The 56,186-nt window shown below is 30.7% G+C and overlaps 12 protein-coding genes across 14 annotated transcripts in view; 6 read left to right on the forward strand and 6 right to left on the reverse strand.

Moving 5' to 3' along the window:
* Window positions 1–357: 357 nt before the first annotated feature.
* Window positions 358–2,746, reverse strand: LOC134834738 (double-stranded RNA-specific editase 1-like). The gene is made up of 3 exons (XM_063849494.1): window positions 2,594–2,746; window positions 1,291–2,534; window positions 358–473 (listed from the first exon to the last, which is right to left on the reverse strand). Exons 1-3 carry the CDS (start codon window positions 2,688–2,690, stop codon window positions 372–374), a joined length of 1,443 nt encoding a protein of 480 aa, XP_063705564.1. The 5' UTR covers window positions 2,691–2,746; the 3' UTR covers window positions 358–371.
* A 1,656-nt stretch (window positions 2,747–4,402) lies between these two features.
* LOC134835493 (zinc finger protein 189-like) lies at window positions 4,403–6,139 on the reverse strand. Its single transcript, XM_063850371.1, has 2 exons — window positions 5,008–6,139; window positions 4,403–4,581 (listed from the first exon to the last, which is right to left on the reverse strand). Exons 1-2 carry the CDS (start codon window positions 6,137–6,139, stop codon window positions 4,403–4,405), a joined length of 1,311 nt encoding a protein of 436 aa, XP_063706441.1.
* A 139-nt stretch (window positions 6,140–6,278) lies between these two features.
* LOC134835950 (ubiquitin-fold modifier 1) lies at window positions 6,279–7,939 on the forward strand. The gene is made up of 3 exons (XM_063850999.1): window positions 6,279–6,457; window positions 6,534–6,593; window positions 7,667–7,939. Exons 1-3 carry the CDS (start codon window positions 6,453–6,455, stop codon window positions 7,863–7,865), a joined length of 264 nt encoding a protein of 87 aa, XP_063707069.1. The 5' UTR covers window positions 6,279–6,452; the 3' UTR covers window positions 7,866–7,939.
* On the reverse strand, window positions 7,935–10,907 carry LOC134835949 (zinc finger protein 260-like). The gene is made up of 2 exons (XM_063850997.1): window positions 9,302–10,907; window positions 7,935–8,122 (listed from the first exon to the last, which is right to left on the reverse strand). The coding sequence occupies exons 1-2, from the start codon at window positions 10,800–10,802 to the stop codon at window positions 7,935–7,937; spliced, it is 1,689 nt and encodes a 562-aa protein (XP_063707067.1). The 5' UTR covers window positions 10,803–10,907.
* A 104-nt stretch (window positions 10,908–11,011) lies between these two features.
* Window positions 11,012–13,964, reverse strand: LOC134835948 (large subunit GTPase 1 homolog). Its single transcript, XM_063850996.1, has 3 exons — window positions 13,800–13,964; window positions 12,447–13,743; window positions 11,012–11,556 (listed from the first exon to the last, which is right to left on the reverse strand). The coding sequence occupies exons 1-3, from the start codon at window positions 13,893–13,895 to the stop codon at window positions 11,096–11,098; spliced, it is 1,854 nt and encodes a 617-aa protein (XP_063707066.1). The 5' UTR covers window positions 13,896–13,964; the 3' UTR covers window positions 11,012–11,095.
* A 54-nt stretch (window positions 13,965–14,018) lies between these two features.
* Window positions 14,019–16,002, forward strand: LOC134834031 (uncharacterized). Its single transcript, XM_063848544.1, has 2 exons — window positions 14,019–14,085; window positions 14,138–16,002. Exons 1-2 carry the CDS (start codon window positions 14,041–14,043, stop codon window positions 15,959–15,961), a joined length of 1,869 nt encoding a protein of 622 aa, XP_063704614.1. The 5' UTR covers window positions 14,019–14,040; the 3' UTR covers window positions 15,962–16,002.
* A 908-nt stretch (window positions 16,003–16,910) lies between these two features.
* LOC134833694 (venom dipeptidyl peptidase 4) lies at window positions 16,911–32,764 on the forward strand. Of its 2 annotated transcripts, none has more exons than XM_063848108.1 (4): window positions 16,911–17,493; window positions 28,133–28,387; window positions 29,145–30,796; window positions 32,058–32,764. In XM_063848108.1, exons 1-4 carry the CDS (start codon window positions 17,320–17,322, stop codon window positions 32,521–32,523), a joined length of 2,547 nt encoding a protein of 848 aa, XP_063704178.1. In that variant the 5' UTR covers window positions 16,911–17,319; the 3' UTR covers window positions 32,524–32,764. The 2 variants fall into 2 exon arrangements, with proteins under 2 accessions (XP_063704178.1, XP_063704179.1); XM_063848109.1 differs by lacking the exon at window positions 16,911–17,493 and adding an exon at window positions 21,729–22,092.
* A 249-nt stretch (window positions 32,765–33,013) lies between these two features.
* Window positions 33,014–35,309, forward strand: LOC134833696 (protein singles bar). Its single transcript, XM_063848112.1, has 3 exons — window positions 33,014–33,466; window positions 34,974–35,114; window positions 35,174–35,309. The coding sequence occupies exons 1-3, from the start codon at window positions 33,119–33,121 to the stop codon at window positions 35,249–35,251; spliced, it is 567 nt and encodes a 188-aa protein (XP_063704182.1). The 5' UTR covers window positions 33,014–33,118; the 3' UTR covers window positions 35,252–35,309.
* Window positions 35,195–36,872, reverse strand: LOC134833695 (zinc finger protein 2-like). The gene is made up of 2 exons (XM_063848110.1): window positions 36,702–36,872; window positions 35,195–36,642 (listed from the first exon to the last, which is right to left on the reverse strand). Exons 1-2 carry the CDS (start codon window positions 36,825–36,827, stop codon window positions 35,383–35,385), a joined length of 1,386 nt encoding a protein of 461 aa, XP_063704180.1. The 5' UTR covers window positions 36,828–36,872; the 3' UTR covers window positions 35,195–35,382.
* Window positions 36,873–40,524: 3,652 nt separating this feature from the next.
* Window positions 40,525–42,763, forward strand: LOC134833372 (zinc finger protein 568-like). Its single transcript, XM_063847677.1, has one exon. It carries the CDS (start codon window positions 40,584–40,586, stop codon window positions 42,621–42,623), a length of 2,040 nt encoding a protein of 679 aa, XP_063703747.1. The 5' UTR covers window positions 40,525–40,583; the 3' UTR covers window positions 42,624–42,763.
* A 430-nt stretch (window positions 42,764–43,193) lies between these two features.
* Window positions 43,194–44,752, reverse strand: LOC134833373 (uncharacterized). Of its 2 annotated transcripts, XM_063847679.1 has the most exons (3): window positions 44,463–44,752; window positions 44,130–44,400; window positions 43,194–43,210 (listed from the first exon to the last, which is right to left on the reverse strand). In XM_063847679.1, exons 1-2 carry the CDS (start codon window positions 44,664–44,666, stop codon window positions 44,155–44,157), a joined length of 450 nt encoding a protein of 149 aa, XP_063703749.1. In that variant the 5' UTR covers window positions 44,667–44,752; the 3' UTR covers window positions 43,194–43,210; window positions 44,130–44,154. The 2 variants fall into 2 exon arrangements, with proteins under 2 accessions (XP_063703749.1, XP_063703748.1); XM_063847678.1 differs by lacking the exon at window positions 43,194–43,210 and having other exon boundaries at window positions 43,892–44,400.
* Window positions 44,753–51,512: 6,760 nt separating this feature from the next.
* LOC134835494 (SKI family transcriptional corepressor 1 homolog-B) overlaps window positions 51,513–56,186 on the forward strand; it is a 4,733-nt gene continuing 59 nt past the window's right edge. Inside the window, exons 1-2 of the mRNA XM_063850372.1 lie at window positions 51,513–51,599; window positions 52,581–53,999. Coding sequence (XP_063706442.1) covers window positions 51,513–51,599; window positions 52,581–53,999 — 1,506 coding nt within the window. The remainder of the gene's footprint in view (window positions 51,600–52,580; window positions 54,000–56,186) is intronic.

Raw genomic sequence — 56,186 nt, forward strand, 5'->3', positions numbered from 1 at the left:
TTACAAAATTTACGAAACAAAAAAATCTTAAACATAAATTAAATGGTTATAGAGTGATGTAAACATGAACAAAAAAAATAAATAACTAATTTTGTAATAGTTAAACTTTAAAATTAGACAAAAAAAAATAAACAGAACGAATATCATAGATAGAAATTTAAATTATATAAATTTAAAGAAAAAAAATGATATATAATAATTATAATGTTAATATTAAAATTAATAATAATATGTATTTTCTGAAAAAAAAATTGTAAAAAATAAATATTTAGCAATAAAAATTTGAGAAAAAAAAATAAATTTGTGACAAATTTAAATAAATATTTTTTTATAATTTTTGACTTACCTGAAATGAAATCATGTCGAACAGATTATGAGATGTAGTTCTTGTTAATGTTGAAAAGGTAACTTTTATCTACCCAGTTGCCGATGTTGCTGTTGTAAATTGCTTCAACGAAACGTGTTTTAGCGTGCTAAAATTTTAAAGGAATTTTATTTAATTTTTATTTAAATTAAAATTTATTAATTAATTTTCAAATAATTTTTTAATTAAAAAAAATTAATTAATTTTTAAATGAAAATAATTAAATAATTTTTATTAAAATTTAAAATGAAAATTATTAAAAAAATTAAATTTATTTATTTTTTTTTATTTCGAAAAATTAAAATTTTAAATGATTAAATTAATATTTTTAATTTTAAAATTAAATCAATTTTCATTTAAATTTTAATTTCAAAAAATTTTAAATATTTTTTTTATTTTTTTTATTAATTTTTAATCAATTTAATTTAATTTTATTTTCAAAATTAATTAATTTTCAAAAAATAAATTTATTTAATTTTTAAATTCAAATAATTTTTTTAATTTTAAATAATTTAATTAATTTATTTTTATTTTTTAATTAAAAAATTAATTAATTTTTAATTTTCATTTAATTTTAAATGAAAACAATTAAAATAAAATTTATTTTTTTTTATTAATAAAATTTTAATTAATTAATTTTTAAAATTTTTCAAAATTAATTTTGATTAATTTAATTAAATTATTTTTTTATTTTTTGAATTTAATTTTAATTAATTTATTATTATTTTATTTATTAATTTTAATTTAAAAATTAATTAATTTTTATTTAAAAAATAAATAAATTTTATTATTTTTTTTTATTTTTTTAAAAATTAATTTTAATTTATTTAATTTTTTTATTTAAATTTATTTTTAAATTTATTAAATTATTTTTTATTTTAATAAAAATTAAGAATTAATAAAAAAAGTAAATAAAAATTACTCACATAATATCCTTCAGATCCCAGTTTGGCGCGAACCCAATCCGTTTCCAGCTTTTTCTTATAAACCAAGGCACCAACTCTCAAATAATCATCAAAAAATGCCCTTTTCGACAATCGAGACGGCAAATTCGGCATATTTTGGCACAACACTTGCCCAACTCTGGCATCTACTGCTTCCACAAAAGTCGTTGGACAAAACCAATTACAACTATAAAATATTTTTCCCGTTGTTTTCTGAACTTTTTCCTGAACTACCTTCTCCACGGCAATCAATTTTGGTTTGTTGACGCGAAATCCGGCGGGAAGTTGATGCATGCGATTCTCAATTCGTCCCCACAAGGCGCGTTCCAAATGATCCTCATCGAATTTGTTGCCCAAAATTATCGTGCTCAAGTAAACGGGTTCAATGAAGTTCGTCAAAAGGGCGCCTTGCACTCCCAAAACGTTCCATCGCATGATTTTCGCCGAACAAGACATCGAAAACGCGCCATTCACGGTTTGGCGGTTCATGTTCATGTCTTTTCGCACAGTCAAGGCGTGATCTCCTTTGGTCCGTAACCATCCTTCGGGAATGCCAGCTGGAGATCCGTATTCAGTGTCGACATGGGAAAATACGCGACCGTCACCGCATGGCGCAGTACTGACGTACAAATGGAAAGTTATCCCATTTTTCAGTTTTAAAAGTCCCGTTTTGCGATTTTTCACAAAAATTGAGTCCCCATCGCCAACAGCGAATTTTTCTACTTGATGAAAAAGGTAACGAACGAAACCACGACGCGCAATTACCTCCGCATGACAATCGATGAGAGTTTTTCCGTTGTGCCCGTACAAAGGATCATAAGAAAATTTTGATCCGGTTCCCAATGACACGACTTCAATATAGCGCCCAACGATTTTTACGATTCCCGCAACGACACGATAATCCAAAAAATCCGGACTGTTCGCGAAAAGATAACGATGACTCTCGAAAATCATATTTTGAGCAGTTTCCGCTACCGTGGCGTCAAAATATCCAAAAACGGGCTTGGATTTCTTCTTAGAAGCACATTTCTTTGCACAGCCAAACAAAAAATTCGTCAAAAATTTGGCAATTTCACTTTTGTTCTTGCCGATAAACTTTTCGCCGGCAATTGTCAAGACAGTTGTGTTTGTTTCCTTGTAAAAATTCTCCTCATATTTTCCCATGAAAATGTGGTTGAACAATTTCAAGTCAGATTTTGGCTTAAATTTGTTTACAAATTTTGCGCCTAAATAATTTTTTATGAAATTAATTTCACAATTAATAGATTTCTTTTGAAATTTTTACCTAAAAATCGTTCCTTTAACTTTTTAAAACAACTTTTGGCTTTGAGTGCATTTGCTGCACTTTTATTGATTTTAAAATCATCACTATTGGGCTTCATTTCACAATTTTTTTTCACAAAAAATATGAATGATAATTAAAAATATTGATCTTTACACGACGGCCGCTGAGCTAAAACTGCAGATTTTTTTCGATGATCCTCCAGAACACACACAAACACATACAGAGACAAACAAACGGAGAAATGCTGATTTGATAAAAAGATTAGAAATGAGTTTTTGTAAGAATTTACAATTTTGTCAAAAAAAAGTTTTATGTAAAAATTTTTTTTTTTTTTTTTGCATTTTGCAATAAAAATCAGGTAAATCCGAATTATGAAGACGAATTAGGCCGCTCCAAATTTTTTTTCGAACTTTTTGTCCCAAAAACTTTTTTTTCAAAATGGGGGGGGGGGCATCAAAAAAAAAAAAATTGAAATACTTTTACTAAAAGACAAAATGGGGGGAGATCATTAATGAATATTTTAGTTGTTTATGTGGTATCTACATTGAGATATGATAATTTCAAATTGATCTCAGAGTATTTCAAATTAAAAATTTTATGACAAAAATTTCGTAAAAATAACTGTCAAAAAATTTTGAAAAAAAATTTTTTTGAAAAAAATTTTAAAGAAGAAAATTCATGTTAAAATACGATTTTTAATACAAAAATTCTTAAAAATTGAAAATTTTTTAAAAATTTTGTGAAATTTCTTAAAAAATATATAAAAAAGACCAAAAAACGGTAAATTTTGATGATATTTTCAACTTTTTTTTTTGAAATGGGGCATGGGACAAAACGTTCAAAAAAAAATTGGAGCGGCCTTAAGGTCAAAATTAAAAAAAGTTAATTTTTAAAAGTTAATATTTTGAACAATTGTACTTTTAAGTATCATTGTTAACTCGTTCATTGTTAACTTTAAAATAACCCTGGATGGCGCATAAAGTAATAAAATTTTAATTTCGGTTCCCTTATTTGCTTTTACAAATATTCGGAAGAGGATGTTACATTTGTTCAACAAATGTTGTGACGAAATTTTACCAGAAATGCATAAGGCATGTATTAAAAATGTATTTCCAAACGAGAACGAGTCTTCGTTTATGAATCTTTCTTTTCAGATGATATTGGCGGTACTTCCATTGGTGGTCCTTAAATCTGTTCGGTTAGTTTCGGTATGTCGGCTAATAAGATATTATTGTTTTGACTCAAACAGACTTAACTGTCTTAAGATATATGTTAATTTCTGGTTTTTGGAATTAACGTGAGGTTCGGGTTACAAAGCCCTGAGATTTAAACGATTTCCTCATGATGTCGAATGATGTGTTTGTCGAATTTATCAGGTTCGTATGCTTGAATTATATTTCACAGCAATAGCAAGCAAATTGCAGATTGTGTTTTCATCCTGTTCGATATATGTTAAAGGTTGAAAGGTTAATTTTTTTTTCAGTGTATCTTTATTTTTTTCTAATAACGGAGGATCGTTAATACTTACTAAATACTTACCTACTAAATAATTTTCAAATTTCGTTGAAATTTTTTTTTAATTTGACAATTCTTTCAAATTTTCACTGATAAAAAATAAATAAAATTTTATAAACAAAAAATTAGTCAAAAGCAATTAAACAAATGATAAATCTAAAAATTCTTACAAAAACTCATTGTCAAGTGCTAAAAGTAAACAAACAGAAAGTGTATAAAATCTGAAGATCGAATTTCAAACAGACACATATCCTTTAAACAAAGAATTCTTTTCAATAATTCAAATTTATTTTTTTAGGGTTTGTTTAATACTTGATCTGGTTTCAGCACTTTATGATTTATCAATCTCCTTTCCTCTGACGTCAGAGTCAATTTTATGCCCATTTGATTTTCGTGCTGTTTCATATGGGCCCGATGATTACTTCGATCACTGAACTTTCGCTGACAAAATTCGCATTCGTAGGGTTGTTCGCCTGAGGAAAAATAAAAAAAAATATATTAAATAATTTTAAAATTTTACAAAAAATTAAAGTAAAATTTAATTTAAAAAAAAATAAATAAATAAAATAATTTTTAAAATATGATAAAAAAATTATCAAAATTTTTAAAAAAATTAAAGAATTCTTTAAAAACTGTCAGTAAAATTTTCTAATTTTATACAAAAATCAAAGAATTTTTTAAAAATTTAATCAAAATTTTAAATAAAATTTCCTAAAATCGATCAAGTTTTGTTATAAAAAATTAGAAAATGTAAAAAATTTCTTTAAATTTTTCAAAAAATTTTAAAAATTAAAAAAAAAAATTAAAAAATATAAAAAAATTTTTTAAAAAATTAAATTGGAGTAAAAATTAACAAATTTTGTCAGAATCTTAAAAAAAATCAAAAAAAAATCTCTCACCCGTATGAAGCCTCATATGAACCAACAACGAATTCGAATATTTGAAACTTTTCTGACAAACTTCGCACGTGTGCAAAACGATTTTCGCTGGATTCTCATGCTCGAGTTTGTGTTCGCGAAATTTGGCGGGATTTATAAACGATTTGCCGCATTCACACTTGAACGGTCGCTGATCCTCCGGCAAATGAATCCGCACATGTAGTTCAAAATGTCCCTTTTTGAAGAAAACTTTCGAACATTCGTTGCACACAAATTGCTTCCGTTGCGCCGGATCGGAATGCATGTGAGCGATGTGAGTTCGGAGACTTCCCTTGCTGGAATAGACTTTTTTGCAGTGCGGACAGGTTTCTTCTTGCGTCGGGCCGATGCGATGTTTGTCGTAGAGATGTTTCTTGAGATGCGCTTGACGGGCGAAGGGCGTTGCGCAATGCGGACACAAAAAAGGAGCGAGCCAAGGGAAATGTTTCGCGATAAGATGATCTTGGAGAACGAGATAGTGACAAAAATACTTTCCGCATTCGTTGCAACCGTAAGGTTTGTTGGAATTGACTTCGTGTTTGACGAGATGCGCTTTCAACTGGCATTGACGAACTTCTTTGGAGCAAATGTGACACAAAACGAAGCGACGCCGATACCTTTTGGTCGAATCTTTGTTCCGTTCGCGTTTTTTCTTCGTTTCTTCGACTTTTGGCGCACACCAAGAGGGGATTTCATAATTTTCTGACTCAGCTTCTGACTCATTTTTCTGTTCAACTTCATCAAAAACCACTTCAGGCTCAGTTTTTATCTCGATTTCGGGTTCTTGCTTCACTTCTACGATCTCCGGCTCCAATTTTGGTTCGATTTTTTGTCTTTTCTTCCGTGGTTTCTCCTCTTTTTTGACCTCAACCGTTGATTTTTTGACTTTTGGTCCATAATTTTCTATCACAACTTCGGATTTTGTGTAGAAAAGGTTCACCTCGACTGGATCTTCGCACTTTTTGCACTTCATACGAGGGGATTCCTCCAAAATCTGTCCCAACTGGAGTCCTTCGATGCTTTGTAGCTTCTCTTTTGGCATCGGCGCTATTTGGAAACATACTTGACGCGCTCTTTTGATCGTCACGATGATATTTAACTCCTGCCGACACATTTTTAATTCAAAATTTCCGATTTTTATCGCGGAAAATTGCAGGTAAATAACTTTTTATCACTTTCAGTCGTCTCAAATTGCATTTTTTGAGGAGTATTGAAGGGTGAAGCGAATAAAAATTTGTTCAGGGACGTCGAAAGTGTCACGTCAACACGAAATCTGCTGAAATTTTATCAACAAGGATCTCGTTTTCTGCGAATTTCTGCATTTTTCCATCCAAAACAGGGCAAAATAGGAAGATTTTTGGCTTGAAAGGACATTTTTCATTGAATTCCATCAAAAAATCATCTTTAAACAATAAAAATCGGAGATTATGGCGTGAGTAACTTTCACTTCGTGTCGTTTTTACCTGAAAAAAAATAAATTTTATGACTAATAATTTTTTTTTCGACAGCGCCCCAAAAGTTACCTTCAAAATTACACTCACATCGGACCCAAAGCTGCCCTTTAAAGTGTAAGTACTCGTCTGATCGTCGATTTTTCCGCTATGGAACTCCAATTGCACACCATCCACAATGCTTCGAGCCTCGCACAACAGCTGGATATTCTTTTATCAACAATTTCTCGGGATTTACGTGACTTCGGGGACATTGAAGGCTTATTTTTCAACATTTCCGTCTTGAAGAAACACTTTTCCAATGGAAAATTCAACGAAGCTCGAGAAAAACTGAAGAAAAAATACTCAGAACTGAAAAAAATGGAAAAATTTGAATTACTTGAGACACTATTGACGCAAAATCCGTTGACTTACGTGACTTTTCGGATCTTAGAAAGTCCCCACGGGGAACGACATCTCCCGAAAATCATCGAATACCATCAAAAATTCAGCAATTTTGAGGAATTTCAGAAAACTATCGAGAAATTTACCGCAAATTTGCGTCTCAGGGACATCCAAAGTAGCTGGATTCGAGAAAACAACCCAAAAAAGCTCGAATTTCTCCTTGAAGCTTCAATTCTTGAGCAAAAATGGACTTCAGCTGCAACTCCTGAGGCTCGTGTCAACTTCATCGATCGAATTTTGGATTTTAAAGCCCCGAAACCGACGTTGGAAGTCATTTTTCATCTCATCCAGCACGAAAAACGGGAAATTTCGGTGCAATTTCTCGCCGTGCTCGCTCATAAATTGACCGAATTCACTTCCGAGGGACTTTTTCGTGAATTATTGAACACTTCGTGCACGGAAATGATCCAAAATCACAAGATTTTTCGAAAATCTGTTATAAATTTCGTGCGAAATTACTTTTTATCGTTGGAAAATGTCGCAATTGATGATTTCGACGCAGTTTGGATCGTCCGCGAAGAGGTTTGTGATAAATTTCCGGCGTTTCGAGGCATTTCCGTTGACGAAGTTGTTCGATTTTGTGACGTGACGTTCGTTAAAACGACGCGCGATGTCGATTTTTGCCGGGAAATCTTTGAAAATTGTCTCGCGAAAGCAAATCCCGCCCTTTGTGAATATGTAAAATATTTTTTAATAAATTTATGATTTTTAAAACGGATTTTTTTTTTTGCTTTTTTTCTTTGTAGATTAAGTGTCCCTGAAAGTACACCGTTTACGGCAGTGCTGAAATTCGCAGCGGAAGAATTTAAAGTGGCAGCGGCGACAAGTGCAATCATCACGGATGACGGAACGGGAATAAATCCGCAACAAACGGCTGGCAACGTTTTTCTGAAGCACGGCTCCGAATTGCGACTGATTCCACGTGATCGCGTTGGAAGTTGTTAAATTTTCGCATTTTTTTTTTGGCTTATTTTTAATAAAATTCTTTATTTTTCTGAGAAAAAGGATTTTTTTCTATTCTATGACGACTTGTGAGATGAGTTCTTCGGGTTGGTAGACGCCGTGATTCACTAAACGACGCTCCTCGGCAGTTAAGGTGAGTTTGATGCCCAATTCAGATTCGTGTCCCTTCATGTGGACTCGATGGTGACTTCGATCAGCGAAGCGCCGGTTGCAGAATTTGCACTCGTAGGGTTGTTCGCCTATGGAAGAAGAGAAAAAATGTTAAAATTTTTTGGTTTTTAGAAAAAAATTGTAAAATTTCGACCGAAAGTTATAAAAAAATTTAAAATTTGACAGAAAATGAACCAAATTTTTCATAATTTGACAGAAAATGAATAAAATTTTTCATAATTTGACAGAAAATGAACCAAATTCTCAAAATTTGACAGAAAATGAATAAAATTTTTCATAATTTGACAGAAAATGAACAGAATTTTTCATAATTTGACAGAAAATGAACAAATTTTCTCATAATTTGACAGAAAATGAATAAAATTTTTCATAATTTGACAGAAAATGAACCGAATTTCTCAAAATTTGACAGAAAATGAACCAAATTTTCAAAATTTGACAGAAAATGAACCAAATTTTAAATAATTTGACAGAAAATGAACCAAATTCTCAAAATTTGACAGAAAATGAACCAAATTTAAAAATTTGACAGAAAATGAACCAAATTTTCAAAATTTGACAGAAAATGAACCAAATTTTCATAATTTGACAGAAAATGAACCAAAATTTCAAATAATTTGACAGAAAATGAACCGAATTTTAAATAATTTGACAGAAAATGAACCAAATTTTAAAAATTTGACAGAAAATGAACCAAATTTTCAAATTTGACAGAAAATGAACCAAATTTCTCAAAATTTGACAGAAAATTAACAGAATTTTTCAAAATTTGACAGAAAATGAAAAATTTTTAATAATTTGACAGATGAACCAAATGAATTTGCAGAAAATTTCAAATAATTTGACAGAAAATGAACAAAATTTTAATAATTTGACAGAAAATGAACCAAATTTTCAAAATTGGAAAGAAAATGAATAAAATTTTCATAATTTGATCGAAAATGAATAAAAATTTTCATAATTTGAAATCAATAAATGAAAAAAAATTCTTATAATTTCTAAAAATTTGATAAAAAATTAAAAAAAAATTCTGAATTTAATTAAACATTGTAAAATTTTTTAAAACATTTTTTAAATTTTTTTAACTGAAAATGAACGTATTTTCTCTAAAATGTATAAAAATATAAGAAAATGAAAAAATTTTTCATTAAAATCTCAAAATTTAAAAGAAAAATTACAAATAAGACAAATAAAAATTCAAAATTCATGAGAATTTCTTTAAAAAATCCTTAAAAATCGTAACTCACCTGTATGAACTCTCATGTGAACCTTCAGCGAATTCGCATATTTGTATCCTTTTCCGCAAATCTCACACTTTCTCAGCACCAAATCGGGATTTTCATGCTCCAACATGTGCTGTTTGTACTTGTAACTATTCACGAACCTCTTTCCACACTTTTCGCACTTGTACGGCTTCTCATCCTCCGGCAAATGAACCATCATGTGCGCCTTCAGATGCCTCTTGTCATAAAAAATCTTGCTGCACAACTTGCAACTGTACTTTTGTTTCGTCAGCGGATCGACGTGCGCATTAAAATTGTGCTCCTTCAAATTTCGCTCGTTCGCCACGACAATCCCGCATACCATGCACGTCACTTTCTCGACATCGCCCATTTTGTGCTTTGCCATGATGTGCGTGTCATAAAAGTGTTTTTGCGCAAATACTGTGGGGCATTTTGGGCATTTATATTTCGCGAGTTCCGGAAAATGTCGCACGATCAAATGTTTTCTCACGTTATCGCGTGAACTGAATTTTTTGCCGCAAGCGTCGCATTCGTAGGGAAGCTTTGAACCGACTTCGTGTTTGAGCATGTGGTCTTTCAGGCTTTGTTTGTAGACATATTTCGAGCAAATGTGACACAAAACCTTCACGCGAGGGTATTTTTTGGATTTTAGACTCGGATCTGAAGCTTCAACGATAACTGGAATCACATCAATTTCAGGAACTTCTCGATTTTTCCAAATTTGTCGATAAGATTCGCGCTGATCGCAGCTCAGGGAATGAGCTCGCGCCACATTTAGCGTCTCCGAGGGCAATCCGCAAGCGTTACACGAATAAATCATCCCGTTTTTCTGTATCAAATGCGTGGCGCAGTGAATTAAAAACGTATTTCGACTCAAAGTGGCGCCAAGTCGCTTCCTTCGATAATCACAAAAGTCACAAATGCCCCGCGAATCAAGTTTTCGCACAAGTTCATTGTCGGGAATGCCGAATTTTTGGTCGTTTATCGCTCTTTTCGTCATTTTTGGTGTTGGAGAGACCATTTCCGTGACTCGAACAACAATTTCTTCCGGACTTTCTTCCTCATTTTCGACCAAAATTTCTTCTACGGCTTCCGCGTCTTCAGTTTTCATCACGAAATTCTCTTCCGGGTCGATTTCTGGGACATTTTCGAGGTCTTCGATCAAATATTCTTCCTCGTATTCGAATTCCTCGTCGTCCAGAGGCTCCGCTTTGACCATTTCATGCACTTGAAATTCATTTTCGGGTGAATTTGGGGCTTTGACGCTCGCGACACAGTCGTCGGAAGTGTTTCCAGTGTTCACGGACAACGCGTGACACCAAAAAAAGTTGACTTCCATGTCGCTTTGGCACGCTTCGCACTCGACATGGGATTTGAGAACCATTTTTCCGGGCTTCATTGTGGAAATTTTCTCGAGTTTGGCTTTGGCGACGGGTGCGACTTGGAAAACGAGCTCCTCCAAGCTTTTTACCGTCACGATTATGTTGATTTCTTGACGACCCATCGTGAGGGATGCGAATTTTTACAGATTTTAACAATTTTTTGTTGATTTTTTATGGATTTTCGATGAAAAACGAGACATTCGAGCCAAAATTTTTGTTTGTTTTGATTCCGTTGGAAGTTTGACAGGCAATTTGACGTTTCGGCAAAAACATTTTTTCAAAAAAATATGCTCCATTGATGTCCATCCGTGCGTGAAAAAATACGCTCAAGCGAAAAAATTTATTTTTTTGATAAAAATTTTATTTTTTTACAACAAAATTTAATAAAATTTAAATTTTTCCATCAAAAATTTCCTTAATGTTCATCCAAATGCTTGTAGGTCTTCCTCAATTTCTCTCTTTTTTGCTTTTTTCTGTTCTTCCATGGTTTTTCGCCGACACCCGCAAGACTCACCATCGATCCATTCACACTCGTACTGCTGCCCGAAGGCACACAAAGGGCTCCTCCCGCTCGCACATTTGGAAAGTTAAAGCGACCTTTGACGTGCGCATTTTGACTTGTTGTACTGAAAAATTGACTATTTATCGTGTCGACTTGCGATTTGTCCATTTTCATGGCACGCTGTTGGCGCGGCGGCAAAAGTTCAATTTTTATTTCGGCCTTTTGTCGTTCGGGGAAGACGTGGAAAGTTTTTTGCTCAGTGCCTGGAGGGGCATAGCAGTAGCAGAGTTTGCCATTAACGTAGTCTTTTAAGACGATACGGGCACTGCGGGATTGATCGGGTTGTCCGTTGGATGTCATGAAGCCACGAACGTCTGAAAAAAATGAAAAAAAAAATTTTAATTAAATTTTAAAGAATTTGTAGAAACCACGTGACTTTATAAAAATTTAAAGTTAAATAAGGCAAATTTTAATTAATTTTTGACCCAATATGCATTTAAAATTGTTTTTCCCAATGGATATTTTGAAATATTTGCCAATTTCATAATCAAAATAATCATCCCAATGCACATTTTGAAAATATTTGCCCAAAATACATTCTAAAATTGATAATTTTAAAATATTTTTTCACAAATTTCAAGAAGTAATCCAATAAAAATTTATTCCTAATGCAAATTTTGACATTTTTTGACCAATGAACATTCTAAAGTTTTGACCCAATGCACATTTCGAAAATATTTGCCCACAATTCATTCTAAAATTGATAATTTTAAAATATTTTTTCACAAATTTTAAAAAGTAATCCATTGAAAATTTCCTCCTAATGCAAATTTCGACATTTTTGCCTATTTCATATTTAAAATTTTTGTCCCAATGCACATTTCGAAAATATTTACCCAAAGTACATTCTAAAATTGATAATTTTAAAATATTTTTTCACAAATTTCAAAAAGTAATCCATTGAAAATTTCCTCCTAATGCAAATTTTGACATTTTTGACCCAATAAACATTCAAAAATTTTGTCCCAATGCACATTTCGAAAATATTTGCCCACAATTCATTCTAAAATTGATAATTTTTAAATATTTTTTCACAAATTTTAAAAAGTAATCCATTAAAAATTTCCTCCTAATGCAAATTTTGACATTTTGCCCAATGCACATTCTAAAATTTTGACCCAATGCACATTTCAAAAATTTTAAACACGTAAAAACCCCAAAAATTTCGCAAAATCTCAAATTTCCTCATAAAAATCCAACTTACAAGCATGTGCCAATAGCAATTCCTCCGCATGCGGCGGCCTCAAAGGATCTTCTCCCTCAACTGGCTTCGCGATCATCATTCCGTACTTGTCTTCGAGCACATGTCGCGGTATCAATTCGCACAACAAATTCACCGGCGGCACATAATCCCGCATCTGATCAATTGGCAAAATCCCGTTCAAAATCATGTCAGCTTTGGTCGCCACGAAACTCGGAAATACCAATCCGGGGCAATCGCAGAGCAAAAGTGTCTCGTCAACGTAAAGCGTTTGAAAATGTTTTGTCTTTCCGGGCGTCGCGGAAACGGAAACTTTCTTTTCTGTGAGAATCGCGTTAATTGTGCTACTTTTACCGACATTCGGGTATCCAACGAGCCCGATTGTATTGATGCCGGGCGTCACGGGCGACGAAATTTCGATTGTTTTGAAATGATTGATCAACTCGGTGCGAGTTAAAATGTCCCACGGATTTTTTTCAGCGATTTTTATTTCTTCGACGCCTTTTTCCAAGGGCTCGGTGCCATTTTCTTTCGGTTTTTCATCGAATTTCTCCGGATTTTCGTCATTTTCATCACTTTCATCCCCACTCAAGTCCGAATCCTCGTCATCCGCTTGCTCGGAATCGTCTTCGTCACTTTCCTCGACAATTTTTTCCATCTCTTGATCCGCCAAAGTCGCCGAAAAAAAGGCAAATTTCACATTTTGCTCGGTAAAATACGTCGCCCAGCATTTTCTTTGCTCCTCATTCAAGAAATCTGACTTGTTAAGCAGCAACATGCATTGTTTATTGGGATCTACCTCCTTTACGTACTTCTCCAAGTCAACGCAACGGAACAAAAGTGGGTTTCTTGCATCGACAATTTGCACTACGACATCACTCCGTTCAACAACTCTCCATAATTGCCTCCAAAACTCCAAATTTTTCTCATAAGGCGTCAACAGCAAGCCATCATTTTCTTGCAAAAGTGCCAAACTCCGTCGCCATTCCAGAAATTCAGCATTTTCAGCTGCCAACAAGTCCTCTGCCGAGGTATTTTCGTCCCATTTGGGCCTCCGCGGGATCCGAACGACATCTTTTTTGGCTTCATGCTTCTTCGCGAGCTCAACCCGTTCAGCATGCGTCAAAATTCCGACTTTACTCTTCGGATTGATGAAAGTTATGTTCAACTTTTCTGCTTGAAATTCAGTTCCGGCGAGTTCAGCGGTTCGCAAAAACTCCTGAAACGAGGATTCTTCGGTGACGGATTGCAAATTTAACCTTCCCCAGTCGTAACCGTCTTGAATTTCCGTCGTGTGAAGCTAAAAAATGTTCAAAAAAATTAAAAAATTTTATTAAAACTCAATTTTTGACTCACCATCGTGTCATTGTTGACCTTTTTACGATTTCCCTGACTGAAGCGATCCTTAATGAGGCTTCGCCCGAGCTGATTTGCTTGTTTTTTCTTCCCCATTTTCGCAGGGAATTAATTTTCCTTTAAAAAAACTTGAGTTTTGAGACAAAGAAAATAATTCCATGTGCCAAACAGCTGATTGTCAAACAAAAATTGACAGTTCTGAGGTTGAAAAATGTAAATAACAACAAATTCAACCGGAACAATGGCAGACGACGTACGAAAATTGTTGGAAAATTTCCCAACTGAGGTGAGTTTTGACTTTTAAATGCTAAAAAATATTAAATTTTAATTTTTTTCAGATGCTTCTTGAAATTTTTCGGTATTTATCACCGACTGACATCAAGGAGTCCGTCATTTTTGTGTGCAAAAAGTGGCTTTACGCAGCTAGGAGACTAAATTGCATGCAAATTAAGAGTTTAAGTTTCATTACTCGTCCTCCGCCGAAGAATACGCTCCAAAATATCAGAAATTCAGGACTTACCGTGACTTCTATCAGCTTGTACGATCCAATTTTCGAGCTTTTTTCGGTAGATTTGTGGCAAGAACTCGGAAAAACTGTCAAATCTATTCGTTTTAATCGCTGCACGGACCTGGCTGAACCGCATTTGATCACAATTTTGAAATATTTCGCTGCGCTTGAATGTTTAAACTTCAGTTTTCGCTTCCCTGGGCTCAGTTACAACTTTAACAGCATCAATAACGAGCCCCGTGCATTGGAAAATCTCGCAAAAGTGAAGGCCCTGAACCTCACGAGCAATATTTGGATGGATATGTCGAAGGTAGAGCAGCTCGTGGCACGAATGACAGCTTTGGAGCACTTTGGATTGTGGAGTTTGGGCATCACGCCGTTCAATGACATCACGAAAGTCGTCAAAAGGCGGCGAAATTCGCTTCGGAGCTTATCGCTGAGGCATTGCAGGACGAATAACAACAGTTTGTTGCTGCAAAAGTTGACGGATCTCAATTTGGATTTAAAAAAATTCACTTTTAGTATTAGTTGGATTGATAGTGATGATGTGCGAAGGTTTTTGGAGACGCAACATAACCTCAAAATCCTTCAATTGGGCACGACAGTTGCTTTTCCCGACGAATATTTCACGTATTTGCTTGGTTTGCCGCATTTAAAGGAGCTTTGCATCGATATTGCCGAGTATCAACACACTTATCACATTTTGAAACGATTTTTCGAGCTTCCAGCTTTGCAAAATTTGAGCATTGAACGAGATTTTTTGGCGGATGAGAGTGTCACGTGCATCGGTTTTCATAAAATCATGAAAATTCAAAGACTGAAACACCTGAGATTAAATTATTTTAATATCACGTGCGATATTTGCAAGGAAAATTTCTATGCGAGTCTCGAAAAATTGGAATCTCTGTCGTTATCCGACTCAAAAATCACAAATAACGAGATTTCATTGATTTTTGAGCACATTACGAGGCTTCGGAGTCTCGATTTGGTCCGATGTCGCCAAATAACTGACGCCGGAATGCTTGGAAAGGCCGAAGTAACGTCTGAAAAGCGACAAAAGACGTCAAATTTCTCGCTAAAATCACTCCGAGGACTTACTTACCTAAATTTATCCGGCTGTGAGGGACTAACTGACGCCACATTTGCTGAAAATTACGAAATGTTGGACTTAAAAACGCTCAATGTCAGTAATTTACCCAAATTATCACTCATTGGCATCGCGAGAATTGCCAAAAATTTCAAATCTCTTGAAAAATTGCAAGTTTATGGCATCAGAGATCTTGATGCGTTGTTCCTCGAGTACATCGCGATAAAATTACCTCGCCTAACGGAGCTCGATATCTCTAATTTACATCCAACGGTGCTCAAACAAGACGATCTTCGTGCCATTTGTAAATGTAAGAAGCTTAAAACACTGATCGCGCTAAAACATAACCTCAAAAATTGGGAAATTAATTTTTTGTTTGAAAATATTCCGACGTTGATGAGTGTGAATGACGTCACGAGAACAAATAGCATCAAGAGTCTCTCAGCGGAGGAGAAAAATAACGAAGCGAAGGTTGAGGAGAGTTTTTTGAGGGTTTTGGAGCAAGTCAGGGAGAAAAATGTCGAATTTATCAAAGAACCGATCAGTTTGGAGTCGATTTTGATTTAAGTTTTTAAATAAATTATGCATTTTTAAGAATTTTTTGAGAGAAAATTAGAAATATTTCTATGAATTTTAGTTTGAATTAACAAAAAGGTAATTTTCAAATTTTTAACGGTCATTTTTTGAATTGACATTTACAAAATTTGGGATTCAAAACATCAAAAAATAAAAAATATTTAATGAAATTTATTTTTTTAAACATTTTTGAAACAAATTTTAACAATTCTTCACGAAAAAACCCATAAAATAAAAATTTTTGAATTTTTAACGATCATATTTTTAAATTGACATTTGCAAAATTTTGTCTAAAAATAACAAAGAAACATAAAAATTTTAAGAAAATTTAGATTTTCAAACAAGTTTCATTAAAAAAACTCAAAATTTAGAATTTTTAGATCCTTAACGGTCATTTTTCAAATTGACATTTAAAAAATTTTAAAATAAATTTGTGAAAAAAAATTTTAAATTTTTAAAATTTTGAATTTTTTTAAAAAATTTAATATTTTTTTAAAATAAATTTTTAAATTTTTTTAAAAGAATTAATTTAAATTTTGAACAATAATTTTTTCAAATGACATTTTAAAAAAAAATATTATTTAACAAAATTTTAAGAAATTTATATATTTAAGACATTTTTTTAATTAATTTTGATAAAGTTGTTAAGAAAATTTTAAACTTTGTAGTTTTTTTCTTTAAAAATTTACAAAAAATCAAATATGAGCATTTTAGCTTAAAATATTTTCTAAAAAATTAATTAAAATTTCTCAAATTTTTTATTGAACTATTTGTCAACGTTCATTTTTGCCAATTTTATCTAACTATACAAGGTGCCTCATAAATCGCGTATATTGCACTGATAACTACAAATTCATCTCGTTCAAACTACATTTCATCACACAGCTTGCAATTCATTTTCCGTACCAGTCAGTTAGTTTCTCGTGCACGCTTGATCGAGACAGTCGCGTCTCTTTCACTTTTTTATTGTTTATTTTAATAATTCACGATTTTTTTTTATTCAAAATTTAATTAGAACAATTACGGTTTTTATGATTATTACTCGCTTCGAGTCATTAAAGTGCTTCCAGATTGTCTTTGAACAAATTTCCGACAATAAATTCACTCATTAAAAAACGTGTCAACGCAATTTTTATCGAATCCGATTTTTTATTTACTGTTGCATCGAAAGTGAAAGCCCATACAAACACAGAAAAAACGAAAGAAAGAAATTTCAAAAAGAAGAAGATAAAAGATATTTTTTATTTGTTGAGCTTCATCTCTTCTTCATAATTACATCATTAAATATTTTTGTTCGAATATTTTTTTTTTGTGGATACCAACATTGAAACCAACGAGAAAAAGATGAAATGAAATATTTGCTAGATCAAACAAAAAATTATCAAATACTTTCACAAACGGACTACAAACGGGCAGAAGACCCATCGAGTGATGAAGAAGACGCTGGTTCGGAAAGTGATTCTAGTCTAGATTTGTATTATTCTAAAGAAACAATGGCCAACTATGGAAGTTATTTCACGGAGGTAAGTTTAAAACTTTTTAATAAAAAATCGGGAATTCACTCTTATGAAGAAAAAATCAAAAAAACCACAAGAAAAATTCCCCACAGTAGAATAAATTGATAACAAACGTCTTTTTTGCGTCGTTCGTCTCATTAATTTTGCGACTGCGAGATGAAAGCTCGTTCTATTAAATAAATAAACAGAAAAAATTTAAATAAAAATTGTTGTTACTCAATAAAATAAAAGTAACAAAACTTGTTTTTTCGCTGCATATTCATTATTATGAAGATTTTGCAATGAAATTTATTTTAAATGTCATAATAAATGAGCTTCTTCATGTCGTTGATTTTGCAATAGTTGCTGCTTTTAACGAGGTTTTAATGAGAGAATTGACGCCAGTGCTAAAAAAAAATTGACGATTCTATGGAAATATATTAAAAGTTGGTTTGAAAGAAAAAATTCAATGAAAACTGGAAGAAAATAGAAAAGACTGAATATTATTGACAAGGAGAAGAATACTTTCAGAGGCAGTGGCCTAATGATTTCGGGCCTTTTTCAACAATTTATGGGCCTATTTTAAAGAATTTTGTTCTACAGAAAGCTCGGAGCCTAAGGCTTCAGCCTTATCAGCCTAAGAGTAAAGTCGCCACTGTTCAGAGGTTCAGAAAAGAGCTCTATGATAATTTTATACATCAAAAGTAGGACATTGATACCTTTACGAGGTTTGATACTTAAAAAATTAAGGGTACAAATAGGATACTTATTCCTGCTGAACTTCATGATTCTGTCAAGGACCTCGTTGCATGATTTTATACTTTTTGCAACTTCATTTAGATCAGCTTCATTGTTTAAAATCAAGATTGAGTCATAATAGAATCTTTGAGATACGAAGCTTGTCATTCTTAGATTTGAACTTCTGAGCATCTGAACCTCTGAACCTTTGAGCTTCTGTGATTGATTCAAACACTGAGCTGAGAAATTTTTCTGTGTCTCAAGTAAGATCGAAATCTAGCTTTCACAAATACGGTACGCAGCTTTTTGAAATTCACATAGTTCACGTCGATATCGAATCCGTTACGCATCATGTCATTCAACAAATTTACTCCTTTTATAAAATAAACAATGCTGTGCGAATGCTGATCTCATTGGGGGCAACCTCAGTTCGTTTTCGTTTCTCAGTAAATATGGTTGAACGTCTCTCACATACTTCAGGTTTCTTGACAGATAATTCGGCAACATTTGATTCTTCATTTTGTAAACAAAGACCAGAACATCATAATTAATTCTTTGCTTCACATCTAAGATATCAAGAGTCTTCAACATTTCGCCCAAAATTTGAATATCTGTTCAATATCTAAAAAGCAGGCTTGTATGATTTAAATAAAAGATTTGAAAATTAAATCAAAAATCAAATCTTGATCTGATTTTTTTTTGATGCCTCAAATCAAATCAAAAATTTTTTAAAACTGAAATTTTTTCGGTTTGATTTGAAAATTGATTTGAATCAAAATTATTAAATTATTAATTTTTGTCATAAAAAAATACATATCAACTTACCTAAATTACTTGAAAAAATTAAGTTCTGCTTTCAATAAATCTTACCTAAAGCCCGTCAAACTTCATAAAGCGATCAAAAATTTTGAATAAATTACGAAAAACTGCTGATAAATCACTTCACTTGCTGCACTAATCACTTCCATTCACAAAACGTCATGCAATTATTTACAAAACTAAACATTAAATAAAATACCTAAATCACGTTCTGGACCTACCTCAACATTTATCTTTTCGTATAATTTAATTTTCATGTTTTGTTTGTTTATTTTTTTATTCATTTATTTTTTCATACAGCGACATAATTGAATCGCATTAGCATTAAATACGAAATAAAATAAAATTATTATAAAATTATTTAGAGCATGATTGTAAACCGTTAAGCCAAAATCTCGAAAAAAAAATTATTTACATAATGCCATCATATCACTTGTTGACTGCTTTAAAGGTCATTCCGTTCACCCTAACAAAAAAAGAACAATGCAAGAAGATTCTGTATCTCTTGTGAAGTGGCTTTAAATTGAATTAACCATTCCGTCAAGACATAAAGCGACCAAAAATTTTGAATAAATTACGAAAAACTGCTGATAAATCACTTCACTTGCTGCACTAATCACTTCCATTCACAAAACGTCATGCAATTATTTACAAAACTAAACATTAAATGAAATACTTAAATCACGTTCTGGACCTACCTCAACATTTATCTTTTCGTATAATTTAATTTAATTTTCATGTTTTGTTTGTTTATTTTTTTTTTTTATTTATTTTTTCATACAATCACACAGCGACATAATTTAATCGCATTAGCATTAAATACGAAATAAAATAAAATTATTATAAAATTATTTAGAGCATGATTGTAAACCGTTAAGCCAAAATCTCGAAAAAAAAAAAATATTTACATAATGCCATCATATCACTTGTTGACTGCCTTAAAGGTCATTCCGTTCACCCAAAAAAAAAAGAACAATGCAAGAAGATTCTGTATCTCTTGTGAAGTGGCTTTAAATTGAATTAACCATTGTTCAAGACTTCAACAAAAATATCAAGAGAGAGATACAAACCAGAGAGAAACTACGCTCCACACGTCTTCAATTCAAATTTTTATGGCACCAAGATACCTGGCTTTTGATATTCAAATGTATCCATAAGTTTAATGAATACATTTTTTTGTTTGTTATCATTGTACGGAGTAGTATCGCTAAGTAGTTGTGCGCAACACGTTGTTATTACAATGGTGTTTTCCCATAACTACTGACATTCACACACATTTTATACACGACGACGACGGACTTTGTTATGATGATGATAATAATTTATCGTGCACGTGAGAAAGGGAGTTGGCGTTAGGGGTGATGGAATTATTTCACAAATATTAGATTTCCAGCTTTAAAAAATATCAAAAGTTTTCATATTTTTTTTTAGTTTTATGTTTTATAGTTCAGTTTTTATATTTTTCACAATTTAAAAAAAATTTTAACAATTTTTAGAATTTTCTATGGGGTTTAGGCCTCTTAATGTAAAACCTAAGTTTTCAGCTTTTAACAATTTTTTGTCAATTTCAACTATTTTTATTTTTTTTTATATTGAGAGCTGAAATGAGTTTTTAGCTCTAAAAACTAACAAAAAATGTTTAAAGATTTTAACAAATTAAGAGCTCAATTCAAAAATTCATAAAAAATTAGAGAGCTGAGAAACTCAAAATTAAAGTTCTAAGTTCAAAACTTAATATTATATTTTTTTAATATTTAATTAAGTTAAATTTCTAAAAACTTAAGAGTTTCAGCTCTTCAAAATTTATTTTTTCAGCTTTTAGAATAATTAAAAAGCAAAATTTTATATAAATTTTTAATAAGGAACCTTACATATAACTTTTATGTATAAACGTAAGAATCTTAAGTCAGCTTAAGTCGTGTTAAGTCAATAAATTTTTAGATTTTTAAATAAAATTTGTTCAAAAATTTCAAAAAGAGTTGTTAACAGCTCAATATTTTGTTAGTTATTGAACAAATTTTCGTAAAAAATCTATTTATTTATTGACTTAACACGACTTAAGCTGACTTAAGATTCTTACGTTCATATAAAAAATTGCAAATTACATCTTCGCCGCTATGTGATTGCGGTGAAATACAATCTATGCAACATATAGTCGAAAAATGCCCAAATCGTAATTTTTTCGGAAGACTTTAGTTGATTAAAAACTTTAGACTTACAAATATAAATTTTGAAAATCCATAAATTTATTGAGAAAAAAAAATCCCATATCATACGATAAACAAATAAATAAAAAATTGCACGTTTGTCAAATAATTTTTAAAAATTTAATTTTTCTTGTATTTTAAGAGTTTTAATTAATTTATTTCAAAAATTTAGTCCTAAAATCTCTCAGCTCTTGAAAAAAATTAAAATTTTCAAAAATTTTTTTTAATTTTCTGTTTTTAAGTATTTTTAATGAATTTTTAGTACTTCAAAATATCAATTATTTCATTAATATTTTCAATAATTTCCATCTTTAAGCTATAAAAACTTTCGACTTACCTCTATTTGCACTACAAAAACCACTTTACGAACCTTTTCTACGCCACACATGTCTTCCGCAGACTACCTGCCACATTACACAAAAGCAGCGCAAAACCAACACAGAGAGTGTCTGAAACAGACGTAAAAGAGAAAAATGAGCAGAAACTGATCGACATGTGTATACGGCATGCGGCGGTGTTTGTTTTGTGTCGAATTGAAGTTCAGTTCAGTTTTAGACGTTGTTCGGTTCGGCACGGCGCGACTTTACTCTTGAAAACACGCAGCATTATTAAATTTTATTCCGCCTTTGATTATTATTATTAATTTTTACTTAATATCTGGAAACTGGTTTTTCAAATTCACTCTGCTCCGCATTGCTCGAATAAAAAAATTTCTATTAAAAAAAGAAAAGAAAAAAAAATTAAAAACCGTGAAAAAAAATATGAAAATTTAATTGACCAGTCAAGATAATGAATTTATTGTAAGATAATGCCTGTATTTAATCACAACACAACAATTGAAATGGCTCATCAAAGTGAGCAGGTGAGTAAAGTTACGAGTGTGTAACGAAAAAAAAAAAATAAACCAACAACATATCATGCTGTGACCCAAATAAATATGCGGCTGGACCATTTTATTTATGAGAGTTGTTGTAAAACTTTTATCTCTTGGTCCTTTGCAACGAAACATTTTTTTTTTTGGTTCTTAGGCGACCAACGTCGTTATGTAAGAGAACAACAAGACAACATGTTTCTTGCATATCTCTCGTTTTTTAAATAACTTTGACGTTCAGTAACAACGACATTCCCACAACAATATTTTTTTTGTTATTTATGATTTAATGAAGAAAAATACTTGAAAAAACGCCGAGAAAGAGACTCAAAAGACTTTTTTGCAGTTCCGACGTGTGTTTAGATAATCAAATAATTATCGAGTAATTATTTATGAAAAATGCGGACAAGTTATGTAAAAAAGGGTTTTACACGAACTGATGGAGGTGACTAGTTTTTTCTATTTAAAAAATTTAAAAAAATGTGTTTTACGTGAAAAAATGAAAAATTTACTCAAATTGAGGAAAAAAACTTTTTTTTTTCATAAAAACTGAAGTAAAGTGAATTATAGTGAAATAAAATTGAAGAAAAAAATTAAAAAAAAACAGTTTAATTTTTTAAAAGAAATTTTAAATAAAATTGTTTTCTTAAAACGACAAAAAATTTATAAAAAAAAATTAGAAAAAAAAATATTAAAATAAATTATTTAATTAATTAATTAATATTTTATTAATTAATTAAAATTAATATTTAAATAAATAATGAAAAATAAAAAAATAATAAAAAATATTTTTATTTTAAAATAATCAAAAAAAAAATAAATAAATAAATAATAGAAGAAAATAATTAAATAAAAAAAAATAAAATTAATTTAAAATTTTAAAAAAATATTATAAATTAAAATTAAAATTAAATTATTTTTAATTTTTAAAAAAAAATAAAAAAATAAAAATTTTATAAAAATTGTTATTTTTCTTTTAATTTGAAGATGAAAAAAATCAATAAAATTATTTTATTGAAATTTGATATGAAATTATTTACATAACTATGTATGCAAAAAAAATCGAAATTTGATGCAGTGATTTTTTTTTAATTTTTTTGTTCTAAATTGATCATTTTTTGCCTCCAACTAATGAAAAAAAAATAAAAATATTTAGAAAAAAAAATTAAGTTAAAAATAAAAAAAAAAATAAATTAAAAATAAAAAAAATTAAATTAAAAATAAAAAAAATATGGAAATTATTATTAAATTATACGCAATGATAAAAATTGGTAGTTCGAAAGAAAATTTAAATTTTTCTTTTAAATCAAAGGGAACAAAAAAAAATTGACCACTGAACCAACTTTTCACTTTAAGAACACAAAAAGTAATAAATTACAAAAAAATGTGTTTTAAACTATGAAAAAAAAATTAAATATGCAATAAAAATTAATTACTACTTTAAATATAAAATTAAATTCACAAGAAATTTCCATAGCAAAGCATCGTAAAACGTTAAAAACGAGTTTAAATGTCACTTTTGAAACATTTCAAGAGACATCAATTCAAAATTGGAGCAAAAATTAATAGAAAAATCTTCACTTGAGGCTAAAAATTGTCTTTTGAAACAAGTTTCTGCTTATCAATTTGCTCTAATTGATTAAAAATTATTTTTGACATCAAATAAAAAAAAAAATATGTAAATTTCTCAACACTTCCAATGCACTTTTTCCATAAAAAAAATCGACGTCACGTCACGTTCGCATAACGAAAACATCAATAAATGACAAATTAACACCAGCAGCAGCATCAACTTTCATACCAATCAATCGTTTAAAGTTTTTTTTCTCCTAAAACGAAAACTCTTCGACAATTAGCTAAAAATAAATACCTTTTCCATGTACGGACTTTGAGTGATGAAAAGATGATGAATTCCGCGCGCGCAAAGAGAGTTGCAGACACGCTTCAGTTATTTCAAAACCGATACAAAGTAACGCTCGTGAACGAACATGATTTAGAATGAAATTGAGAGTAATTACGACGAATTTACTTGCAAACGATCCGCCGTATTCATTACACATTCCACGACTTTCTCTTTTATTTTTTTTTCGCTGCTTCAAGATATTTAATATGCAAGAACGTACGCAAATTACGAACTGAGGCACCATGTTACAACACAATTGTGACCAACTCCATTGTTTTAAAGGTGCATTATGTAAGTTCGAATTTTTGAGTAATCCATCGAATTTGTGATTTTCAAGTTTATTAGTTGGTGATAAAAAAAATCACACAAAAAATGATAATTGTCGCTTTGATTGTTATCGTCAATGGATTTTTAGTTTATCATTTTTTTCGATTAAATCATATATTGTAAAGGTCAGTTTTTGCGATCTAAATTTTTTTCTCTCATTGGTATTAATTACTTTTTCCGTGGGTTTTAACAGCAAATTATGACGTTTTGTAAAAACCCAATTGCGAAAATAATTGATTCAAGACAGAGATGAGACGATGAGAAGTTTTTGTTAATGGGCATGTTTAATTTCTTGAGGCGAAATTTTTGAAAAAATATCATAGAAAGTTACTTTTTTTGAAGTTGGGTAATGAAAAGAGCAAAAAATATTTATTGAGCTCAAATTTTTTGAAAACTTTTCCAAGTTTTATAGAGAAGGATAACAAAAGGGCAAAAAATTTTCCTTGAGCCTAAATTTCTATGAAAATTTTCCCAAGTTTTATAGAAAAGGGCAACGAAAGGGCAAAAAATCTTCCTTGAGCCCAATTTCTGTGAAAATTTTCCCAAGTTTTATAGAAAAGGGCAACGAAAGGGCAAAAAATCTTCCTTGAGCCTAATTTCTGTGAAAATTTTCCCAAGTTTTATAGAGAAGGGCAACAAAAGGGCAAAATATTTAACTTGAGCCCAAATTTTATGAAAATTTTCCCAAGTTTTATAAAGAAGGGCAACAAAAGGGCAAAATATTTAACTTGAGCCCAAATTTTATAAAAATTTTCCCAAGTTTTATAGAGAAGGGCAACAAAAGGGCAAAATATTTAACTTGAGCCCAAATTTTATAAAAATTTTCCCAAGTTTTATAGAGAAGGGCAACAAAAGGGCAAAAAAAACTTCCTTGAGCCCAAAATTTATAAAAACTTTCCCAAGTTTTATGCAGGCAACAAAAGGGCAAAATATTTAACTTGTGCCCAAATTTTATGAAAATTTTCCCAAGTTTTATGAAGAAGGGCAACAAAAGGGCAAAAAATTTTCCTTGAGCCCAAAATTTATGAAAATTTTCCCAAGTTTTATTAAGAAGGGCAATAAAAGGGCAAAAAATCTTCCTTGAGCCCAACTTTTTTTTAAAATTTCCCAAAGTTTTATAGAAAAGGGCAGCAAATGGGCAAATTATCTTCTTTATACCCGAATTTCAAAAAAATTATTCTTAAAAAGGGCGAAATTTTTTCTTTAACTTTAAAATTACCTCTAACACCCCTGAACTAAACCCACGATTCCATCAACTACAAAAAACCAATAAATGGGAAGTAATTAATTAAAAATCGTAAATCGATGTTTATTTGTTCGATTGGATTTTGATTTTGTTTAGTTTTCGTACCAAAATAATTACCGGTTACTTGCGAAATTTCAATCGTGTGTCCAATCCAGCGATGAAACATTCCATTCTCTTCTGCCTTCACTCCAGCAGTCACTTTGGATGACAATGAGATGTCAATTCCCGAGTTTATTGTTTTTTCTAAGCCATTTGCAATATATTGCACAAGCAGCTGATCGCAGGTGAAGCGATACGAAAGATGTGACTGAGTCACGAATGTTGATTATATTTTTATTTGTATCGCAAAGGCATGATGTTTGTCGTAAATATTTGATGTTGCAGCGATATATTTGTACGAAAAACGCAAGAATGTTGCTAATCTAACGAGGAATTCCTAGTTGCAAAAATTCCTTGACATGAAAATTTTTTCACATGAAATATTTGATAAACTTTGCATATAAATTTGTCTCAAAAGGTCAATTTTGTAACAAATTTGCAAGAATTCTTGCATGCAAAGTTCCTTTAATGATAATCGTTTGGATATATGAGTCATCCATGACCTTCGCCATTAGTCAAGCAGTCACGGATGTTCAATATTCATGATTTAAAATTCATCTCCGGTTATTTTTTTTTTTTTTTTATTCGACAGACATCAACAATTTATTCTAAAAATCACACAAAAAGCAGTAAATTCTCGATTTAGCCGAAAATTCTTCTTTTTATTCATCTTTTGATTTAAGGTTTTAATTAAGAAACAGGTCCATTCTAACGGTTGAAGTTGTCTTCGACGTCATATAAATATGCAAATGACGAACTGAAAGTAAGAAATTAATGTATGAGAAAACTTTTGGTCTGTTTTATGTCGCGCCAAACACTGACTTGAATGCATTAATAGCAAATCTCAGGTCAAAAAGGTATGAAAATTCCATTAAAAACAACAAAAGGGGGCATGAAGTCATTAAAATAGAGACAAAAAGGGGGAGAAACTCCATTAATAGGTGAATCAATCAAATCTTCACGTGTGTCGTTCTTTAGATAACATTGCAAGTGATTAGAACGTAAATTCTTGAGTTAATAGCAATTTATAAACTATTTCCGTAAACAGTGAAAAATTACATAGCGCCAAGATTTCGCGCGAGATTATATCGATTTTTAATTGAATTGGAAGCTTTAAGAAAAAGAAATTAATAAAAGAAAAGATTTTGCCCTTTTCCAGGTTTTTTTGGGTCAAAAAAGATAATTTGCCCTTTCATTGCCCATTTGCTGCCCTTTTTTCATGGGCAAAAAATTTTTATAATTTTTCTACATTAGCCATTTAATGCTCTTTTTCATTAAAATTAACACATTTAGGGCAATTTTTAAAAATTTGGGCATAAATAAGATATTATGCCCTTTTTGCCCACTTATTGCCCTTTTTATAAAAATTTGATCTTTAAAGTCAATTTTAAGAATTTTGGGCTCAAGAAAAATAATTTGCCCTTTTTCATAAAAATTTATTTCTCAATGGCAATTTTGGAAATTCTGGCTCAAAGAAGATAATTTACTCTTACGTCGCCCATTTACTGCCCTTTTTCATTAAACTTAACTCATCAAGGGCAATTTTTAAAAATTTGGGCATTAATAAGATATTAGCCCGTTTTTTGCCTACTTGTTGCCCTTTTTTAAAAAATTTAATCTACAAAGACAAGTTTGGGCTCAGAGAAGAAAATTTGCCCTTTCTTTGCCCACTTATTGCCCTTTTCATAAAAATTTAACCCTCAAGGGAAATTTTCAGAAATTTGGGATCAATAAAGAATAACTGCTCTTGAAACCGAAGAAAAAAAAGTTGACTGATAAAATTAAGCAATTTAAAACTTTTTGCGAAACGTAAATTTTTCACTGCATATCTTTACTCGTAAATAGTAGTACGTTGGCAATCTGATATGGATTTGCTACTCAATTCTTATCCATTTTCTTATCAATTTAATTGATTGATTTTTTTATGACGTAGGTAATCCTTGAGATTTGATCTCTTTTTTATCAATAATAATTTTAATTATTATCATTTTTTATCAATTTATGATTTTTTTAAATAATCCCATAATGACTTGCGATTCATTCGCAAAGAATTCCAAGCGAACTTGATATTTTTTATGTCTGTTTCATGTTTAATGAGAGTCAATAAATAACGTCTGCGGGAAATAAATTGAAAAAATTTTGACAATTAAAAAAAAAAGTTTAATCTTATCGTCTGAGAAAAGGCAAAAAATTTGCAATTTTTTCTCTTGAAAGATAAACAAGAAAAAAAATCAATTGTTTGTTTTTTAAAATTATCATGAAAGTTCATCCTTTTTGTTAAAAAATATAACGGGATTATTTTCGCTTGTTGCACCGCGAAGAAAAGGAAAATGTAATTATTTTTATGGAAATTTGAAAAAAAAATTATTTGAATAAAATGTTTGCTTCTGATAACATTCTTGAAGGATTTTAACTTCGATAAAAATTAATCCATTTTTTTTTTCTTTTATTTTCAGGAGCTTGTGGCAACAAAAAAGAACAAATTGCTGCAAAAATTCCTCATTTATGGTTTTATAGCTCTCATCGCCATCGCAATAATCGTAGTTTTAAGTGTATTTTTATCGAAACCACCAAGCGGATCATCCGCAGAGCCCATAGTTGATGATGGTCCCGCCATAACGTTAGAAGATGTACTCGAAGGGCGTCTCTATCCGCAAGGATTTAATGGTTCATGGGCTGGAAAGGAACAAATTATTTTTCGTGATGCTGCGGTAAGTTTCTTATTTTTTGTTTTTGAGTTGAATTTTTTTTTAATTAAAAAAAAATATTTTTAAAAAATTTAAAATTTTTATTTCTTGAAAAAAATTCATTAAAAAAAATTAGTTTAAAATCAAAAGTTTATTTTTAATTAAAAAATATTTTTGTTAAATTAATTAAAAATTTTTTAAAATTATTTTTTTTTTCAAAATTTTTAAAAATTATTTTTTTCAAAATATTAAAAATTATTTCATATACCTAAATTAAATTAAATTTTGAATTAATTTAAATGAAAAATTATTAATTTTAATTTTTTTTAATAAATTAATAAAAAAAAATAATAAAAAAAAAATTAATAAAAAAATAATTAAAAAATTTAACTTTAACTTTAAAAATTAATTATTTTAATTAAAATAAAATAAAAAAAACCCTTTAAAAATGTCTTTAAAAAAAATTTAAAAAAATTAATTTGATATAAAAAAATTTTTTTTTATCTCTTTGAAAAATGGGGAAAAAATAATTTTTAATTTCTTTAAACGTTTTTATAATTTTTTTCTATTGTTGAAAAAAAAATAATTTTTTAAGATATTTAATTTTTAATATTTTAAAATATTTAATTTGAATAATTTTTTTTCTAAATTATTGAATTTTTTAATTAATTTTTTTTATTTTATTTTTTTTATTAAAATTTATTATTTAAAAAATTAAAGCAAATTTAAAATTAAAATTTTAAAAAAATATTAAAAAATTAATTTTTATTTTTCATTTCAGAGCAATGTCGTTATGCACAACATTCGTACCCGAGAAACGAAAACTTTGATACCTTCCAACTTGGATCCCTACAACCAAGCTGTCTCTTACAGTTTATCGCCCGACGAGAAATATCTCTTGATCGCTCGCGAGTACCGAAAACTCTTCCGCAGCAGTTTCAGTGCAATTTACGACATTTTAAACCTCGACACGAAGGAAGTCTTCCCTCTTACCGTGAACGGATCGCAAAAACACCTCCTTCTCGCCGAATGGAATCCCAAATCTAACGGAATTATCTTCAACTACGGCTTCGACTTGTACTACAAAAAATCCGTAGACACTCCCGAGATCCGCATAACCTTCGACGGAAAGCCTACCGTGTACAACGGAGTCCCCGACTGGGTTTACGAAGAAGAAGTCCTGTCCTCAAACACTGCTTATTGGTTCAGTCCCGACGGAAATCTCCTCGCCTTCATGAAATTCGATGACACGCATGTCCCCTTCATCGACATCCCGGTTTATGGTCCCCCTGGGTTGCTCGAGTTTCAATATCCGAACAGCCGATTTGTTCATTACCCGAAATCGGGCGTGAGAAATCCCGAAGTTTCGTTGTTGATTGCAAATTTGGATGATTTAACGGCGGAACGTCGTGTGGATTTGACGAAAATCGCTCCGCCAGCGGAAGTTACGGCAGATCACATAATTTCGACCGTCGCATGGGCTGACAACACGAATTTAGTGAGTGTTTGGATGAATCGGATTCAGAATAAGGCGATTTTGCGGAAATGTCAGTTGGATGGATGCGAAACGGTGGCTTTGATGGAGTCAAATAGCGGCTGGATCGATTTATTCACGCAACCCTTGTTCAAGGGAGATGGCAGTGCACTTGCTGTTTTGGCGTCGCAGCCTCAGGAAGGTCGTGCCGGAGCTTTTAGACACCTTACAATGATCTCCACGGAGAAAAATGGCAAACAAGCGGCACTTACGAAGGGAAAATTCATCGTTACAGAGCTCCTGAAATGGGATTCTGATACAAATTCAATTTTTTATACCGCAAATTTGCCAAATAGCAGCGAATCGAAGCACTTGTACGCCGTTAAAGGAGAATTAAATGCCATTCCGCAATGTTTGACGTGCTCCTTGACCAGTCGTTACACGAAAAAACCTCAAGATTACTTCGATGCCGAATTCAACAAGGACGGAAATTATTTCATCTTGTCTTACAAAGGCCCGGATATCCCCGAAGAGCATCTTTACTCGTACAAAGAAGACGAATCCGGTAAAATTCAACTCGAAAAAGTGATGGAAATCGAAACCAACGAGCAACTTGTGGAAATTCTTGAATCAAAAGCGACTCCAAATACGGAAATTCACGAAATTCCGATCGCAGGAACAGATTTTACGGCGAAGGTTTTGCTTCAGCTCCCACGAAATTTGGATCGCAGCGGAAAAACGAAATATCCAATGTTGGTAGATGTCTATGGAGGACCCGATTCGTTTGCGGTTGTCAAGAAATTTTCGCTGGATTGGGGAAGTTTTATGACGGCAAATAAGTCGGTGATTTATGCGAGAATTGATGGCAGAGGAAGCGGGTTAAGAGGAGATTTGTTGCTGCATGAGATTTATAAGAAATTGGGAACTGTGGAAGTTGATGATCAGATTTCGACGGCAAAGTAAGTTTTTTTTTAATTTTTTAAGACAGATTTAGCAAAAAAAATGTTTTTTTCAAAAATTTAATTTTTTTTGTTTCTGATTTAGAATTTTTAAAGAAAAAATTTTATGAAATTTTGTTAAAAATTACAAAATTTTTTTTCAATAAACTTTCTGTTTTTTTATTTATTTAAATTCGAGTCAAAAGTTTTATATAAAAAGTTCAAAAAATTTTTTTTTTTTAATTTTTAAGAATTTCAAAATTCAGAAAAAAAATATTTGAAAAATTCAACATTTAGCAAAATTTATAATTTTAAAAAGTTTCAAAAATTTTCAAATTACCATTTCTTCAAAATGAAAAAATTTCTAAGAATTTTTAACTTTTTTGCAAATTCTAATTTTTTTGCTACAAAAATTTTTAAACAAATTAAATATTTTTTATTGTTGGAAAAAAATTGCAAAAATATTACGGAAAAATATTTTTTAATAAATTTTCTGTTTTTTAATAATTTAAATTCGAATCAAATTTAATATTTACTTTGAAAATTAAAAAAAATAAAATATGTTTTTTTGAATTTTTAAAAGAATTTCATTTTTTCAACTTATTTCAAAATTTCAATTTTTTTAACAAATTTTTAATCACGATTAATTTTTTGAATTTATTTTTAGAAAAAACATTTTTTTTTTTTAAAATTTTTGAATAAATTGAACAATCTTATGGCTCAAACTCAAAAGCTTCAAAATAAAAGACAAATTTTGTAGATGTCAATTCAAAAAATTACCATTAAAAATTTGAAAATCGCTTCTTCGCTAATTCAAAATTTATTTTTCTTGCCAAAATTACTTAATATTTTAACTGAAATCTATCGAATTTGTTGAAAAAAGTTATGTTCAATAATTTTTCGCTCGTTTTGAGGCTTAAATTGTACAATATACTTTAAAATTTTAAAATACAATGCAAAAATGAACGTTAAAAAATTTGAAAATCGCCTTTTCGTTAATTCAAATTCATTTTTTGTTCAAATTTTTTATAATTTTCAACTGAAATTGATTAAATCTATTCAAAAATATTCTTTTCAATTATTTTTCTTTCATTTCGAGGTTTAATATTGTTTATTTTATTCAAAAATTTTAAAGTAAAAGAAAAATTTCGAAAAATCAATTCAAGAAAATTTCATTAAAAATTTGAAAATCACCTTTTCGCTAATTCAAACTAAAATTTTTAATTTATAAAACCTCAAATTTTAAAAATTTCTAATTTTTTTTTCTTCTTTTTTCTTTCAGAAAACTCTCCCAACTCCTTCCCTTCATCGACCCAAAACGCGTTGGCATCTGGGGCTGGAGTTACGGCGGTTTCGCATCCGGTATGGCGCTCGCCAAGGACAAACAGGGCGTTTTCCGTTGCGCCGCAAGTGTTGCTCCCGTCACCGATTGGCTTTACTACGATTCCATCTACACGGAGCGCTTCATGGACATTCCAAAGAACAATTTCGAGGCTTACGTCAAATCGCGACTCAGTACAATGGTCGAAGGGTTCCGTAACAAGCAATTTATGTTGATTCATGGCACGCTGGATGACAATGTGCACTTCCAACAATCCATGGCGCTGGCTCGAAGTTTGGAAAAAGCCGACATTTTGTTCAAGGAAGTCAGTTATCCGGATGAGGATCATGGATTGGGAGGCGTTCGACCTCATTTGTACCACACACTCGGCAAATTCTTCGAAGATTGTTTCGAAATCAAGTCTTGAAGTGGCTTGAAAATGTAAATAGCGAGGATTTTTCAAATTTTGTTGCCAGATTTGTTAAGTTTTTATGTCTTGTTCATGTTAATTTTATACATTTTACCTAGAAAACTAGTCAGATTCGCGATTTTTTGCTCTAATGGAACAGTACTTCCGGTGAAAATTTTACCATGATAGACTTTAAGATGGAATTTTATGTTTAGTATCGCTAGAATTTATGTTTAGAATAAAGAAAAAATCAATTCCTTGTAAATTTTTCGAAGATTTTCATTCAAATCCCGTCCTTCCGCAACAAAATTCTTACAAGATTGTCTTTTATGTGATATTTTTAGAACACTTACCTCTCTTTCTCTTCACCACACACGAATCCAACGTCAATAAACGCACGCACGACACACGTTACGAGAGCACCCCAGGAGATTTTCCATTCAAAACGTTTCTATTCTGCTCCCGACTGTCGTACCGTTCACATTTTCTAAAGAATTTTTTAAAATAAATAATTAATAGACTCGAAAAATAAACAAAAAGTGCAGTTGCAACACACATGTTCGTCATTTCTCGTCTCCAGACAACAAAAAATTCATAGAATAACCAAAAAAAAATGCCTTCGACAGTCATTCGCATGCCAAATAATTACAACTCGCGCGGCGGTCAAGGAAATTTCGGCAGCGGAGGCATCGAAATTTGTTGCGGATGTCGCGTGTGTCAATGTGTGCATCTGGAATTCCTCACATCGCAAGCCGGATTACTCAAATTGTTCGAAGTGGTGCTCGGGAGTTTCTGTCAAACGCTTTTGGTGCAATTTGGGATGAGTTCTGCGAGTGATATTGGACAAGCATTTCATGGATTTCTTACGACGGCTTCCGCTTGTGTCATGACCTCGACAATTCTGCTGATTTGTTATGTGCTGTCGGAGAAAACGTATCACTTGGTGCGACAAAGTTTATTTGTGAGTATTTTTTTAAATTTATATTTTGAAGGTTTTGACGTCAGTCTGTAAAAATTTAAAAAATATTTCTTAAAAAAAATAAAATTTTTAAAAAAATATTAAAAAGTTTAATAAAAATTAAAAATGTGAAAAATTAAAAAAAAAATAAATAAAAAAAAATTTGGTAAAAAAAAAATAAAAATGTGAAAAATAAATTTAAAAAAAAGATAATAAAAAATAAAATAAAAAAAAATTAAAGTGCAATATTTTTAAAAAAAATCAAATGAAAGAAATTAATTTAAAAAAAAATTGAAAAAAAATAAAATTAAAATTAAAAAATTATTTAAATAAATAAAAAATTAACATAATTCAGAAAGAGAACATCAAATTTACAAAAAACTATTTGAAAAAAAAAATTAAAAATGTGAAAAATAAAAAAAATAAAAACTTAAAAAATTAAAAGTGACATAAAATAAAAAAAAAATTAAACAAAAACTTCGACGTTTAAAAAAAATTAATGAAATTTACTGATGAATTATTTAAATAAAAAAACTTAATGAAATGAATTTTAAAAATTTTAGCTAAAATAAAAAAAAAATAAAATTTAATTTATAAAAAATTAATTAAAATATTATTAATCAAAAATTTAAAAAAAATAGCAAATTTGAGGAAAATTTTGAAAAAACATATAGAAAATTCATATAAATTCTAATTAAAAAAATTGTTTCTTAAGAAATTAATTTATTTTTTTTTTAATTCAATTTAATTTAATTTGAACAAGAAAAAAATGATAATTTTTTCTTAATTTCATGAAAACTTTTATATGTCACTTATGTTTTGATACACTTAAAATACAGTAGACGGTAATAAATTATTAAAAAGTGAGGAAGAGAAATTGGAATGTTGTGAAATGCGTGCGTATAAGAATGTTGTTAAGAGATGGAAATTGTTGTGAAATAGAAAAAGTTTTGCAAAAATATAAAATTTATGTGAAAAATAAAACATTTTCATCGATTTTTTATAAAAATTTTTAAAAAATGTTTTTTAAGCCCTTAAATTTATCTGAAATTTCAAAAAATAAAATTAATTTTTGTTCAAAAAATAAAAAAAAAAATCTTTCAGTATTGAATTTTTTTTAAATTTCGAAAATAAATAAATTTTAAATTAATTTTCGTTACAAAAACAAACAGAAAAAAATAAAATTAATTAATTTAAGCAAATAAAAATTAAATTAATTTAAATTAAATTAATTAAATTAAATTCATAAAATTAAATTTATTATAATAAATTAATTAAAATTAAATTAATTAAAATAAATTTATTAAAATTAAAATAATTAAAATTAAAATAATTAAATTTAATTAAAAATTAATTAATTAATTAATATTTCAAAGAAATTCAAAGAAACGTTCTTCTAAAAAAATTTTTTTTTTTAATTTTTTTATGACAAAATAAATCCTTTTAAGAGTTCAATGACCTTTTTTCATCCCAATAAGAAAAAAAAATAAAAAATTTCATTAAATTTCAGGAATTAGCATTCAACTTAGCAGCATGTTTCCTGTATTTAAGTGCATCTTCCTACATGGGCTTCGCCGTCAACGTGTGGCTTTACCCGAAATACCTCTTGCACACCGCAAATCACGCTTATCCAGCAATGACTGCCGTTTACGTAAGAAATTCAATCAAATTTCCCTCTTAAAAAAATTAAAAAAATATTTTTTTCAACAGTATATCGGATCAATTGTTGGAATAGTTCACGGCTTGGACGCATTTTTATCCTTCAGAGCATTTCGTGGATACGGTTAAGGAAAAAACGCAAAAAATTTCCTCTGCACATTCAATTTCCAGTATTTCCTGCATTTTTATCTACTAGAATTAATGAAAAAAAAAATTTTTTTTTGGAATAAATTAATTTTTAAGTAATTTTTCGTTTATTTCTAGCTTTTTCCGGTTTCCGCGACGGTTTGTGTGCCTTCAACGATGACTCCGTACACTTTGTTCTTGGTTTCTTGCTTCATTTGGGCGTGTTCGAGCGGATGTTTGCGTCTCATATGCGCATAATAGTTCCCTGCCGACTTGAATGACCATTCGCAGTACTTGCAATGGTACAAGGGGATGCCCGTGTGGGTCGCGATATGTTCTTTTAAGCTCTCCGGCGTCAAAAGAGCTTTATTACATCCCTCAATGGTGCATTTGTACTTTCTGCCGACCACATGAACCGTTCTCACGTGTCGCATAAAGTTTTTCCTCGTCGTAAAAGTCCTTCCGCAGTCGCTACAAATGTAAGGTTCCGTCCTTTTGTGCATGTCGTTGATGTGATTCTTCAAACTCGAGCGTTGCATCTTCTTTCCGCACTCGGGGCACTCTTCAAATACCGTCACCGCCTTGCCTTCGCTGTGTTTTCGCTTCATATGGGCATTCACGGACCCGATTGAGCTGAAATCCTTGCCACAAATTTCGCAAATTATTTTTGGATGAACGACGTGCTTTGACTGAATGTGTTCGCTAATTTCGTGTTTCCTCCGGAAAAGTTGATTGCAGAAGAAACAACAATATCGCGGTTGACACGCGTAAAAATGCTTCTTAAACTGCTTTTTCAGCACAAATTGCATGCCACACGATTCGCAAATTTTCGGGTTTTTATGGCACAAAGCGTGTTCCACAGCCGAATTGCGATCCTTTAATTTCATGCCGCAACACGTAAAAGTCCAACGTTTCCGATGCGCCTTCGTGTAATGTCGCGTCACTTCACGATAATTCTGAAATTTTGGATTTTCCGGACACAAATCGCACGTTAGTTCGTAATGCGCTGCAATTATCGCAAAATCTTCGACGTCTTTTTCATGCTTTTCTGCAGTTTGGACACAACCGCGTTCCGTTTTGAAGAGTTTCGTTGGAGGTTTTGCCCGTTTTCGCAACGTTTTGATTTTTCCCGATGCCTCGAGCTCGGGTTTTGTGTCGTCAGGTGATGAAATGTCCCTGGAAGAGTCCTCCGGATAAATTTCTGGCTTGATTTCGACTTCTTCCTCGACGAGAAATTCCTCGTCCATGGCAGGTGCGGCGATTTCGTACTCGGATAACTTCATTTCGTACCGTTTTTGGTTCTTTATTACTGTTTTGCGGAATACTTGGATGTCGTTGAGCTTCCATTTGCAGCTTTTGCAGAGAGCGAGCATCTCAGCGGAGGAGAGAAAGACCTAAAATGATAAAATTTGGTGATTTGTTGAAAAATTTCAAGGGATTTTTCAAAACAAACCAAGTCCCCGAACAGATCAGTGATGATATTGGTCAAATTTTGAATGGTGTCGTCGCATAAAATTTGTTGGCGTTGCTCGTTCTCGACTTTTACGAGACATAATTTGCAAATTGGCACGAAATCCATAATTTTTGCGGTGATTTTTTCATTTAATTCTGCTGGAAATCGGCTTTGTTTTGGTTTACATTGAAGTTTTATCAATTTCATGCGTCTCAAAATGGCTTCAATTGGAAATAGGGTTGCCTATTGTTCAATATTTTAGAGAAAAATTTTATTTTTTTCAATTTCAATTTTTTGGCAGTTTTGAGTTGCAAAATGATTAAAAATGATAAATTAGAGCCCTCTGACAAATTTCAATCCATTTGGAGCAAGATTTGACAAAAATAGCTTTGACACAGTTTTTGACACAGTTTTTTTGCTCTTGATTTAGTTTTTAAAACAAAACTATGTCAAAGAAAAAAAATTTTTTTTTTCAGTTTCAATTTTTTGGCAGTTTTGAGTTATAAAATGATTAAAAATGATAAATTAGAGCCCTCTGACAAATTTCAATCCATTTGGAGCAAGATTTGACAAAAATAGCTTTGACACAGTTTTTGACACAGTTTTTTTGCTCTTGATTTAGTTTTTAAAACAAAACTATGTCAAAGAAAATTTTTTTTTTCAGTTTCAATTTTTTGGCAGTTTTGAGTTATAAAATGATTAAAAATGATAAATTAGAGCCCTCTGACAAATTTCAATCCATTTGGAGCAAGATTTGACAAAATAGCTTTGACACAGTTTTTGACACAGTTTTTTTGCTCTTGATTTAGTTTTTAAAACAAAACTATGTCAAAGTCAAAAAAATTTTTTTTTCAGTTTCAATTTTTTGGCAGTTTTGAGTTATAAAATGATTAAAAATGATAAATTAGAGCCCTCTGACAAATTTTTATCCATTTGGAGCAAGATTTGACAAAAATAGCTTTGACACAGTTTTTGACACAGTTTTTTTGCTCTTGATTTAGTTTTTAAAACAAAACTATGTCAAAGAAAATTTTTTTTTTCAGTTTCAATTTTTTGGCAGTTTTGAGTTATAAAATGATTAAAAATGATAAATTAGAGCCCTCTGACAAATTTTTATCCATTTGGAGCAAGATTTGACAAAAATAGCTTTGACACAGTTTTTGACACAGTTTTTTTGCTCTTGATTTAGTTTTTAAAACAAAACTATGTCAAAGAAAAATTTTTTTTTCAGTTTCAATTTTTTGGCAGTTTTGAGTTATAAAATGATTAAAAATGATAAATTAGAGCCCTCTGACAAATTTCAATCCATTTGGAGCAAGATTTGACAAAATAGCTTTGACACAGTTTTTGACACAGTTTTTTTGCTCTTGATTTAGTTTTTAAAACAAAACTATGTCAAATTTAGTTTTTAAAACAAAACTTGTCAAAGATTTTTTCAGTTTCAATTTTTTGGCAGTTTTGAGTTATAAAATGATTAAAAATGATAAATTAGAGCCCTCTGACAAATTTTTATCCATTTGGAGCAAGATTTGACAAAATAGCTTTGACACAGTTTTTGACACAGTTTTTTTGCTCTTGATTTAGTTTTTAAAACAAAACTATGTCAAAGAAAAAATTTTTTTTCAGTTTCAATTTTTTGGCAGTTTTGAGTTATAAAATGATTAAAAATGATAAATTTAAGCCCTCTGACAAATTTCAATCCATTTGGAGCAAGATTTGATGACACAGTTTTTGACACAGTTTTTTTGCTCTTGATTTAGTTTTTAAAACAAAGCCCTCTGACAAATTTCAATCCATTCGGAGCAAGATTTGACAAAATAGCTTTGACACAGTTTTTGACACAGTTTTTTTGCTCTTGATTTAGTTTTTAAAACAAAACTATGTCAAAGAAAAATTTTTTTTTCAGTTTCAATTTTTTGGCAGTTTTGAGTTATAAAATGATTAAAAATGATAAATTAGAGCCCTCTGACAAATTTCAATCCATTTGGAGCAAGATTTGACAAAATAGCTTTGACACAGTTTTTTGTTCTTGATTTAGTTTTTAAAACAAAACTATGTCAAAGAAAAATTTTTTTTTCAGTTTCAATTTTTTGGCAGTTTTGAGTTATAAAATGATTAAAAATGATAAATTAGAGCCCTCTGACAAATTTCAATCCATTTGGAGCAAGATTTGACAAAAATAGCTTTGACACAGTTTTTGACACAGTTTTTTTGCTCTTGATTTAGTTTTTAAAACAAAACTATGTCAAAGAAAATTTTTTTTTTCAGTTTCAATTTTTTGGCAGTTTTGAGTTATAAAATGATTAAAAATGATAAATTAGAGCCCTCTGACAAATTTCAATCCATTTGGAGCAAGATTTGACAAAATAGCTTTGACACAGTTTTTGACACAGTTTTTTTGCTCTTGATTTAGTTTTTAAAACAAAACTATGTCAAAGAAAAATTTTTTTTTTCAGTTTCAATTTTTTGGCAGTTTTGAGTTATAAAATGATTAAAAATGATAAATTAGAGCCCTCTGACAAATTTCAATCCATTTGGAGCAAGATTTGACAAAAATAGCTTTGACACAGTTTTTGACACAGTTTTTTTGCTCTTGATTTAGTTTTTAAAACAAAACTATGTCAAAGAAAAATTTTTTTTTCAGTTTCAATTTTTTGGCAGTTTTGAGTTATAAAATGATTAAAAATGATAAATTAGAGCCCTCTGACAAATTTCAATCCATTTGGAGCAAGATTTGACAAAATAGCTTTGACACAGTTTTTGACACAGTTTTTTTGCTCTTGATTTAGTTTTTAAAACAAAACTATGTCAAAGAAAAATTTTTTTTTTCAGTTTCAATTTTTTGGCAGTTTTGAGTTATAAAATGATTAAAAATGATAAATTAGAGCCCTCTGACAAATTTCAATCCATTTGGAGCAAGATTTGACAAAAATTGCTTTGACACAGTTTTTGACATAGTTTTGCTCTTGATTTAGTTTTCAAAACAAAACTATGTCAAAGAAAAATTTTTTTTTCAGTTTCAATTTTTTGGCAGTTTTGAGTTATAAAATGATTAAAAATGATAAATTAGAGCCCTCTGACAAATTTCAATCCATTTGGAGCAAGATTTGACAAAAATAGCTTTGACACAGTTTTTGACACAGTTTTTTTGCTCTTGATTTAGTTTTTAAAACAAAACTATGTCAAAGAAAATTTTTTTTTTCAGTTTCAATTTTTTGGCAGTTTTGAGTTATAAAATGATTAAAAATGATAAATTAGAGCCCTCTGACAAATTTCAATCCATTTGGAGCAAGATTTGACAAAATAGCTTTGACACAGTTTTTGACACAGTTTTTTTGCTCTTGATTTAGTTTTTAAAACAAAACTATGTCAAAGAAAAATTTTTTTTTCAGTTTCAATTTTTTGGCAGTTTTGAGTTATAAAATGATTAACAGTTTTTTTTCATTAAAAATTTTTTGGCAGTTTCGAGTTATAAAATGATTTAAAATGATAAATTTGAGCCCCTCTGACAAATTTCAATCCATTTGGAGCAAGATTTGACAAAATAGCTTTGACACAGTTTTTGACACAGTTTTTTTGCTCTTGATTTAGTTTTCAAAACAAAAATGTCAAAGAAAAAAAAAATGATAAATTAGAGCCCCTTGATAAATTTTTTCCAGTTCCAAATTTTTAGTGAATTTGAGCTGAAAATTAATAAAAATTTTCTAATTTTAAAAAATTTTGTAAAAAAATTTCGCAAGTGTCATTTTGTCAAAATTTGTCATTCCATTATTCCAATAAGACAAATCGGGCAACCCTACCTGCAAAAAGTCAAATAAACAAATTGGAAAAACAAAAAAAAAATTAAAGAAAAAATCGAAAATTAAATGAAAATCACATAAAATGTGTTCAAAAACGGTCAATTTGATCGTCCGTCACTCGGGAAACAACGATTTTCGCGTTGAAATCGCCGAAAACCCGGAAAATCCGCACACACACAAAGTCGAAAAGGATTCCCGGACAAATGAAAATCTCCAGATAAATTGCACAAAATGCCATGAAAGTATTCAGCTCAAAGTATTTTTCGAAAGCAACAACGTCGACGACGTCGAATCATTTTGGGCGCCCAATTCCCCACCTTTTGTCAAATGCGAGCCCGAAGTCGTGATAAAAAAGGAAGAAGATGACTTTGAGATCCCCATGGTCGAAGAGGAGGATGAGGAGCAAGTTTCCGAAGAAGCCGATGACGAAAACGACGAAGATTTTACCATTTCCGACAGCGAAGATGACCTCCCAATTGCGAAATTAACCTCGTCCAGCGTTGTCAAAGAAGGAAAACAAACGCTGTACAAACGAAAATACGGAAATCAAGAAGAAATCATCACGAATTACGATTTATCGAAGAAAGTTTGCGACATTTGTGGGTATAAGAAGCGAACAAATGCCTCGCTTTGGCATTTTATGCGTCACCGCGCGCATCATTTCATCGAAAAAGAGGGAGTTGGCGTCTACAAATGCATCGGATGTCAGAAAAAATTCGACACTCTCGATAAAATTCGGTTTCACACGCGAACCTGTGCTGCTGGCTTGACTCTCGTGACGGAACAGCAAAAGACGGGCACCTTGAAACAACGAAAACCAGCGATTCATTGGAAAGATCGCGTTCCCGAAGGCATTGTTTTGCCGGAAAATGTCGAAAAGTTCCCCGTTCCGTTCTACAAATGCGTCGATCAGCCCGACGGCAGCAAAATTTGGATCGAAAAGTCGCAGTCGACGAAGGGATTGCGAATTAGTAACTTCGATACGCGACTTTTGACATGCGATTTGTGCGAAACTACCGTCAAATATCGCTCCATGTACATCCGACATCGCAAGTTACATCTCTTTCAGCAAGAAAATGACGACAAATGTCTCGGTTGCGACCAAATATTTCCCACTGCAGACGATCGCGTTGCTCATACTTACTTCTGCCCGAAATGGAAAAGTGTGGATATCACCAAATGCAGTGCTTGCGGCTTCGTCTGCGGCGGTTATCAACAGTTACGAAGTCATATTCACAGCAATCACGGCAAAAATAAGGAAGCGTACAACACAAAATCCAAAATAATGTGTCACATTTGCTCCCAGGAGGTGCGTCGCAGTAAAATGTATGCCCATCTCTTGCGTCACGAGCATCCGGAGGGACGTCCTTACGCTTGCGCTCACTGCGATCGTCGTTTTTCCGGTCGAAATAACCTCAAAATCCATCTCATCAAGTTCCATTTCAAGTCAATGGCGGAATATCAGTGTCACGTGTGCCCCCTTTGCTTCAAGGGGCGCCAAGAATACGAGAAACACATGTATTCGCGTCACAAAATCGGCAAAAATCAAAATGTCACGTGCAAGCTATGCCAAAAAGTACTCGCGAACGACAGTTCCTTGCATGCGCATAACCGCGCGATGCATACGGACGCTTCGGAGAAGCAAAAATTCGAATGCCCGCATTGCGAAAAGTTTTTCTTCAAGAAACGCAACTTGGAGGCACACATTCCAACGCATCTCCCGGAGAGCGAAAGGCCGTTCAAGTGTTGGTGCGGCCGTGGATATGCCACGAGAGACAAATTGACGAAACATAATCTCGAACATACGGATCCGACGAAACTTTTGTCCGTTTGCAGCGTTTGCGGGAAGGCTATGAAGAGTAAACAGTCGTTAAAAGTCCATATGCGGATCCATACGGGCGAACAGCCGTACGAATGTAACTTTTGTTCGCGAAAATTCGCAGATCGCGGCAATTATCGGGTCCATATGAAGCAGCACGAGAAGGAGCTGGGACTCAAATTGACTTTTACGCCCGAAGAACGACGTTTAATGAAGCTTCACGTCTTAAAACCAGACCAAATGCTCGAAAATCCAGGTAGATCGGGCACCGAGGAAGTCAATCAAATCGCAAAATATCTCTAAATCGCACCAAAATGACTCATCCGAGACCCGTTTGACGCCATCTTCCATTTCAACAGGTACATTTTTCGTAATAAAAGCTCGTTCGAAACATCGAAAAATCATCAGTTCAACTAAAATCACGACGCAAGCAAGATGTCAGTACCAAGAACTCCTCGTTTTATCGGCGCATCCGCTGCGATGTTGATCATTATAGAATTCATCACGATCACCGCTTGTTCAGCAAAGCAGATTTCCGATCCGATACCCAAATATGTGGTTTGTTTACTCTTCGTAAACGCCATTGCAGCATCATTTGCCTTCATTGGGGCCATTAAACTCAATAAATGCATGTTGCTGCCATTTTTTTTCACAATGACGGTTCTTATACTGATTCACGTGATATTTTTCGTCGTGCAAATCCCGTTTGGAATGGATGACTGGATGGATGTGATCCACGTTTGGATAATTGCGTTCAATTTTCTGATGGTTTTCGGCGTTGGCGTGCTCTATTGCTACATGGTAGATGCAATTGTGGAACTCGAATAAGGGAAAAGTTTGATTTTTTGGTGCTTTTATTTAGAATTTAAGATTATAAGTTAATAAAGACTCTTAAATATTAATTTAAAATATTAATTCACAGCGTTTCTTTTTTGGCAAGTGCAGTTTTAAATAAATATTTAATATTTAATAAAAAATTTGAAAAAAAAAAAATTAAATAAAAAAAAAATATTTTTTGATTGATTTTTGAAAATTGTTCATAAAAAATTTAATTTTCAAAAAAAAAAATAATTTTTTTCAATTTTCTTAAAATTTTTAAATTTTTTAATTTAATATTCTTCTTAAATCTTCAATAATTTTCATTTTTTTTCTAACAAAAATTATTTTTGAACATTTTTTTTTTAAATATTTTACAAACAAAAGATTTGTCTGAAAAAAATTAATTTAGAATTATTTTAATTTTATTTTTTTTTAATTTTTGAAATATTTTTAAACAAAAACTTTTCAGTTTAAAAAAAAATTAAGAATTAAATTTGTATTTTTTTTTAATTTTTGGAATATTTTCAAACCAATTTTTTTTCAGTTTAAAAAAACTTTATCAAAAATAATCTAATTTTCTTAAAATTTTTAATTTTTTTTTATTATTAAATTTTTTTTTTCAATCAAAAATTGACTTCAAAAATTTTTAAATCAATTAAAAATTAAAATTTGTAAAAATGTAGAAAAAATTGAAAAAAAAAAAATTTTTTTTTTTTTTTAATTTTAGCACTTTTTTGTCTCAAGTTTCATAGTATTTTAGACATAAATGTTGCAAAAATTAAAAAAATTGTGTAAAAATTTTTAAAAATTTTGCAATTTTTTGTTTGAAAAAATTATAAAGAAATTATTTCAATTTTTAATTAATTTAAAAATTTTTGACAAAAAATTGATGAAAATCTAGATTTTTGAAAAAATTCAAAATGATGAAGTCTGAAATATTTTCTTTCAAAAAACTGCACTTGCCTTCCTTTTCAAAAAAATCTTTTCAACGAGAGATTCTTGCAAAAATTTTAATTCAATATCTTGGCACGGGTGCTGGTGAAATAGTAATGTTAATAAAATCCGGTCTTTCGATGAGTAAAATCTCGCGATAAAGTGCTCCGACGCCAATTAAGAAGCAAATATTGATTGCCATGAGACACAAATGAACCCAATCCTTCTGTCCGTGCTCTCCATGCAACATTACAATAAAGACAACGGCGTAAATTAGGATAAAGGCACCCATGATACACATGTAGGGGATCAAAAGTTTCTTGTTTAGCTAAAAAAAAAAACATAAAATTTCAATAAAATTCTTTTGAAAAAATTAAAGCAGTATATTACTTTTATCGCTCCCCATATCAGCATCAAACTAGCAACGATGCAAATTACCGAGAAAATCACAACCATTACTTTAAATCCAGCCTGTGACTCAGGAATGTCCGTGTTTGTCGAAATTGCCCACATGATAAAAACGAATTGCGCGATTGTGAGAAGCCCGACAAAGATACTGCCATATCGGGGTGATCCGGGGAAGCAAATTAACATTATTTGAGGGCAAATAATTCCTTGACACGCGAAGAAATTTAAAGATTTGTTTTGAAGTGTAATTCACTATTTACTTAGAACAATTGTCTGTTTTTGTTTGATGAGCTACTGAAATGAGACGAATGAAAGTGATAAACTGCTTTCATGATTTTTTTGCATGCTGGGGCAGATCATTGTCATTCGTCTCAATTACCGTTATTATATCGTTTTTTTTATCGATAAGTTTTGAATGCAAAATGCGTTAAAATTATTTAAAATAATTAATTAAGTCTAATGAAACAAGTCAAAAATACATAAAGTATCGAAATTCGAAATACATATAAATTTTTAAATAATTAGAAAATTATGGAAAAATACAGTTAATTAAGTAAATTGAAACTCATGTTCACGAAAGATCTTATCAGAACTGCTCACCCTATTTAATATTCCAAAATTGTGATTAATTCGTGTCAATTTTGACCTCTGCCATTGATTACATTTCATTAAATACGAATCAAGCTTCTTCTTCGCCATTCCATTGACTTTTCGTCTCTCGTAAAAAACTGACTGTCAATTATTTAAATATTGCCCCGATATACGATAATCGATATTGTTAATTTATTTGGCTGTGAAGAATATGGTTTTCGCACGCAATTGTTTTAAAGGAGACATTTTTTACTTAAAAAAATACATTGAAAATTCTATCATAGGCAACTCTGAGTTAGGGCATATTTTCTCAAATTTTGGGTTTATTTTAACTACTTTCAATAGAAAAAAATTTCAAATTTCTATGAAATTTCATTTCAGAAATCTCAAATTTTGGATTTTTTAATTTTATATATTTTTGAATAATTTTTGATCAAAATACAAAAAAAGTAGTTTAATGATCAAAAATATTTATAAATCCATCATTTCTTACAAATTTTCTCTAAGAAATAAATAAAAAATCTGAATACAGTCAATGCCCCCACATTGGGACAGCACTCAATTCGGACAGGTCCCCGAATTGGGACACCAGAAAAAGACGAATTTTGGTCAAATTTTTTGTCAGAAAATGAAATATTCAATCTTTAAAGAGTGTAACTAATAATAAGAGTGCTAAAAATCGCAGAAAAGGATTAAAATCGTTAAGTTCATTGATTTTTAAATTTAGATTTTTGAGTTTTTTGGTTGAAAAGATGATTTCAATTAAAATCTGAATAGTTATAGAAGTCAGAAACGTTATTTTTTTGCTAATTAAATTTTTGATCAAAATAGTAAAAATTTAGCTTAATGATCACAAATATTTATAAAACCATAATTTTTTTCGAATTTTCTTTGAAAAATGTATGAATTTCTGAATATTGATATGCCCTATTAGAGAATAAATATTCTCTCATTGGTACACTTATTTGAATTTTGGGTGCCCTATGATAGAATTTTCACTGTATAGCTTTGTTAATTGGCTTAAAATGCGTTAAAATAAACTCTTTGCTTCACGTCAAGTAAGTCTGTGTCATTTAACATAGTCTCTACATTCACTTAATGGACTTCAGGATGGATCTCATTGACAGATCTTTTGTATCGCTCTCAAATCGTCTTCTTCAGGATCAGTTAATTTTATATTAAGATTTTCGTTTCTTTATCCAGCATTTTCTTCATTCGAGTCAAGTTCATTTTCAAAGTTTCAAATTCATAAGCCAATTGATAGATTCAGGGCTCAAATCTGTTAAATTTTGAACATCGCCTTCGAATTTAAACAAGGGACATTCCATCATTATGTGTTCTGTTGTTTGAGTGTCGGATCCACAAGGGCAAGCAGGACTTTCAACATAATTCAGAAAGTTGATAAAAAAAAAGCCAATAAAAGCTTCTAAAAGATCTGAAAATAAAAAAAATAAAAATTAATAAAATCATTTCAAAAACTTACCTAAAAAAAATCTCTTGCAATTTTTGCGAAACATAAATTCTGCACAACTCATATTCAAATTAAAGTAACGTACACAGCAACAACAATAATTATATCAAAATGTCAAAAGGATTAATTATTGTAATGTTGACGTTCAAGTGGTTGGTTATTTAATCAATAAATGTCTCCTTTCTCCTTCACTGTTGCTAACTACATACTTCCGTGACATTGTCCTGGAAAATAAACAAAATAAGATCTAATTGACATTTTCTTTCCTTCTTTCTCCCTCTCACATATGTTTCGCCAGTGTGACTTATAACGAGATTGCCCGATAGCCTTAACTAAACATTTAGAAAAAGTTTGTCTGATTTATACTTATAAAATAATAATATAATTGAAAGAGAGGGAGAAAGCACATTTTTATAACAAAGTATAAATACAGAACACGAAAAAGAGGGGCGTTGAACATTTTGATATAAAATGTAGAATAAAAATGATTGGCTGCGAGAAAGAGATGCGGCATAGCGGTGTGGAAAGAATAGCGCAGACGAGTGTAGTTTAAATAATAAAATGAATGCAATATGTCGTCAATTTTGTTCTTGCGCCGTGTAGATACCCGTATAGGCATAACATTGAATAGAATTGAGGTAAAGTGTAGCTAAAGCATACCTACATTTTCTTCATGTTATTTAAACATACCGGGAATGTGTAGGCTTCGAACCAGGTAGTGAGGAACGTCGATCGTTCGCTTTTTCTTCTCAGTAGGAAATTTAGGCCTTTTTTAGACCTTGAGGGTCACAAATCTCCTTAGAAATCACTATAAGGGTTTTTTAGACCCTCAGGAACTAAAAAGGCCAAAATTTTTTACTGAGTACCAAATCCTTCTGAAAATTTTTCAGTTATAGTTTCTTTAAATTTGTATGAAAAACCGACATTTTTAGCCATAACTCTTAAAAAGGTGGATGAAAAACTTTAAAAATTAGGTTTTTTTGAAAGCTTAGGCTCTAACGAGTCCAACGATACCAATTTTAGCCATGGATCATTCTTTTTGATGAAAAACGTAATTGGAGTGACATGAAAACTTACCGAAATGTGTTCCTGCCTAACCTCAATGTTTGTAGGGCGCTGAAATAGGAGGAGGGTGAATTTTCGCCGCGTACTCATGCGTCGTCGTACACAAACAACAAACGGTAATAAAACTTCTAAAGAGGGCTGCAAAAATCTAGGTGATTTGATATGTTCCGTCGTACAGCGCGCGTACAGCGCTCTTTTTTTTCTCTTCTGGCCCAACATCGATAGGGGTACGGACTGATTCAATTACTGTCAGATTGTTATAATAAAACAACATATAAACATTCAGCATTAGTTAAGTGTGAAGTGTTGAGCAAGTTAAACGCGTAATTTTCTGTCCAATCCAAATGCTGTGTCGGCGTTTCACATGCACTGCATCCTGTGAGAAAAACGGAAAATTCTAATTAAAGTTGGCAACACACTTGAGAGCTCGAAGCATTAACCTTTTCTCCTTCGACGATAGACGAAGCGACGTCCGTGGAAGGAAATCCGTGATTTTAACTAAAACTTAGAAGAAAATAAGAAGATAAAAGAGAAGAAGAAAAAAAAGGGAAAATTCCCAGATTATTTTCTTAATTAATGATCAACTTATGATTGATTAACGGAAGAAAAATAAAACAAAAAACGTTAAAAAATATTTAATTAATTCGACGAATTTTTACAAGAAATTAAACAAGGATTATGTGAAAAATAAAATAATTAAAGTGAAATATCTAGTCAAAAATAAGTGAATTTTACCAAAAATTTTTACCAAATAAAAAGTAAAAGAAAATAATTAAAAAGTGTTAAAAATTGTGATTAAAGACAAAAATTAAAACTTTGGAATGAAAATGAGTGTAAGTGATTTTTTTTTTAAATAAAAATTTAATTTAAGAAATAAAATTCAATATAAAATTTACTAAATTTGGGAAAATTAAAAAACCGACGGAAAAATTTTTTATTTTGTGAAAAAAAATAATTAAAATAAATCAAAATATCTGAAAGAATAAAATTTTACTTGAATTTAAGCAATAGTTTTAATATAAAATAAAAGTTTGAAAAAATAAGTTTAATTTTTTCTATAATTTTTTATATAAAAAATTTTAAATGAAGAATTTACAGAATTTAAAGAGATTTTTCTAAAGAATTTTATAAAATAATTTTTTTATAAAATTTTTTTATGAAAATATGAAAAATGATAAAAAACAAATATGAAAAATGTCCCAAAATTTTGTTAAAAACGATTTAAAAATTTAAAATTTAATTTAAAAAAAATAATAAAAAAAAGTTTTTTTGAAAAATTATTTTTTTTTAGAAAAATATATTTTTCTTTGTAAAGTTTTAGTTAATTTTCAAAAAAATTTCAAAACTTACCTTCGGTTGTTAATTATCCTTTCCTCTTTAAATGACCAAAATCCTTGAAAATCCTCCAAAATGCAATTCACCACAAACAAAAACAAATTTAATTGAAACACTTCCGAGATTAAATTTCAATTGTTTCACTTATGCATTCAAATTCCCATATTCAATAGAAATGCAATTTTCAGTAATTATGTGGTCGCTTCATCGCCATTAAGCATTCGAGGTGTTCAAGTGTTTGCTCTTTTGTTTGCCTTTTTGGGTGCGGAACATTTTTCGACTGTAACGTGATATGTTGTTGACGAAAAACGAGGCAAAACATATTTATTTGTGCTCTCGAAAACTGTGAAGGGAGTGTCTCCTGCGATGAAAATTGAACTTCATTTAAATAAAAATCCTGCAAGAAACGAGAAAAGTAGAGAGACATGACCTAATATTTCCGCATGTCTGAGTAAAAATCCCATCAGATCAAGTCTCGACTGATTTTTTGTTTAAAAAAATGCAAGAAAAATTTAAATTAAAATGTACAGAAGCATGGAAAAAGTTAATTGAAATGTCAAGATTTGAAAGGAAATTCTTTAAATCCTCGTGGTTTTTTTATCTATTTTTTATTTCAAAGTTCTAAGTTTAAAAATTTGTAAAATAATTTTAAAAAATTATTTTATTTTAACTAAAAAATTTTAAAATTCAGTACTATTACTTCCGATAAAAGCTCAAAAATTATTAAAAAAATTGGAAAATTAATAAAATTTTGAAAAATTAATAAAATTTGAGAAATTAATAAAATTTGAAAAATTAATAAAATTTGAAAAATTAATAAAATTTGAGAAATTAATAAATTTTGAAAAATTAATAAAATTTGAGAAATTAATAAATTTTGAAAAATTAATAAATTTTGAAAAATTAATAAATTTTGAAAAATTAATAAAATTTGAAAAATTAATAAAATTTGAATTAATATAATTTGAGAAATTAATAAAATTTGAAAAATTAATAAAATTTGAAAAATTAATAAAATTTTAGAAATTAATAAATTTTGAAAAAATAATAAATTTTGAAAAATTAATAAAATTTGAAAAATTTAAATAAAATTTAAAAAATTAATAAAATTAGAAAAATTAATAAAATTTGAAAAATTAATAAAATTTGAAAAATTAATAAAATTTTGAAAAATTAATAAAATTTTAAAAATTAATAAAATTTTGAAAAATTAATAAAAAAAATATAAACTTACAAAAGACAAAATTTCACACATTAACTGCTTGTTGTCGAAGGCGGCGGCTTCGTAATTAAATCAAAACAAATTAACACAAAAATTAATTTAATTTGATACAATTTTCCCCCTTTTTTCATCATCGTACTTTTACCATTCATTAATTTATGAGTTACAACTCCATTATTATTCGTCAACGTTGTCCCCCTACTTCTCCTCCATCATCATCATCAACGAAACAATGGAAAAATTTTATTCATTGCTGCATAATTTAATAATAAGAAAAAAAAATAATAATTTTATTTATAAATTCATATTTACATTCCAACCATGACAGAATGTTTCGCCGTTCCATTATTTTTGTTAACATTTTATGATGAGTTTGTGGATTCTTTTTCAGTCTTAATTTTTCAGCGCAATGAGTCGAAAACAATTATGTTACATTACTTCTATACATTCCATATGTTACAGCAAAAAAAAAATTTTTTTATTCATTTATCGTTGATAGAATGTTCATGATAAGGTTATGGAAATACAATTAAGGAGTGAAGTGGATATTTTTTGATTAAATATTTTTTTTTTGTTTAAAGAAAGGTTAGAAAAGTAATTTTTCTGTCTCAGATCCTTGCTATTAAAGCAATGAACCGTGGATGTCTCCTTCTTTAAATCTCCTTTTTTTGTTTACGAGACAAAAAAGCGACAAAAACAACCAACAAAATCGGCTTTTGAGTGAATTATTGCTAACAAACTTTCGACACATGATTATCAGAAGAAAACGAAGAAGAAGACGTTCAACTTGAAAAGGATAAATGGGACATCTGCGGAAACTTATCCCGTCTTTAGTAATACTTAAGCATTTATTGTTATTTTTTCCTTCTCTTCCTCCGTCTTCGACATCTTCCTCATTGTTTTTTTTTGCCGTTCACGAAGCAAATCAAAGAGAGACAATAACCGTAACGATAAAAATAAAAACAAAGTTACCAAGTGCACAAGTGGTGTCTAGTCGCCTGTCATATGTGCAAGTGTCTTCGTCGCTCGTCGTCGTCTCGATTAATGTTTGGCACGTTCCATCTACTTTTTTTTTATTGCCTATTACGCTTTTCCCTCGTTGTACAAAATCAATTGCATTATAAGTGGAAAATCATAACAAACTGGAGGCGAATGTAACGAGCGCAGGGAAAAGTAACGGAAATTCCCATGAGGTGTTATTATACTGCTTGTTTTGGATGTAAATATATTGCATTATGGTTACTTATTTGCTTGGTTGGGATTAATTGAAATTGTGTTGAGATGTGACAGATTTGTCCGTGAGTTATTTTTGATTTAATTTAATTTTTTTCCTCTTTTTTTGTAGAAAATGGAAAACGCCGCAAATCAATCGCAGGGAAAACAGCGTTCAAATACGGAAAAAGGTTCAAATGCACAAGCTGGAAAGCCGAATCAGGTAATTTTGAGAAAAATATATATTTGAAAGTTCTTACCATTGATGATTAGAAATTTAATGGGATTTGATAAGCTATCTAGTTTTCTTTTAGTTTTAAACGTGCACAGATTTCACTCAGATGACCCTTTAAGATAAATATTCTAAAATTTTTGAGTAAATAACTGATCATATCATTTGTACAGTGTTGCCAAAAATTGCGAAAATTATTTCTATATTCCTCTCTATTAGGTCGATTTTTTGATTATTATTGATTTAAAATAAATTTAAAAAGGGCTAATTTTCTTAATTTTTCATTTTGAATCAAAAACATTCAGAAAATTGACAAAATAAATAAAATTGGAATAATTTTAGCAATTTTGGCAACCCTGTATGAAATGAAATCTTAATGAGTCTCATAATAAGAATTAATTTGAAACATAAAGCTCTCTAACGTTCGTTTAAAAATATATAATAAAATCTTACCTCAAAATTTCATAAGTACAGGGTTGCCAAAAATTGCGAAAATTTTTTCAATATCTCCTTTTTTTTAAATTTTCTCATTTATTTTGAAGCAAAATGAATTTTTCAGGGGATATTTTCCATAATTTTTCATTTCGTATCAAAAAAACCAGAAAATTATCCAAAAAAGAAAAATTTTTGCAATTTTTTGCAACTCTGTATGTAATTAAGGCTCATAATAAGAACCAAATTGGAACATTAAGTTCTTCAACATTCATTTAGTAATATCAGATTAAATCTTAACTCAAATTTTCATAAGTACAGGGTTGCCAAAAAATTGTTTCAATATATTTTTTTTTTATAAATTTTCTAAATAATTTTACGCAGAAAGGAAGGGTTGTTTCCCATAATTTTTCATTTTGCATCGACAATAATTAGAAAATTTACCAAAAAAGGAGGATATAGAAACAATTTTTGGCAACCCTGTATGTAAAAATTCTTGTTTAGTAATTTGTATTAAAATCTTACCTCAAATCTTTACAGGTCAGCACAGTTTTGCTCTATGGAATTCCAATCGTTTGTCTCTTTATCGAAAACCAAGAACGTCTTTGTCTCGCGCAAATTTCCAATACACTCCTCAAGCAATTCAGCTACAACGAAATCCACAATCGTCGAGTTGCTTTGGGAATAACTTGCGTTCAATGCACTCCCGTACAGTTAGAGATCCTCCGAAGAGCCGGCGCGATGCCTGTCTCTTCACGTCGTTGCGGCATGATTACTCGTCGTGAAGCAGAACGTCTTTGCAAGTCCTTCTTAGGCGATAATGCGCCGCCACGATTGCCTGATGACTTTGCTTTCAGCGTTTTTCACGAATGTGCTTGGGGATGTCGTGGTAGTTTCCTACCTTCGCGTTATAACTCGTCACGAGCAAAATGTATCAAATGCACTTATTGCGGCTTGTTTTTCTCCCCGAACAAATTCATCTTTCACTCGCATCGCTTGGGTCCGAATGACAAATACGTTCAACCGGATGCCGCGAACTTTAACAGTTGGCGTCGTCACATGAAGCTTCTCGGGACGCCGCCTGATGAAATTTCCTATGCGTGGGAAGATGTTAAAGCAATGTTTAATGGCGGCACTCGAAAACGTATGATATCTTCGCCTCCGCGTTCGAGTAGTGTAGCAACTCCTACGCCAAGTAAACGAGCGAAAACTGAAAGTGATTCATCGAGCCATCATCAATCGAGTTCGCCGCCATCGTTACATGGAGCTACTACAGCAACAACTCCCACGTCAGCAGTTCCTTTTCCGGTTCGACCCATCATTCATCCAGTTGCGGCACATTCAAATAATGCTCCAGCTACTACGAGATTTCCCAATGACCTCGCTTCGTTACCATTTCCCCGTTGGATGGACTACATGTGGCATGCTCAATCCAAGCCCATTCATTTTCCGCCATACGCTTTGCCTCGTCTGAAATGGCCCTTGTTTAATGCATCGACAACGACAAATACCGCCGGCGGCAATGAAAGCAATAATTCCTCAGCAAATACTTCGCCGACGGCAGCAACTACAGCTCCCGATTCAGTCAAGTCGCTACAATTTTATAATCACTCTGCTTTTAAGCCAGTCATTAATTCAGCCATAAAATTGAGTGCATTAGAAGCGGGAGGCACAGGAACTACCTACATTAGCGACGACGAGGTAGAGATTCGAAAAAGTGTCGAACTAGATGAAAATGAACAAGAGTATAAGCGAAGTACAGTGATAAAAGAATCCTTATCGAGCGACGATGAAATGGTCGATATTGAAACGACAGAAGATGACATAGAGGATACACGAAAAGAATTGCAAAGGAATTGTCATGAAAGTATCGAAATAGGAAAACGCAGTGTGAGTCCAGCGAGATTGTCGCCGGCAATGCATTCACCGACCAAAATTAGGGCGGATTACAAAAGAGAGGTAAGTTTTTATGAAACTTTTTAATTTTTTGACCTACACCCCTGATCTGTATCTATAGGTTACGTATATTCTGTACGTAGGATCCCCTCCCTTTAATTTTTTACGAATTTTTATCAATTATACAACTGGATTTTTTTATACCATTCCATATTTTAACTTTTTGTAGTATTATACACTCGACATTTGCCACAGTTGACATTTTAAAATATTTGTCCCAATGCACATTTACTATTTTTGCCCTAATGCGTATTTAAAGATTTTGACTCAATGAACATTTAAAAACTTTGACCCAATGTAAATTCATCGTTTTTGCCTCATTTGACATTTTAATTTAATCGGCCCAAAGCTCATTTAAGATTTTCGACCCAATGCACATTTTCATGTTTTTACATCTTCGTTTATGGCAACTTCGCTATATAGCAATTTCGTTTAATAGGAAATTGTATGTTTAAAAATTTTTTGAACAAATTTGAACCAAAAATTCGAAAATGTCAATTCAAAAAATGACCGTTATATTTTAAAACTTTAAGTCACGTGACTAAGACTATTTTTTCCTTAACATTCAAAGCAAAATATTTCCTTTTAATGTAAAATCTTTAATTAAGTCAATCAAAAATGTGATCAAAACATCGTTTTTGCCTCTTTTGTGAAATTTTAATTGAAAATCACTGCTCCCAAAATAGACGACAAACATTTAAATGTTCATAGTCTATTATAAAATGGTGTAAATCCGTGTAAATACTGCAATCAAGTTGTATTAAAATGTATAGTAAATTCTTTGCAAAATTCATCATCATCATCAATGTTTGTTTTTTGTTTGCATGAACGCCAACTTGCTATCATGCCATGGTGATTAAATGCGACTGTAACACAAATATTTTCCTGCTGAATGAAAAACATATAGAGACATAAACAAAAGAGAGTGTGAGCAATTGAAAATTAATTGAAATGGGAGCTTATTTAATCAATTATTTTGAATGGATTGATTGCCACGCAATTTAAATGTTGTCACACGAGGACATATACGGGAAAATAGTTACAGGAAAAATGTTTTTTGAATAGAATATCGGATTTACTTACCTCTTACATTGACTTTGAATGACACATTGGTACTATTGATGGTAATTAATGATCTTATAATTGGTTGTGTTTAATTTGTTTTTATTTTTTTTTTTCGACGTTTGGGACTTCAATCATAGACTTGATTAAAATCGGAGATTATCTTCATAGAAAAAAACATGAAAAAAAATGTAGAGCATTTTTTTATTAATTTCATGTTATCCAGCGTCAAATACTCGTCAAAAAAGAGCAGATTCAAGCACATAATGTTAAGTACCCTCTCCAGATTAATGACGATAATGACGAACAAACAAGTCTCTAAACAAAATTTAATACAAATAACTTGGCAAGTATAACAATTTCATCGAACAATGAGGGAATTAAAGGCATTGAGAGGGAAGTGAATTAGGGTCGCGACAGAATTTACCACGAATTTTTCTGTTTATTTTCCTCACGAAGCACAAAAAACGAAAACATTTCCACGAAAAAGACAATTTTTCTGTTTCTTGCCGGTTTTTTGTAACAACTTTGAACAACGACTCAACTCTCTGTACAAGTAGTCTTCTGGGAATTCCAGATTTTTCCTCAGAGCAGGGCACAGATGTACTCCTTGTTACACATAAATTACACCCTCGAATGCCCTTTAATTTATTTTTTGTGCAACCAAGATTTAATTTGTAGCGCAATTTTTCAGGCAAAGTACTTAAAGCAGATTATCTTTTATTTAGTATTGAAAGAATTTCATGACAATTCTAAAGTTCATCAACTTTCTTCATTACTCACCTTTTGAACATCGAAATTTCAAATTAAACAACTTAACTCCCCATTAATGGACAACGCTAATCACGTCGCGTTTTCATTTAATTAGCAATTAAAATTCATGAAAGGTACGAATTTTTTTCTTTGTTATCAGATTTGACTCGTAAAAAATTACCAAAGTTTGAATAAGAAACAAATGAAATTAAACAAAAAAAAAGTTATTTTTAATACAAAAGTTTGTCTTTTGTTTGTTCAATTCTTGATTCTATAAATCTCTTGAAAAGAAAAAAAAATTATTGAGTTTGTCTTGATTAAATAATTTTTTTGTAAAATTGCAAAAGTTTTTGATTTGACTTTAAATGAATTGAA

Source organism: Culicoides brevitarsis, chromosome 3 (genome assembly GCF_036172545.1).
Source record: "Culicoides brevitarsis isolate CSIRO-B50_1 chromosome 3, AGI_CSIRO_Cbre_v1, whole genome shotgun sequence".
NCBI classification, from domain to species: domain Eukaryota; kingdom Metazoa; phylum Arthropoda; class Insecta; order Diptera; family Ceratopogonidae; genus Culicoides; species Culicoides brevitarsis.

Coding starts and splice junctions, on each gene's coding strand:
- LOC134834738 (XM_063849494.1), bottom strand. CDS start 2,690: ATGAAGCCCAATAGTGATGATTTTAAAATCAATAAAAGTGCAGCAAAT. Junction 2,535..2,593: donor GTTAAAGGAACGATTTTTAG/GTAAAAATTTCA, acceptor AAAATTATTTAG/GCGCAAAATTTGTAAACAAA. Junction 474..1,290: donor TGGGATCTGAAGGATATTAT/GTGAGTAATTTT, acceptor TTAAAATTTTAG/CACGCTAAAACACGTTTCGT.
- LOC134835493 (XM_063850371.1), bottom strand. CDS start 6,139: ATGTGTCGGCAGGAGTTAAATATCATCGTGACGATCAAAAGAGCGCGT. Junction 4,582..5,007: donor TCATATGAGGCTTCATACGG/GTGAGAGATTTT, acceptor ATTTTTCCTCAG/GCGAACAACCCTACGAATGC.
- LOC134835950 (XM_063850999.1), top strand. Junction 6,594..7,666: donor CCAAAGCTGCCCTTTAAAGT/GTAAGTACTCGT, acceptor TTTTCTTTGTAG/ATTAAGTGTCCCTGAAAGTA.
- LOC134835949 (XM_063850997.1), bottom strand. CDS start 10,802: ATGGGTCGTCAAGAAATCAACATAATCGTGACGGTAAAAAGCTTGGAG. Junction 8,123..9,301: donor TCACATGAGAGTTCATACAG/GTGAGTTACGAT, acceptor CTTCTTCCATAG/GCGAACAACCCTACGAGTGC.
- LOC134835948 (XM_063850996.1), bottom strand. CDS start 13,895: ATGGGGAAGAAAAAACAAGCAAATCAGCTCGGGCGAAGCCTCATTAAG. Junction 13,744..13,799: donor AGGTCAACAATGACACGATG/GTGAGTCAAAAA, acceptor AACATTTTTTAG/CTTCACACGACGGAAATTCA. Junction 11,557..12,446: donor ATTGCTATTGGCACATGCTT/GTAAGTTGGATT, acceptor CATTTTTTTCAG/ACGTTCGTGGCTTCATGACA.
- LOC134834031 (XM_063848544.1), top strand. CDS start 14,041: ATGGCAGACGACGTACGAAAATTGTTGGAAAATTTCCCAACTGAG. Junction 14,086..14,137: donor TGGAAAATTTCCCAACTGAG/GTGAGTTTTGAC, acceptor AATTTTTTTCAG/ATGCTTCTTGAAATTTTTCG.
- LOC134833694 (XM_063848108.1), top strand. CDS start 17,320: ATGAAATATTTGCTAGATCAAACAAAAAATTATCAAATACTTTCACAA. Junction 17,494..28,132: donor ATGGAAGTTATTTCACGGAG/GTAAGTTTAAAA, acceptor TTTTATTTTCAG/GAGCTTGTGGCAACAAAAAA. Junction 28,388..29,144: donor TTATTTTTCGTGATGCTGCG/GTAAGTTTCTTA, acceptor TTTTCATTTCAG/AGCAATGTCGTTATGCACAA.
- LOC134833696 (XM_063848112.1), top strand. CDS start 33,119: ATGCCTTCGACAGTCATTCGCATGCCAAATAATTACAACTCGCGCGGC. Junction 33,467..34,973: donor TGGTGCGACAAAGTTTATTT/GTGAGTATTTTT, acceptor ATTAAATTTCAG/GAATTAGCATTCAACTTAGC. Junction 35,115..35,173: donor CAGCAATGACTGCCGTTTAC/GTAAGAAATTCA, acceptor TTTTTTCAACAG/TATATCGGATCAATTGTTGG.
- LOC134833695 (XM_063848110.1), bottom strand. CDS start 36,827: ATGGATTTCGTGCCAATTTGCAAATTATGTCTCGTAAAAGTCGAGAAC. Junction 36,643..36,701: donor CTGATCTGTTCGGGGACTTG/GTTTGTTTTGAA, acceptor TTATCATTTTAG/GTCTTTCTCTCCTCCGCTGA.
- LOC134833372 (XM_063847677.1), top strand. CDS start 40,584: ATGTGTTCAAAAACGGTCAATTTGATCGTCCGTCACTCGGGAAACAAC.
- LOC134833373 (XM_063847679.1), bottom strand. CDS start 44,666: ATGTTAATTTGCTTCCCCGGATCACCCCGATATGGCAGTATCTTTGTC. Junction 44,401..44,462: donor TGATATGGGGAGCGATAAAA/GTAATATACTGC, acceptor TTTTTTTTTTAG/CTAAACAAGAAACTTTTGAT.